This window comes from Melanerpes formicivorus, unplaced genomic scaffold (assembly GCF_026170545.1).
Source record: "Melanerpes formicivorus ecotype bairdi unplaced genomic scaffold, bMelFor1.0.p_v2 SCAF_183, whole genome shotgun sequence".
Taxonomy (NCBI): domain Eukaryota; kingdom Metazoa; phylum Chordata; class Aves; order Piciformes; family Picidae; genus Melanerpes; species Melanerpes formicivorus.
In genome coordinates this window covers 47,712-112,987 of record NW_027142535.1, presented here as the reverse complement: position 1 = coordinate 112,987, position 65,276 = coordinate 47,712, and the positions used below count along the sequence as shown (strand labels likewise).

Sequence of the window (65,276 nt, the reverse complement as noted above, 5' to 3'; positions counted from 1 at the left end):
ATTATGAGAAGAGGCAAATTAATTCTGGGGACTCATGTGATATATCTGTTTAAGAGAAAAAAAAATGAAGGAGGTTTCTGACCATAACCAGGCTGACAAAGCACAGTAATGTGGTTTCCTATGGGATTCAACTCCTCCTGCATTGCACAGGACACTTCAACAGCTGTCCTGACAAGCTCTAAGTAATGAACTTAATCCACCCTGTGCAAGCAATGGGGCAAAAGATTACAAAATCCATGTATGCAATTGAGATGTGTTACATTGGGACGCCCAGGATACACCTCATCGAGCTCTCCTAGTTTTTAGACGCAAGATGGAAGAAGGAAGGGGGAAGACAGAGCAGAAGGTCTATTTAAATATGAAACTCCTAGGCTGAAAGAAAAGAAAAACATTTTAAAGAGCACTCAGTGAGACTCTGTCACCAGCATAGCTAATCACAGAATCACTGAGTGTTAGGGGTTGGAAGGGACCCCAAAATAGCATCCGGTCCAACCCCTGTGCCAGTGCAGGATCACCTGGGGCAGGTTTTGAATGTCTCCAGAGACTCCACTAACTCTCTGGGCAGCCTGCTCCAGGGCTCTGGCACACACAGTGAAAAGGTTTTCCCTTCTGTTCCTGTGGAACTTCCTCCTTTTATTCGTCGGACACAGCGAAGCCGCTGGGTCGTGTTGCTGCGGCAAGGTGACCCACCCTGTAGTTCAGGGCCTGGGTCTGTGCCTTCATGGCAGCCTGTTCCCTTGGCACCCTGTCAGCTTAACAGCCCTGTACTTGGGGTCTGTGTGACGAGTTGTGGAGCCCTCCATTCCCCCTTCTGTCCCCAGCAGCAGCCCAAGGTCCCTGTAAGCAGGGCTGGGGAGGCTGCTTTAGGCAGCTAACAGGAACCAACCTTGCCTGGCCCTTAGGGGGCTGAGGTCAGTCCCTGGGCTCCTGAAGAGGTGGTGTTGCGCTGCTGCCAGGAGGGCCGGCCCGTAGGTGGGGCACGGGCCAGAGCCTGTGGCTCTCTGTGGGGCTTTTTGGGAGTGCTGCTGAGGCCTCACTCTGTCCTGTTGGCATCCTTTGTCAGGGTAGCCAGATCCTAGGCCTGATGTCTATCGTTAGCTCAATTGCAGAATTTCCTCGTCTGCTGTTCCTGTCCGTAAATTTTTGCCAGTGCTTCTGTAATAAAAAGGTTTTTATTTCTCCTGTAACTTGCAAGCTGGTGACCTCCTTAGGAGCACCACTGTGTTGTTCACAAAGTTCTTTGCTGTTGCAAAGCTGGGAGAAGTGTGAGGTTCAGCTGATGAAGTTTCTCTCTTTTAGAAGTGTCTGCTCAGCCGTCCTCTTCCTGGATCTCGGAGCTTTGTCTCTCCCTGTTTGCGGTGCCCCGACAAGGACTTGTGCCGACACATCCTCGGGAAGCTGAAACCACCAAAGGGTTTAATGGGTTTGAGACAAAATTCACCCAACTCATTCTGCGGTGGTGTACGGGAAAGAGTCGGTAGGGGAAGCCGCAGGACAGCCTGCAGCAAAGCTCAGGACTTGTTCCCTCGCCTCTTCCTTCTGCGCGTGTCCTCGTCGGCCGCCTGTAAGCGAGACGCTTCGCCAGCTGGCTTGTTTGAATTCAGTAAAGTTATGGCATGGAAGTTATCTGGTAGGAGTCGTTGCTAAACAGATGTAGTTGAAGCTTTGTATCTTCCGTTCTCACTACTAGTTATTCTAATCTTGCCCTGTTGGTTTAGCCCGTCAGTTTTCATGTTCTCTTCATCTATTAGTAGCAGAAGAAAGGGCCCCTTGATTCCAATATTTCTTGCTGTAGTTCAGAGGTAGAGTTGGCTTTCCCTCTGACCTTTTATACTTTTACTTTGTGTTAAGTGGAACCCAAAACTGAATAGGATACTTTGTGTAAAGCTTGAGCAGCCCTTAACTTTCGAATTATTATACTGCATGCACTACTGCTTTGCAACATTCACAGGACTGTGGTGGTGTCAGACAGTTCACTTGCATTTAGCTCCTCAGGGGCCAGGCCTTCCTTTGGGCTGATAGTCTTGGCCAAAGCTGCAATGTTCAGTCCTTGCTGTGAAAGGCAGGAGGTGCTGGCTGGGCAGTTTGCTTTATTTTGTGCCTTTCTGGGGGCGAATCAAAGGGAGTGGGGGGATTGTGGGTGGGCTGGTTCTGCCACGTGGGGCAGGGGGCTGCTGCAGCAGAGGAGCAGGTGAGCGAGGGCTGGGGGCCCCCCCCTAAAGTGCTGAAAATTCTCCGAGGGCACCACACTATCTTTAAAAGTGTAAGTACTGGGGTGAGGCGAGGCGGAGGCAAACCTCTGGTTTGCAGCTGGAGAGGGAGGGCTTGGAGTGACTGGTGCGTAAGAAAGCTTTGGAAACGACCCCTGTCTGCCCTCTCTGCTTCTAAAAGGCTTTTAGCATTGGAAAATAAAACCCACGTGGGGGCCCGGCTGCTGCCCACGCCCAGGGAGGTGCTCAGTGCTGCCACCCGGTGTGTAACGGCCGGCAGTGCAGCCGTGCCGTGGCGTGTGTCGCCCCGGGGGAGCTCAATGCTGCCACCCGGTGTGTACTGGCCGGCAGTGCAGCCGTGCCGCGGCGTGTGCCGCCCCGGGGGAGCTAATTTCTGCAGCCTAACTGCGCTGAATGCTCGAAAATTCTTAGGGGGAGAGCGGAGAGCTTGACTCGAGCGTCGCTATGGATCCGGCGCCTGCGCCCTAGCTCGGATCTGCTTCCCAGTCGCTTCCAGTTCTCTGCCAGTCCTTTGGTGGGGGGAAACTGTTGGGACCGGGAGGGCACCGGGAGGAGGCCATTACTGTGTAGTTTGGTAATACCGACGGCTGCAGCTGGTGCTGAGCTAAACAGAATGATCACAGAAGGCTTTTGCTCTGAAGCCAGAGCTGCCTGCTGGCGGAACGAACGTTTTTCTGACAGCTCTTGGAGGAACATTTCTGTACAGGTGCTCCCCAGGGCTCCTCAGCTGCTCAGAACTCAACGTGTTGTCTTGGAGGGGAATAAAACCCAATGGAAAGCTGAGAGTGAGGTGACAACGCAGGCACCGCCCCCCCCGGCGTAGCACCGCCCCCCCAGCGTGGCACCGCCCCCTCAGCGTGTCACCGCCCCCCTCCAGCGTGTCACCGCCTCCCCCAGCGTGGCACCGCCCCCCCAGCGTGTCACCGCCCCCCCTCCAGCGTGTCACCGCCCCCCCTCCAGCGTGTCACCGCCCCCCTCCAGCGTGTCACCGCCCCCCCAGCGTGTCACCGCCCCCGCCCAGCGTGTCACCACCCCCCCTCCAGCGTGTCACCGCCCCCCAGCCTGAACCCCACCCCCCAGCATGGCACCGCCCTCAACAACATGGCGCCAGATGCTTTCAGGGTTGTGGCTGGTAGAGGTTGCAGCTCTTCTGCTGTGTCCCAGGTCAGTGCCAGTCTCTGCTGCTTTGTGGGGTTTCTCTATAGCAGCCGCTGGAGGTGCGCGGGGCTTGGGGGGGTGGCCACCGGCGGGGCAGCGCGGGGCTTTTGCGGGGGAGGTGGGGGCGTGTTCGGGCTTGACCGGTGGGGCTCTGCGGGGGTGGCGGCTGCTGCCTCAACCGTACCCAGAGGCCCCGTGGGAGCTCAATGCTGCCACCCTGTGTGTAATGGCCGGCAGTGCAGCCGTGCCGCGGCGTGTGCCGCCCCGGGGGAGCTCAATGCTGCCACCCGGTGTGTAATGGCCGGCAGTGCAGCCGTACCGCGGCGTATAGCGCCCCGTGGGAGCTCAGTGCTCAACCCTGTGTGTAATGGCCGCAGTGCAGCCGTGCCGCGGCGTGTGCCGCCCCGTGGGAGCTAATTTCTGCAGCCTAACTGCGCCGAATGCTCGAAAATTCTTAAGGGAAGAGCGGAGAGCGGAGAGCTTGACTCGAGTGTCGCTATGGATCCGGCGCCTGCGCCCTAGCCCGGCTCTGCTGGCGCCACAGGGGCAGCGTCCCGGTGGTCGCTATGGATCCGGCGCCTGCGCCCTAGCCCGGCTCTGCTGGCGCCAGAGGGGCAGCGTCCCGGTGGTCGCTATGGATCCGGCGCCTGCGCCCTAGCCCGGCTCTGCTCGCGCCAGGGGGGCAGCGTCCCGGTGGTCGCTATGGAAAAAAAATCCATCTGAAAAAAGAAGTAGCAGAGAAGGAAAGCTGAAGCCGCAAAGATTGCAGTCCCCTCAGTTCTGGTTGTAGCCGGGTGGGGGTTGGTCTCTTCTCCCAGGCAAGCAGCACCAGAACAAGAGGACACAGTCTCAAGCTGTGCCAGGGGAGGTTTAGGCTGGATGTTAGGAAGAGGCTTACAGCTTGGCCAAAGACTCTTCCGATCCCTGTCTTCTGGTCGTGACCAGCAGCGTGCACGGGTGGCCAAGAAGGCCACTGGCAACCTGGCCAATATCAGGATCAGAGTGGCCAGCAGGAGCAGGGAGGTCATTCTGCCCCTGCACTTGGCACTGGTTAGGGCACACCTTGAGTCCCGTGTCCAGTTCTGGGCCCCTCCGTTTAAGCAAGACGTTGAGTTGCTGGAAGGTGTCCGGAGAAGGGCAACAAAGCTGGGGAGGGGTTTGGAGCACAGGCCTGTGAGGAGAGGCTGAGGGAGCTGGGGTTGCTTAGCCTGGAGAAGAGGAGGCTCAGGGGAGACCTTCTTGCTTTCTACGACTCCCTGAAGGGAGGTTGTAGCCAGGTGGGGGTTGGTCTCTTCTTCCAGGCAAGCAGCACCAGAACAAGAGGACACAGTCTCAAGCTGTGCCAGGGGAGGTTTAGGCTAGAGGTTAGGAAGAGGTTCTGCACAGAGAGAGTGATTGCCCATTGGAATGGGCTGCCCAGGGAGGTGGTGGAGTCACCATCTTTGGAGGTGTTCAGGAGGAGACTGGATAGGGTGCTTGGTTGCATGGTTTAGTTGATTAGGTGGTGTTGGATGATAGCTTGGACACGATGATCTTGAAGGTCTCTTCCAACCTGGTCCATTCCATCCCATTCCAATCAACTAAACCATGGCACTGAGTGCCTCATCCAGTCTCTTTCTAAACACTCCCAGTGATGGTGACTCCACCACCTCCCTGGGCAGCACATTCCAAAGGCCAATCTCTCTTTCAACCTGCTCTATTCTATTCTATGAAGACCTTCTTCCTAACATCCTGGTTTCATTGGTGAGAGCAACAGACTTGGTTGCTGCCACCCGCTGCTAAGGGGTCTGAGTGGCCCCCAAATGGGGTTTGGAGGCAGGTAAAGGTTTCTTTTGGCGTGTGAAGGGGTTTTGTGGGCATCTAGAAGGGGTGTGGAGCCCCCTGAAAGGGTCTGGGATAGTGTCAGGGGGTTCTGGGCTGGTCTACCAGCGGGTCTGGGGACATTAGAAGCGTCTGGGGGTACCTAAAATGGAGCTGGGCGTATGAGATGGGGGGTTTGGGTGCCTCCAAAGGGGTTTTGTGGGCATCTAAGTTGGGGAATCTGGGGGGGTCCTGAAGGAGTTGGGGGGTTCTCGTCAAGCTATGAGCAGACACACAGAGAGATGTTAACGGACTTTCTTTGATCATTCCAGGTCTGGTGTGCTGGGACTGGCAGGATCTTCCTGAGCTGTCCATGTACAGTTTCTGTCGACACCCTTCAGCTCGTACATCCGGTTTGCTGACAGAGGGTGTGGGGTTTGTGGGGCCCGGCAGCGAGAGCTTTCCAAAGAGGAGCTCTTCAGGGCAGCTCCAAGGTTAGGTTTGGATTCTCCTGGAGTCGCACACAGAACGACTCTCACGATTCCAGTGGTCTAATTTCATAGCTGCATTTTCATCTCTCTGCCTAGGTGACAGGACGACCTCACTAATGAAGAGAGATAGCCTGAGCTCTGCAGGAACCTTGAACCCAAGCAGCCAGTGCCTTCTGTGAGTACAAGCTGTCCTTGCTCAACGTGGAAGTAGTTGAGAGCTGAAGCCAGACCACACCATAATTCCCTCAGCTTCCTCTTCTGCAGATTAAACAGTCCCAGTTCCCTCAGCCACTCCTCATAAGACTTGTTATCCAGACCCCTCACCAGCTTTGTGGCCCTTCTCTGGACTCACTCTCTCACAAGGGGTGTCCTGGGGAACACCACTTGTGCCCGGCCGGCCACCGGCTGGGTTTAACTCTGTTCCCCACCGCTCTTGGGGCCTGGCCATCCATCCTGTTCTGCTGTCCAGCAGTCTCTTTGAAAAAAAATCCATCTGAAAAAAGAAGTAGCAGAGAAGGAAAGCTGAAGCTGCAAAGACTGCAGTCCCCTCAGTTCTTGTGGTACCCTCTGTGAGATCCTATGCCACCTGAACTGAGCCGGTCAGGCAGCCAAGCTAGTGCAGCAGTGTCTTCTGGAGAGTTGATAGGAGCCAGTTCTGTGGGGTTTGTTGAAGTGAGTGGCCAGTCGTTCTACATGAACAATTGTCTTAGTGCTAGCAAGCAGGAGGCTCTGAAGTGTGGTACTTTGAGAGCTCCATTCATACTTGCCCTTCAGGAGGAGCCAGCTCTTTCATTGAAGGATCTTCCTGAGCTGTCCAAGTACAATTTCTGTTGACACTTTTCAGCTCTTACATCCAGGTTGCTGACAGAGGATGTTGGGTTTGTGGGCCCTGGCAGCGACAGTTTTCCAAAGAGGAGCTCTAAGGCCAGCTGCAAGGTTAGGTTTGGATTCTCCAGGGGTGCCTGTGCTTGAAAGCCCCCCAGAGGCCGTGCAGAGTGGTGCTCGCAGTAGCTCTGTGCAAGTCTGCCATGGGCTCAGGAGGCCAGTATCTAGAGAGAGGGAGAGGGAAGGACAGTGACACTTCTAAGACAGTTTTAAAGAAATAATTATGAGAAGAGGCAAATTAATTCTGGGGACTCATGTGATATATCTGTTTAAGAGAAAAAAAAATGAAGGAGGTTTCTGACCATAACCAGGCTGACAAAGCACAGTAATGTGGTTTCCTATGGGATTCAACTCCTCCTGCATTGCACAGGACACTTCAACAGCTGTCCTGACAAGCTCTAAGTAATGAACTTAATCCACCCTGTGCAAGCAATGGGGCAAAAGATTACAAAATCCATGTATGCAATTGAGATGTGTTACATTGGGACGCCCAGGATACACCTCATCAAGCTCTCCTAGTTTTTAGACGCAAGATGGAAGAAGGAAGGGGGAAGACAGAGCAGAAGGTCTATTTAAATATGAAACTCCTAGGCTGAAAGAAAAGAAAAACATTTTAAAGAGCACTCAGTGAGACTCTGTCACCAGCATAGCTAATCACAGAATCACTGACTGTTAGGGGTTGGAAGGGACCCCAAAATAGCATCCGGTCCAACCCCTGTGCCAGTGCAGGATCACCTGGGGCAGGTTTTGAATGTCTCCAGAGACTCCACTAACTCTCTGGGCAGCCTGCTCCGGGGCTCTGGCACACACAGTGAAAAGGTTTTCCCTTCTGTTCCTGTGGAACTTCCTCCTTTTATTCGTCGGACACAGCGAAGCCGCTGGGTCGTGTTGCTGCGGCAAGGTGACCCACCCTGTAGTTCAGGGCCTGGGTCTCTGCCTTCATGGCAGCCTGTTCCCTTGGCACCCTGTCAGCTTAACAGCCCTGTACTTGGGGTCTGTGTGACGAGTTGTGGAGCCCTCCATTCCCCCTTCTGTCCCCAGCAGCAGCCCAAGGTCCCTGTAAGCAGGGCTGGGGAGGCTGCTTTAGGCAGCTAACAGGAACCAACCTTGCCTGGCCCTTAGGGGGCTGAGGTCAGTCCCTGGGCTCCTGAAGAGGTGGTGTTGCGCTGCTGCCAGGAGGGCCGGCCCGTAGGTGGGGCACGGGCCAGAGCCTGTGGCTCTCTGTGGGGCTTTTTGGGAGTGCTGCTGAGGCCTCACTCTGTCCTGTTGGCATCCTTTGTCAGGGTAGCCAGATCCTAGGCCTGATGTCTATCGTTAGCTCAATTGCAGAATTTCCTCGTCTGCTGTTCCTGTCCGTAAATTTTTGCCAGTGCTTCTGTAATAAAAAGGCTTTTATTTCTCCTGTAACTTGCAAGCTGGTGACCTCCTTAGGAGCACCACTGTGTTGTTCACAAAGTTCTTTGCTGTTGCAAAGCTGGGAGAAGTGTGAGGTTCAGCTGATGAAGTTTCTCTCTTTTAGAAGTGTCTGCTCAGCCGTCCTCTTCCTGGATCTCGGAGCTTTGTCTCTCCCTGTTTGCGGTGCCCCGACAAGGACTTGTGCCGACACATCCTCGGGAAGCTGAAACCACCAAAGGGTTTAATGGGTTTGAGACAAAATTCACCCAACTCATTCTGCGGTGGTGTACGGGAAAGAGTCGGTAGGGGAAGCCGCAGGACAGCCTGCAGCAAAGCTCAGGACTTGTTCCCTCGCCTCTTCCTTCTGCGCGTGTCCTCGTCGGCCGCCTGTAAGCGAGACGCTTCGCCAGCTGGCTTGTTTGAATTCAGTAAAGTTATGGCATGGAAGTTATCTGGTAGGAGTCGTTGCTAAACAGATGTAGTTGAAGCTTTGTATCTTCCGTTCTCTCTACTAGTTATTCTAATCTTGCCCTGTTGGTTTAGCCCGTCAGTTTTCATGTTCTCTTCATCTATTAGTAGCAGAAGAAAGGGCCCCTTGATTCCAGTATTTCTTGCTGTAGTTCAGAGGTAGAGTTGGCTTTCCCTCTGACCTTTTATACTTTTACTTTGTGTTAAGTGGAACCCAAAACTGAATAGGATACTTTGTGTAAAGCTTGAGCAGCCCTTAACTTTCGAATTATTATACTGCATGCACTACTGCTTTGCAACATTCACAGGACTGTGGTGGTGTCAGACAGTTCACTTGCATTTAGCTCCTCAGGGGCCAGGCCTTCCTTTGGGCTGATAGTCTTGGCCAAAGCTGCAATGTTCAGTCCTTGCTGTGAAAGGCAGGAGGTGCTGGCTGGGCAGTTTGCTTTATTTTGTGCCTTTCTGGGGGCGAATCAAAGGGAGTGGGGGGATTGTGGGTGGGCTGGTTCTGCCACGTGGGGCAGGGGGCTGCTGCAGCAGAGGAGCAGGTGAGCGAGGGCTGGGGGCCCCCCCCTAAAGTGCTGAAAATTCTCCGAGGGCACCACACTATCTTTAAAAGTGTAAGTACTGGGGTGAGGCGAGGCGGAGGCAAACCTCTGGTTTGCAGCTGGAGAGGGAGGGCTTGGAGTGACTGGTGCGTAAGAAAGCTTTGGAAACGACCCCTGTCTGCCCTCTCTGCTTCTAAAAGGCTTTTAGCATTGGAAAATAAAACCCACGTGGGGGCCCGGCTGCTGCCCACGCCCAGGGAGGTGCTCAGTGCTGCCACCCGGTGTGTAGCGGCCGGCAGTGCAGCCGTGCCGTGGCGTGTGTCGCCCCGGGGGAGCTCAATGCTGCCACCCGGTGTGTACTGGCCGGCAGTGCAGCCGTGCCGCGGCGTGTGCCGCCCCGGGGGAGCTAATTTCTGCAGCCTAACTGCGCTGAATGCTCGAAAATTCTTAGGGGGAGAGCGGAGAGCTTGACTCGAGCGTCGCTATGGATCCGACGCCTGCGCCCTAGCCCGGATCTGCTTCCCAGTCGCTTCCAGTTCTCTGCCAGTCCTTTGGTGGGGGGAAACTGTTGGGACCGGGAGGGCACCGGGAGGAGGCCATTACTGTGTAGTTTGGTAATACCGACGGCTGCAGCTGGTGCTGAGCTAAACAGAATGATCACAGAAGGCTTTTGCTCTGAAGCCAGAGCTGCCTGCTGGCGGAACGAACGTTTTTCTGACAGCTCTTGGAGGAACATTTCTGTACAGGTGTTCCCCAGGGCTCCTCAGCTGCTCAGAACTCAACGTGTTGTCTTGGAGGGGAATAAAACCCAATGGAAAGCTGAGAGTGAGGTGACAACGCAGGCACCGCCCCCCCCGGCGTGGCACCGCCCCCCCCGGCGTGTCACCGCCCCCTCAGCGTGTCACCGCCCCCCTCCAGCGTGTCACCGCCTCCCCCAGCGTGGCACCGCCCCCCCAGCGTGTCACCGCCCCTCCCAGCGTGTCACCGCCCCCCTCCAGCGTGTCACCGCCCCCCTCCAGCGTGTCACCGCCCCCCTCCAGCGTGTCACCGCCCCCCTCCAGCGTGTCACCGCCCCCCTCCAGCGTGTCACCGCCCCCCTCCAGCGTGTCACCGCCCCCCTCCAGCGTGTCACCGCCCCCCCCAGCGTGTCACCGCCCCTCCCAGCGTGTCACCGCCCCCCTCCAGCGTGTCACCGCCCCCCTCCAGCGTGTCACCGCCCCCCTCCAGCGTGTCACCGCCCCCCTCCAGCGTGTCACCGCCCCCCTCCAGCGTGTCACCGCCCCCCTCCAGCGTGTCACCGCCCCCCTCCAGCGTGGCACCGCCCCCCTCCAGCGTGGCACCGCCCCCCCAGCGTGGCACCGCCCCCGCCCAGCGTGTCACCACCCCCCTCCAGCGTGTCACCGCCCCCCAGCCTGAACCCCACCCCCCAGCATGGCACCGCCCTCAACAACATGGCGCCAGATGCTTTCAGGGTTGTGGCTGGTAGAGGTTGCAGCTCTTCTGCTGTGTCCCAGGTCAGTGCCAGTCTCTGCTGCTTTGTGGGGTTTCTCTATAGCAGCCGCTGGAGGTGCGCGGGGCTTGGGGGGGTGGCCACCGGCGGGGCAGCGCGGGGCTTTTGGGGGGGAGGTGGGGGCGTGTCCGGGCTTGACCGGTGGGGCTCTGCGGGGGCGGCGGCTGCTGCCTCAACCGTACCCAGAGGCCCCGTGGGAGCTCAATGCTGCCACCCTGTGTGTAATGGCCGGCAGTGCAGCCGTGCCGCGGCGTGTGCCGCCCCGGGGGAGCTCAATGCTGCCACCCGGTGTGTAATGGCCGGCAGTGCAGCCGTACCGCGGCGTATAGCGCCCCGTGGGAGCTCAGTGCTCAACCCTGTGTGTAATGGCCGCAGTGCAGCCGTGCCGCGGCGTGTGCCGCCCCGTGGGAGCTAATTTCTGCAGCCTAACTGCGCCGAATGCTCGAAAATTCTTAAGGGAAGAGAGAGCTGAAGCTGCAAAGACTGCAGTCCCCTCAGTTCTGGTTGTAGCCAGGTGGGGGTTGGTCTCTTCTCCCAGGCAAGCAGCACCAGAGCAAGAGGACACAGTCTCAAGCTGTGCCAGGGGAGGTTTAGGCTGGATGTTAGGAAGAAGGTCTTCATAGAATAGAATAGAGCAGGTTGAAAGAGAGATTGGCCTTTGGAATGTGCTGCTCAGTGAGGTGGTGCCCAGGGAGTCACTATCACTGGAAGTGTTTAGAAAGAGACTGGATGAGGCACTCAGTGCCATGGTTTAGTTGATTAGATGGTGTTGGAATGGAATGGTATGGAATGGAACGGAATAGAAAAGAATAGACCAGACCGAGTTGGAAGAGACCTTCAAGATCATCGTGTCCAAGCTATCATCCAACACCACCTAATCAACTAAACCATGCAACCAAGCACCCTATCCAGTCTCCTCCTGAACACCTCCAAAGATGGTGACTCCACCACCTCCCTGGGCAGCCCATTCCAATGGGCCATCACTCTCTCTGTGCAGAACCTCTTCCTAACCTCTAGCCTAAACCTCCCCTGCTGCAGCCTGAGACTGTGTCCTCTTGCTGGGCCCGGTGATGATCAAAGTTCTTTTCCAACCTGCTTACTCCTGTTTGGGTTTATTCTCCTGTATGAATTGTCAGTTCAAAGCACTCGAGAGAAATGATGTGATGGCTGTGCTGCAAAGCATCAGACTGGGGACCGAAAGACAACCTCCTGTGGATCGATGTACCGGGATATTCCAGGAACCTCTGTGCTGCCATAGACCTGGACTTAAACTCATTCCAGATGCCGCGGTGTGTTCCACATGACAATCGCACTCGGCACGTGAAGAGTGGCCAAGAGACTTCCCTTGTTTCCTTTGTGGAAGGCTTTTGTTTGTCCCCCGGCCCCGGGGGCCGTGTTCCTCTCGGGCAGGCTGCGGACGAGGCTGCCCTCGGCAGCAGGCGTGCCGCAAGCGGAGCGGCGAAGCTGTGTTCCTGGCAGTTCTCTCTCCGCCTGGATCAGGACAAAGGTACCGGCTGACAAGGACTTGCACTGACACAGGGTCAGAGAGCTGAGAGCACCAAAGGGTTTAATTGGTGAGAGCAACAGACTTGGTTGCTGCCACCCGCTGCTAAGGGGTCTGAGTGGCCCCCAAATGGGGTTTGGAGGCAGGTAAAGGTTTCTTTTGGCGTGTGAAGGGGTTTTGTGGGCATCTAGAAGGGGTGTGGAGCCCCCTGAAAGGGTCTGGGATAGTGTCAGGGGGTTCTGGGCTGGTCCACCAGCGGGTCTGGGGACATTAGAAGCGTCTGGGGGTACCTAAAACGGAGCTGGGCGTATCAGATGGGGGGTTTGGGTGCCTCCAAAGGGGTTTTGTGGGCATCTAAGTTGGGGAATCTGTGGGGGTCCTGAAGGAGTTGGGGGGTTTTCAGTGAGGTTTTGGAGTCTCTGTGGAGTGCCTGCAGTCTCCTGGAGTGCCTGTGCTTGAAACCCCCCAGAGGCCGCGCAGAGTGGTGCTCACAGTAGCTCTGCAAGCCTGCCATGGGCTCAGGAGGCTGTGGAGCGGTTAAACCTTTTCTTTTGCTCAAGCACAATCTTTCTGAATTCTTTTCTTGGATTTTTTTTTTCCCAGGGTGATGTGAAACTGTCTGATTTTGGGCTAAGCACAGCTGTTCAGAAGTCTCAGAGACCTGAGCTCTACAGGAACCTTGAACCCAAGCAGCCAGTGCCTTCTGTGAGTACAAGCTGTCCTTGTTCAACGTGGAACTAGTTGAGAGCTGAAGCCAGACCACACCATAATTCCCTTAGCTTCCTCTTCTGCAGATTAAACAGTCCCAGTTCCTTCAGCCACTCCTCATAAGACTTGTTATCCAGACCCCTCACCAGCTTTGTGGCCCTTCTCTGGACTCACTCTCTCACAAGGGGTGTCCTGGGGAACACCACTTGTGCCCGGCCGGCCACCGGCTGGGTTTAACTCTGTTCCCCACCGCTCTTGGGGCCTGGCCATCCATCCTGTTCTGCTGTCCAGCAGTCCCTTTGAAAAAAAATCCATCTGAAAAAAGAAGTAGCAGAGAAGGAAAGCTGAAGCTGCAAAGACTGCAGTCCCCTCGGTTCTTGTGGTACCCTCTGTGAGATCCTAAGCCACCTGAACTGAGCCGGTCAGGCAGCCAAGCTAGTGCAGCAGTGTCTTCTGGAGAGTTGATAGGAGCCAGTTCTGTGGGGTTTGTTGAAGTGAGTGGCCAGTCGTTCTACATGAACAATTGTCTTAGTGCTAGCAAGCAGGAGGCTCTGAAGTGTGGTACTTTGAGAGCTCCATTCATACTTGCCCTTCAGGAGGAGCCAGCTCTTTCATTGAAGGATCTTCCTGAGCTGTCCAAGTACAATTTCTGTTGACACTTTTCAGCTCTTACATCCAGGTTGCTGACAGAGGATGTTGGGTTTGTGGGCCCTGGCAGCGACAGTTTTCCAAAGAGGAGCTCTAAGGCCAGCTGCAAGGTTAGGTTTGGATTCTCCAGGGGTGCCTGTGCTTGAAAGCCCCCCAGAGGCCGTGCAGAGTGGTGCTCGCAGTAGCTCTGTGCAAGTCTGCCATGGGCTCAGGAGGCCAGTATCTAGAGAGAGGGAGAGGGAAGGACAGTGACACTTCTAAGACAGTTTTAAAGAAATAATTATGAGAAGAGGCAAATTAATTCTGGGGACTCATGTGATATATCTGTTTAAGAGAAAAAAAAATGAAGGAGGTTTCTGACCATAACCAGGCTGACAAAGCACAGTAATGTGGTTTCCTATGGGATTCAACTCCTCCTGCATTGCACAGGACACTTCAACAGCTGTCCTGACAAGCTCTAAGTAATGAACTTAATCCACCCTGTGCAAGCAATGGGGCAAAAGATTACAAAATCCATGTATGCAATTGAGATGTGTTACATTGGGACGCCCAGGATACACCTCATCAAGCTCTCCTAGTTTTTAGACGCAAGATGGAAGAAGGAAGGGGGAAGACAGAGCAGAAGGTCTATTTAAATATGAAACTCCTAGGCTGAAAGAAAAGAAAAACATTTTAAAGAGCACTCAGTGAGACTCTGTCACCAGCATAGCTAATCACAGAATCACTGAGTGTTAGGGGTTGGAAGGGACCCCAAAATAGCATCCGGTCCAACCCCTGTGCCAGTGCAGGATCACCTGGGGCAGGTTTTGAATGTCTCCAGAGACTCCACTAACTCTCTGGGCAGCCTGCTCCGGGGCTCTGGCACACACAGTGAAAAGGTTTTCCCTTCTGTTCCTGTGGAACTTCCTCCTTTTATTCGTCGGACACAGCGAAGCCGCTGGGTCGTGTTGCTGCGGCAAGGTGACCCACCCTGTAGTTCAGGGCCTGGGTCTGTGCCTTCATGGCAGCCTGTTCCCTTGGCACCCTGTCAGCTTAACAGCCCTGTACTTGGGGTCTGTGTGACGAGTTGTGGAGCCCTCCATTCCCCCTTCTGTCCCCAGCAGCAGCCCAAGGTCCCTGTAAGCAGGGCTGGGGAGGCTGCTTTAGGCAGCTAACAGGAACCAACCTTGCCTGGCCCTTAGGGGGCTGAGGTCAGTCCCTGGGCTCCTGAAGAGGTGGTGTTGCGCTGCTGCCAGGAGGGCCGACCCGTAGGTGGGGCACGGGCCAGAGCCTGTGGCTCTCTGTGGGGCTTTTTGGGAGTGCTGCTGAGGCCTCACTCTGTCCTGTTGGCATCCTTTGTCAGGGTAGCCAGATCCTAGGCCTGATGTCTATCGTTAGCTCAATTGCAGAATTTCCTCGTCTGCTGTTCCTGTCCGTAAATTTTTGCCAGTGCTTCTGTAATAAAAAGGCTTTTATTTCTCCTGTAACTTGCAAGCTGGTGACCTCCTTAGGAGCACCACTGTGTTGTTCACAAAGTTCTTTGCTGTTGCAAAGCTGGGAGAAGTGTGAGGTTCAGCTGATGAAGTTTCTCTCTTTAGGAGTGTCTGCTCAGCCGTCCTCTTCCTGGATCTCGGAGCTTTGTCTCTCCCTGTTTGCGGTGCCCCGACAAGGACTTGTGCCGACACATCCTCGGGAAGCTGAAACCACCAAAGGGTTTAATGGGTTTGAGACAAAATTCACCCAACTCATTCTGCGGTGGTGTACGGGAAAGAGTCGGTAGGGGAAGCCGCAGGATAGCCTGCAGCAAAGCTCAGGACTTGTTCCCTCGCCTCTTCCTTCTGCGCGTGTCCTCGTCGGCCGCCTGTAAGCGAGACGCTTCGCCAGCTGGCTTGTTTGAATTCAGTAAAGTTATGGCATGGAAGTTATCTGGTAGGAGTCGTTGCTAAACAGATGTAGTTGAAGCTTTGTATCTTCCGTTCTCTCTACTAGTTATTCTAATCTTGCCCTGTTGGTTTAGCCCGTCAGTTTTCATGTTCTCTTCATCTATTAGTAGCAGAAGAAAGGGCCCCTTGATTCCAGTATTTCTTGCTGTAGTTCAGAGGTAGAGTTGGCTTTCCCTCTGACCTTTTATACTTTTACTTTGTGTTAAGTGGAACCCAAAACTGAATAGGATACTTTGTGTAAAGCTTGAGCAGCCCTTAACTTTCGAATTATTATACTGCATGCACTACTGCTTTGCAACATTCACAGGACTGTGGTGGTGTCAGACAGTTCACTTGCATTTAGCTCCTCAGGGGCCAGGCCTTCCTTTGGGCTGATAGTCTTGGCCAAAGCTGCAATGTTCAGTCCTTGCTGTGAAAGGCAGGAGGTGCTGGCTGGGCAGTTTGCTTTATTTTGTGCCTTTCTGGGGGCGAATCAAAGGGAGTGGGGGGATTGTGGGTGGGCTGGTTCTGCCACGTGGGGCAGGGGGCTGCTGCAGCAGAGGAGCAGGTGAGCGAGGGCTGGGGGCCCCCCCCTAAAGTGCTGAAAATTCTCCGAGGGCACCACACTATCTTTAAAAGTGTAAGTACTGGGGTGAGGCGAGGCGGAGGCAAACCTCTGGTTTGCAGCTGGAGAGGGAGGGCTTGGAGTGACTGGTGCGTAAGAAAGCTTTGGAAACGACCCCTGTCTGCCCTCTCTGCTTCTAAAAGGCTTTTAGCATTGGAAAATAAAACCCACGTGGGGGCCCGGCTGCTGCCCACGCCCAGGGAGGTGCTCAGTGCTGCCACCCGGTGTGTAACGGCCGGCAGTGCAGCCGTGCCGTGGCGTGTGTCGCCCCGGGGGAGCTCAATGCTGCCACCCGGTGTGTACTGGCCGGCAGTGCAGCCGTGCCGCGGCGTGTGCCGCCCCGGGGGAGCTAATTTCTGCAGCCTAACTGCGCTGAATGCTCGAAAATTCTTAGGGGGAGAGCGGAGAGCTTGACTCGAGCATCGCTATGGATCCGGCGCCTGCGCCCTAGCCCGGATCTGCTTCCCAGTCGCTTCCAGTTCTCTGCCAGTCCTTTGGTGGGAGGAAACTGTTGGGACCGGGAGGGCACCGGGAGGAGGCCATTACTGTGTAGTTTGGTAATACCGACGGCTGCAGCTGGTGCTGAGCTAAACAGAATGATCACAGAAGGCTTTTGCTCTGAAGCCAGAGCTGCCTGCTGGCGGAACGAACGTTTTTCTGACAGCTCTTGGAGGAACATTTCTGTACAGGTGTTCCCCAGGGCTCCTCAGCTGCTCAGAACTCAACGTGTTGTCTTGGAGGGGAATAAAACCCAATGGAAAGCTGAGAGTGAGGTGACAACGCAGGCACCGCCCCCCCGGCGTGGCACCGCCCCCCCAGCGTGGCACCGCCCCCTCAGCGTGGCACCGCCCCCCTCCAGCGTGGCACCGCCTCCCCCAGCGTGTCACCGCCCCCTCCAGCGTGTCACCGCCCCCCTCCAGCGTGTCACCGCCCCCCCCAGCGTGTCACCGCCCCCCCCCAGCGTGTCACCGCCCCCCTCCAGCGTGTCACCGCCCCCCTCCAGCGTGTCACCGCCCCCCCCAGCGTGGCACCGCCCCCCCCAGCGTGGCACCGCCCCCCCAGCGTGGCACCGCCCCCCCAGCGTGGCACCGCCCCCGCCCAGCGTGTCACCACCCCCCTCCAGCGTGTCACCGCCCCCCAGCCTGAACCCCACCCCCCAGCATGGCACCGCCCTCAACAACATGGCGCCAGATGCTTTCAGGGTTGTGGCTGGTAGAGGTTGCAGCTCTTCTGCTGTGTCCCAGGTCAGTGCCAGTCTCTGCTGCTTTGTGGGGTTTCTCTATAGCAGCCGCTGGAGGTGCGCGGGGCTTGGGGGGGTGGCCACCGGCGGGGCAGTGCGGGGCTTTGGGGGGGGGGGGGGGGGGGGGGCGTGTCCGGGCTTGACCGGTGGGGCTCTGCGGGGGTGGTGGCTGCTGCCTCAACCGTACCCTGAGGCCCCGTGGGAGCTCAATGCTGCCACCCTGTGTGTAATGGCCGGCAGTGCAGCCGTGCCGTGGCGTGTGCCGCCCCGGGGGAGCTCAATGCTGCCACCCGGTGTGTAATGGCCGGCAGTGCAGCCGTACCGCGGCGTATAGCGCCCCGTGGGAGCTCAGTGCTCAACCCTGTGTGTAATGGCCGCAGTGCAGCCGTGCCGCGGCGTGTGCCGCCCCGTGGGAGCTAATTTCTGCAGCCTAACTGCGCCGAATGCTCGAAAATTCTTAAGGGAAGAGAGGAGAGCGGAGAGCTTGACTCGAGTGTCGCTATGGATCCGGCGCCTGCGCCCTAGCCCGGCTCTGCTCGCGCCAGGGGGGCAGCATCCCGGTGGTCGCTATGGATCCGGCGCCTGCGCCCTAGCCCGGCTCTGCTCGCGCCAGGGGGGCAGCGTCCCGGTGGTCGCTAATGATACGGCGCCTGCGCCGCAGGGGGTCCGGTCCCGCGCACGCGCCCTCCTCGCGGGCTGCCCACCGCTTTTCTGACCGGGGGGGCAGGCGCCGCGCTGAGCAGCTTTGGAGCCGGAGCGGTCGCGGAGAGCCCTGATTCGGTGCCTGACGTCGTTCTGTGCCCCAGGGTGCCTGCGAACCGCTGTCCTTTGGCGGGGCAAGGGGTCCTGGCGCATTCGGGGAGCTCGCAGTGCGGTTTCCGGTGTCGCTGCCGGCCCGGGACTCCCAGGTGTGTTCCTTCCGGCGTCTGAAGGTGGTCTGGGGCCATCGGCAGGGCTTTTGGGGGTGACGGAGGAGGTCTGGGGACACCTAAAATGGTCTGGGGATATGTAAAGTTTAGTGGGGCCATCTGAAAGGGTCAAGGGTCGTGGAGAGGCAGCTGGGCACCTCCGTCGGACCCTTTGGGAGGTCTCTGCAGGCTCCCGTGGGAGCTGGGGGTGTCTCGGGGTGGGTTTGGGTTTGGGTTTGTGCTGCAAACAGCGTTGATAATGACTTAGAGAAAGACACACAAGAGACTCAGTAAGTCTCTTGTATCGTGCTTCTATTCTGGCGCCTGACACAGGTAGGATCATTTCAAAAGAGCTGTGTGTCTTCAGAGAGGTTTGGGCAAACTTTTATACAAAAAGTTATCTGTCTATAATGACAGAGGTCCAGATGCTTCCTATCTATACAAAGCTTATCTATCTAAAAGAGCAGAAGCACACATATCATGCAGGTGTCCTTTATCGTATACAAAAGAGCATCTTGTCCAAGACTAACAGAAGTGAATCACTGACAAATCCTGTTATTCCTTCTCTATCCAAAGGCTGTCTGCCAACCCCTCTCCCCCTCCCTGCGTTCCAGCATTTCAGCTAACAAGCGGAAAATTCTTATCAACTCTGTGGTTCTGTTAATGAGACTTTTCTGTTCGTCAATTCCCCCCTTTCTCACAGCCGACAGTATATTCCTATACTATATCTTCTTAAGTCAAACTTTGGACCCAGGCTTTCTGAGCTATCTTTCCCATGCTGACACTTGTGGAAGTTACTCTCAGATGTAGTCACCCAGTCTGATGGCCCCCAAGTCCAATTCAATGAGGCTTCCCCAAATAAAGGGGTCCTCATTTGGCCTCGAGGAAGTTCAGTGCATATCCAACAGTTAGAGAGATTAGTTTGCAAAGCCAATTCTTGCCTAACGTGTAAGTACATATTGCCTTCCCATCCCTCAATTTCCTTGCTGTGCTGCAAAGATTTTGAGAGGAATTTCTAGGTATTAACTACAGCCAGGGCAATCCTTCAAGTGCCCTAGGAATGCAGTGAAAACCTTTTGGGAATTGTTCCTGCTCTGTTACTCCACAAGCTATGAGGAGCTCTTCAGGGCAGCTCCAAGGTTAGGTTTGGATTCTCCTGAAGTCGCACACAGAACGACTCTCACGATTCCAGTGGTCTAATTTCATAGCTGCATTTTCTTCTCTCTGCCTAGGTGACAGGACGACCTCACTAATGAAGAGAGATAGCCTGAGCTCTGCAGGAACCTTGAACCCAAGCAGCCAGTGCCTTCTGTGAGTACAAGCTGTCCTTGTTCAACGTGGAGGTAGTTGAGAGCTGAAGCCAGACCACACCATAATTCCCTCAGCTTCCTCTTCTGCAGATTAAACAGTCCCAGTTCCTTCAGCCACTCCTCCTAAGGCTTGTTATCCAGACCCCTCACCAGCTTTGTGGCCCTTCTCTGGACTCACTCTCTCACAAGGGGTGTCCTGGGGAACACCACTTGTGGCCGGCCGGCCACCGGCTGGGTTTAACTCTGTTCCCCACCGCTCTTGGGGCCCAGCCATCCATCCTGTTCTGCTGTCCAGCAGTCCCTTTGAAAAAAAATCCATCTGAAAAAAGAAGTAGCAGAGAAGGAAAGCTGAAGCTGCAAAGACTGCAGTCCCCTCAGTTCTGGTTGTAGCCGGGTGGGGGTTGGTCTCTTCTCCCAGGCAAGCAGCACCAGAACAAGAGGACACAGTCTCAAGCTGTGCCAGGGGAGGTTTAGGCTGAATGTTAGGAAGAGGTTTACAGCTTGGCCAAAGACTCTTCTGATCCCTGTCTTCTGGTCATGACCAGCAGCGTGCACGGGTGGCCAAGAAGGCCACTGGCAACCTGGCCAGTATCAGGAACAGTGTGGCCAGCAGGAGCAGGGAGGTCATTCTGCCCCTGCACTTGGCACTGGTTAGGGCACACCTTGAGTCCCGTGTCCAGTTCTGGGCCCCTCCGTTTAAGCAAGACGTTGAGTTGCTGGAAGGTGTCCGGAGAAGGGCAACAAAGCTGGGGAGGGGTTTGGAGCACAGGCCTGTGAGGAGAGGCTGAGGGAGCTGGGGTTGCTTAGCCTGGAGAAGAGGAGGCTCAGGGGAGACCTTCTTGCTTTCTACGACTCCCTGAAGGGAGGTTGTAGCCAGGTGGGGGTTGGTCTCTTCTTCCAGGCAAGCAGCACCAGAACAAGAGGACACAGTCTCAAGCTGTGCCAGGGGAGGTTTAGGCTAGAGGTTAGGAAGAGGTTCTGCACAGAGAGAGTGATTGCCCATTGGAATGGGCTGCCCAGGGAGGTGGTGGAGTCACCATCTTTGGAGGTGTTCAGGAGGAGACTGGATAGGGTGCTTGGTTGCATGGTTTAGTTGATTAGGTGGTGTTGGATGATAGGTTGGACATGATGATCTTGAAGGTCTCTTCCAACCTGGTCCGGTCCATTCCATCCCATTCCAATCAACTAAACCATGGCACTGAGTGCCTCATCCAGTCTCTTTCTAAACACTTCCAGTGATGGCGACTCCACCACCTCCCTGGGCAGCACATTCCAAAGGCCAATCTCTCTTTCAACCTGCTCTATTCTATTCTATGAAGACCTTCTTCCTAACATCCAGGTTTAATTGGTGAGAGCAACAGACTTGGTTGCTGCCACCCGCTGCTAAGGGGTCTGAGTGGCCCCCAAATGGGGTTTGGAGGCAGGTAAAGGTTTCTTTTGGCGTGTGAAGGGGTTTTGTGGGCATCTAGAAGGGGTGTGGAGCCCCCTGAAAGGGTCTGGGATAGTGTCAGGGGGTTCTGGGCTGGTCTACCAGCGGGTCTGGGGACATTAGAAGCGTCTGGGGGTACCTAAAACGGAGCTGGGCGTATCAGATGGGGGGTTTGGGTGCCTCCAAAGGGGTTTTGTGGGCATCTAAGTTGGGGAATCTGGGGGGGTCCTGAAGGAGTTGGGGGGTTCTCCTCAAGCTATGAGCAGACACACAGACAGTTGTTAAGGGACTTTCTTTGATCATTCCAGGTCTGGTGTGCTGGGACTGGCAGGATCTTCCTGAGCTGTCCACGTACAGTTTCTGTCGACACTCTTCAGCTCGTACATCCGGTTTGCTGACAGAGGGTGTGGGGTTTGTGGGGCCCGGCAGCGAGAGTTTTCCAAAGAGGAGCTCTTCAGGGCAGCTCCAAGGTTAGGTTTGGATTCTCCTGGAGTCGCACACAGAACGAGTCTCACGATTCCAGTGGTCTAATTTCATAGCTGCATTTTCATCTCTCTGCCTAGGTGACAGGACGACCTCACTAATGAAGAGAGATAGCCTGAGCTCTGCAGGAACCTTGAACCCAAGCAGCCAGTGCCTTCTGTGAGTACAAGCTGTCCTTGCTCAACGTGGAACTAGTTGAGAGCTGAAGCCAGACCACACCATAATTCCCTCAGCTTCCTCTTCTGCAGATTAAACAGTCCCAGTTCCTTCAGCCACTCCTCCTAAGGCTTGTTATCCAGACCCCTCACCAGCTTTGTGGCCCTTCTCTGGACTCACTCTCTCACAAGGGGTGTCCTGGGGAACACCACTTGTGCCCGGCCGGCCACCGGCTGGGTTTAACTCTGTTCCCCACCGCTCTTGGGGCCCGGCCATCCATCCTGTTCTGCTGTCCAGCAGTCCCTTTGAAAAAAAATCCATCTGAAAAAAGAAGTAGCAGAGAAGGAAAGTTGAAGCTGCAAAGATTGCAGTCCCCTCAGTTCTTGTGGTACCCTCTGTGAGATCCTAAGCCACCTGAACTGAGCCGGTCAGGCAGCCAAGCTAGTGCAGCAGTGTCTTCTGGAGAGTTGATAGGAGCCAGTTCTGTGGGGTTTGTTGAAGTGACTGTCCAGTCGTTCTACATGAACAATTGTCTTAGTGCTAGCAAGCAGGAGGCTCTGAAGTGTGGTACTTTGAGAGCTCCATTCATACTTGCCCTTCAGGAGGAGCCAGCTCTTTCATTGAAGGATCTTCCTGAGGTGTCCAAGTACAATTTCCGTTGACACTTTTCAGCTCTTACATCCAGGTTGCTGACAGAGGATGTTGGGTTTGTGGGCCCTGGCAGCGACAGTTTTCCAAAGAGGAGCTCTAAGGCCAGCTGCAAGGTTAGGTTTGGATTCTCCTGGGGTGCCTGTGCTTGAAAGCCCCCCAGAGGCCGTGCAGAGTGGTGCTCGCAGTAGCTCTGTGCAAGTCTGCCATGGGCTCAGGAGGCCAGTATCTAGAGAGAGGGAGAGGGAAGGACAGAGACACTTCTAAGACAGTTTTAAAGAAATAATTATGAGAAGAGGCAAATTAATTCTGGGGACTCATGTGATATATCTGTTTAAGAGAAAAAAAAATGAAGGAGGTTTCTGACCATAACCAGGCTGACAAAGCACAGTAATGTGGTATCCTATGGGATTCAACTCCTCCTGCATTGCACAGGACACTTCAACAGCTGTCCTGACAAGCTCTAAGTAATGAACTTAATCCACCCTGTGCAAGCAATGGGGCAAAAGATTACAAAATCCATGTATGCAATTGAGATGTGTTACGTTGGGACGCCCAGGATACAGCTCATCAAGCTCTCCTAGTTTTTAGACGCAAGATGGAAGAAGGAAGGGGGAAGACAGAGCAGAAGGTCTATTTAAATATGAAACTCCTAGGCTGAAAGAAAAGAAAAACATTTTAAAGAGCACTCAGTGAGACTCTGTCACCAGCATAGCTAATCACAGAATCACTGAGTGTTAGGGGTTGGAAGGGACCCCAAAATAGCATCCAGTCCAACCCCTGTGCCAGTGCAGGATCACCTGGGGCAGGTTTTGAATGTCTCCAGAGACTCCACTAACTCTCTGGGCAGCCTGCTCCAGGGCTCTGGCACACACAGTGAAAAGGTTATCCCTTCTGTTCCTGTGGAACTTCCTCCTTTTATTCGTCGGACACAGCGAAGCCGCTGGGTCGTGTTGCTGCGGCAAGGTGACCCACCCTGTAGTTCAGGGCCTGGGTCTCTGCCTTCATGGCAGCCTGTTCCCTTGGCACCCTGTCAGCTTAACAGCCCTGTACTCGGGGTCTGTGTGACGAGTTGTGGAGCCCTCCATTCCCCTTCTGTCCCCAGCAGCAGCCCAAGGTCCCTGTAAGCAGGGCTGGGGAGGCTGCTTTAGGCAGCTAACAGGAACCAACCTTGCCTGGCCCTTAGGGGGCTGAGGTCAGTCCCTGGGCTCCTGAAGAGGTGGTGTTGCGCTGCTGCCAGGAGGGCCGGCCCGTAGGTGGGGCACGGGCCAGAGCCTGTGGCTCTCTGTGGGGCTTTTTGGGAGTGCTGCTGAGGCCTCACTCTGTCCTGTTGGCATCCTTTGTCAGGGTAGCCAGATCCTAGGCCTGATGTCTATCATTAGCTCAATTGCAGAATTTCCTCGTCTGCTGTTCCTGTCCGTAAATTTTTGCCAGTGCTTCTGTAATAAAAAGGTTTTTATTTCTCCTGTAACTTGCAAGCTGGTGACCTCCTTAGGAGCACCACTGTGTTGTTCACAAAGTTCTTTGCTGTTGCAAAGCTGGGAGAAGTGTGAGGTTCAGCTGATGAAGTTTCTCTCTTTAGAAGTGTCTGCTCAGCCGTCCTCTTCCTGGATCTCGGAGCTTTGTCTCTCCCTGTTTGCGGTGCCCCGACAAGGACTTGTGCCGACACATCCTCGGGAAGCTGAAACCACCAAAGGGTTTAATGGGTGAGAGCAAAGCTCAGCTGTGTGCTGAAGCTGCAAACCTTGCCCAGAAGGCTGTCCCCGGCTCGGGGTGATAAAAAGAACAGGAGCGTAGCCGCTCGGCTGTCTTTCCTTCTGTGATGCCACAGGGGGGTGGGCGAGGATACAGCAGAGGAGCAGTGAGGGAGGGGTGAGGGCAGCCTCCCACAAAGGCTGCTTGCAGACCTGAAATGCCAAATGTTTGAAATGCCAGGACGTTCTTGGAGGGGAGGGAAAGCCCCGGGAAATTGTAAGAGTGAGTGTGAGGTGTTCCAGCCGAGGAACAGCGGTGCTGCTTATTGAGAGATTGCAGAAGGGCAGTGATTTGTGTGCAGAAAGGCCTTGACGTGCCCCCCCTCTGTTCTGTAGAAAGGCTTCTAGAGGAGAAAAGCACATCCTGAGCAGAGCCACGGGGGGGTGTGGGGTGTGGTTTGAAACAGAAATAGCAACTGTCTCTCAATTAAAACAGTGGATTGTCTTTCATGTGTGTGTGTGGTGTGCTGTTTTTTCATTGAATGGAAAAAGCTCTGCAGGGAGACCAGCTGATCTGCTCCCGAGGCACAGCAGCACCGGACCTGCTGAGCGTTGGGGGCCTGTTAAGGAGGGTCTGCTGTCATCTGAAGTGGGCTTGGGGGTATGAAAGGGGAATTTGGGGGCATGTGAAGGGTTCTGGGAGCATCTAGAGGTGTCTGGGGACCTCTGGAGGGGCTCCTGGGTCATGTCTGGAGGGTCACGGAGGAGTGGGGGGGTCTGTGCCTCAGTGTGGTTTCGGGGTCTCTGTGTCAGGTCCCCACAGCGTGTGGGTTGCTGTGTGGCATTGCTGGAGTCTCGGTGTCCCTAGCGCCCCTGACTCTTCTGCTCACTGCTCCCACCTTGTGGGCACGGCCAGGTACTGCTTGCTGTCGCCTGCTGCCAAGGGTGTGAGTGGCCTCTGAAGGGAGGCGCAGAGAGGTATTCTGGGGCGTCTAGAGGGGCTTTGTGGGCATCGAGAGGTGTCTGGCGGCCTCTGGAGGGTCTCCGGGGGGGTCTCTGGAGGGTCCTGAAGCAGCTGAGGGGGCGGGGAGTGGTGGTGTTGTGTTAGAGGTCTCTGGGGGGTTCCAGGGTTTGGGGTCCCGCAAGATTGGGGTGGTCTCACTCCGGTATTGGGTGTCCTGCAGTCCCAGGACCCCCCAGCCACATCTCCCCCGGCATCTCAAGGCGAGCTGCGAGCACCTCAAGGGCCTTAGAGGGTGAGAAAGGAGGTCTGGGGGCATGTAGACGGAAGTGAGGGCATCAAGACGGCACCGCTCTCCCCGTGACAGCGCCTGCCCTTCCCAAGACGGCGCCGCCCTCGCCCCGTCGGCTCCGACCTAGCCAGCGTAACTATCGTCCCCTCTGCTTTCTCCGCTCCGCATCAGCTCAGTGTAGACTCTGCTGCTCTCTGGAGTTGTTTTGTCCCTGCTGCAGGACTCTGCCACGGGTCTGGGGGTGGGCAGCAGCGAGGGGGGGGGCAAGAAACACCAGCAGCGAGGGGGGGTGGGTGTCGATTTGCCGCGGTCGGGAGCAGTCTGCTCCCAGTTCACGAGCTGTTCTCCTGTCTCTCCCAGCTCTTGCAGGCTGACCCCAATGCCCCCAGACTCGCCCAGCGATCCCAGGGTGAACCCCGCAGCACCGAGATTCGCCCAGCGATCGTCACGTGATTAGGGGCCACGCAAAGGAGGGGCGGGGAGCAGAGAAAGCGGCGGCGGCGCTGTGAGGGATAGGAAAGGGAAAGGGTGGGAAGGGAGCTAGAGGGGAGGGGGAGCGGGGAAGACCGCGCAGGTTACGTCACTGGAGGCGGGGCTTGAGGAAGGCAATAGGATGGCTATGGGGGGCGGGGCTGGAGGACTGGAGGCGGGGCTAGAGGGCGGCAATAGAATGGCTAAGGGAGGGGGCGGGAACGAGAGAGCATCTGCGTCACAAGGGGGCGGGGTTTGAGTGAAATAGGATGGCTATGGAGGGGGCGGGGAAAGGGCTGAGGGAGGTTGCAGGAGGTGGGACTGGAGGACTGGAGGCGGGGCTGGAGGGCGACAATTGGATGGCTATAGGAGGGGGCGGGGCTGGAGGAGTGCAGCAGGATGGCTATGGGGGGGCGGGGAATAGCACAGACTATGTCACGGGGGGCGTGGCCTGAGCAGCTGGGGCAGAGAGGCGATGGCTGCTGATTACGTCAGAGCAAGGGGGCGGAGCGCCCAGGCGGGAGGGGGGAGGAGGGCACCAGGGCTGCCCCGCGCGGTGATGTCAGAGAGTGGAGTGGGGCCGGCTGCGCCACGTGGGCCACGGGGAGCGCGGGAAAGGGAGAATGGGAGGGGAGAGGAGGAGGAGGGGAGGGAGGGAGAGGCTGGGGGGGGTCATTAGTGGCCACCGTAGCTCATTAGTGGCCACCCAAGCTCGATACTGGTCCAGACTCGTCCAGACTGGTCCAAACCAGTCCAAACCGGTCCAGACCGGTCCAAGCCGGTCCAGACCGGTCCAAACCGGTCCAAGCCGGTCCAGACCGGTCCAGACCGGTCCAAACCGGTCCAAGCCGGTCCAAGCCGGTCCAAGCCGGTCCAAGCCGGTCCAGACCGGTCTAGACCGGTCTAGACCGGTCCAAACCAGTCCAAACCGGTCCAGACCGGTCCAAACCGGTCCAAGCCGGTCCAGACCGGTCCAGACCGGTCCAAGCCGGTCCAAGCCGGTCCAGACCGGTCCAAGCCGGTCCAAGCCGGTCCAGACCGGTCCAAGCCGGTCCAGACCGGTCTAGACCGGTCTAGACCGGTCCAAACCAGTCCAGACCGGTCCAGACCGGTCCAAGCCGGTCCAGACCGGTCCAAACCGGTCCAAGCCGGTCCAGACCGGTCCAAACCGGTCCAAACCGGTCCAAACCGGTCCGGACCAATCCAAGCCGGTCCAGACCGGTCTAAACCGGTCCAAGCCGGTCCAAGCCGGTCCAGACCGGTCCAGACCGGTCCAAACCGGTCCAAACCGGAACAAACCGGTCCAAACCGGTCCAAGCCGATCCAGACCGGTCCAGACCGGTCCAAGCCGGTCTAGACCGGTCCAAACCGGTCCAAGCCGGTCCAGACCGGTCCAGACCGGTCCAAACCGGTCCAAACCGGTCCGGACCGGTCGAAACCGCTTGAAACTGGTCCAGACTGGTCCAAACCGGTCCAAAACACTCCAGACTGGTCCAAACCGGTCCAAACCAGTCTACAGTGGTCCAAACTGATCCATACTGTTCCAAACTGCTCCAAAACGGTCCAGACCGGTCCAGACTGGTCCAAACTGGTCCAGACTGGTCCAAACTGGTCCAAACCAGTCCAGACTGGTCCAAACCGGTCCAGACTGGTCTAGCCCTGGCTCCATACTGGTACATACTGGTACATACTGGTCCCCCCTCTCTTCCTCTCCCCTCCCTTCCCCTTCCTTATTCCTTTCCCGCCCTCCCCTCCCCTTTTGCCGCCCACCCCTAACCCCTTTCCCGCCTTTGCGCTTTCCCCTCCCTCCTATTGGCCGCACCGCGCCAGAAGCTCCCTCCCCCTTTTAGCTTGGTGGGGGGAGGGGGCATGGCCAGCCACCCGCCTCCACTTCACTCCCTCCCTCCCTTATTTGGGGGGGGGCGTGGCCAGCCCCCCACCTCGCTTCTTCACTGCCCTCCCTTTGTGGGTGTGGCCAGCCGCCCTCCTCCGTTTCACTCTCCCTCCCTTATTTGGGAGGGGGCGTGGCCAGCCAGTCCCATCGCAGTGCACTCCCAGTCCTTCCCATTCTCTCCCAGTTCCCTCCCATTCCCATTCCACTACACCCAGTTCCTCCCTGTCCTTTCCCACTCCCTTTCCATTACCCTTCCAGTGCCCTCCTAGTCCCTTCACTGTTCCCTACCAATTCCCTCCCAGTTTCCTCCCACTCCCTCCCAGTCCCCTCCAATTTCACTCAGGTCCTCCCAGTTCCCTCCAAGTCCCCTTCCAGTTTGACCCAGGCCCTTCCCAGTTCCTTCCCAGTCCCCTCCCATCCCTCCCATTCCCTACCACTGCCCTCCCTGTCAATCCCAGTCCACCCAAGCCCCTAACAGTCCATCCCAGTCCCTTTCATTCCCTTCCCAGTTCACTCAGTCCCATCCCAATCCCCTCCCTGTCCCTTCCCTGTCCCTTCCCAATCCCCTTACTGTCCCATCCCACTCCATCCCAGTCCCTGCCAGTCCCTCCCAGTCCATTCCCACTATGTCCCCTCCCTGTCCCTCCAAGTCCCCTACCATACTGTCCCACTCCCTTCCCAGTCCCCTCCCAGTCCCTCCCTGTTTATTCCTGTCCCTCCCAGTACCTCCCAATCCCTTCTAATCCTATCCCAGTATGGGAGGAGACCAGTAGGGACCAGGAGGCACTGGGAGACATACCTGGACCAGCTGGAGGCATTGCTGGAGCCCTGGGAGACAACTGGAAGCAGCAGGAACTCAACTGGGAGCACTGGGAACAACTGGGAGACAACTGGGAGAGCACTGTGAGCACTGTGAGTATCTCCACATAACCCCCAGTGCCCCCCTCAGCCCCTCCAGACCTCCCCAAAGTCTTTCCAGAGTCTCTGAGTTCTTCCCAGTGCCATTCAGAGCCCTTCCCAGTACCTCCCAGTTGACCCTTAGAATTTTCCCAGTGCCCCCTCACTCTCCCCCAGTAACCCTCCCTGCCCCAGATCCTTCCACAGCCTCCCAGTCCTTCCCAGTACTGTCCTGAGACCCTCCCAGTGCCTCCCAGTCCTTTCCCAGTCTGGGAGGAAGCTGGCAGGGGCTGAGAGGCACTGGGAAGGACTGGGAGCCACACCTGCAGCACCTGGAGTCAGTTCTGGAGCCCTGGGAGACAACTGGAAGCAGCAGGAACTCAACTGGGAGCACTGGGAGGAACTGGGAGAGCACTGGGAGCACTGTGAGTATCTCCTCATGACCCCCAGTGCCCCCGAGCTCCTCCAGACCCCCTCCAGAGTCATTCCACAGTCTCTGAGTTCTTCCCAGTGCCATTCAGAGCCCTTCCCAGTACCTCCCAGTTAACCCTTATAGGTCTCCAGCGCCCCCTCACTCCCCCCAGTAACCCTCCCCCCCCAGATCTTTTCACAGCCTCCCAGTACCTCCCAGTGCCCCCCCAGAGCCCTTAACAGCCTCCCTGTCCTTCACAGTACTGTCCTGAGCCCTTTCCAATTCCCTCCCTGATCCATCCCACTCTATCCCAGTCCCTTCCAACTCTTTTCCCTTCCCATTCCCTTCTTAGTTCCCTCCCAATCCCCTCCCACTGGCTCCCCACTCCCCTCCCAGTCCCGTCGCAGTGCACTCCCAGTCCTTCCCAGTCTCTCCCAGTTCCCTCCCATTCCCATCCCAGTACACCCAGTTCCTCCCTGTCCTTCCCCACTCCCATCCCAGTCTCTTCCCAGTGCCCCCCTAGTCCATCCCAGCCCCTCCCAGTTCCTCCCATTCCATCCCAGTCCCTTCACAGTCCCCAACCAGTCCCTTCCCCATCCCTTTCCAGTCCCCTCCCAGTTCTACCTGCACTACCTGGCAAGAGCCCTGGTGGACAATTGGAAGCAGTAGCATCCCCACTGGGAGACAACTGGGAAACAACTGGGAGCACTGGGAGCGTGACCCAGGAATTCCCAGTACCCCCCTCAGCCCCCCATTTCCCTCCCACAGCCCTTTACAGCCTCCCAGTCCATCCCATTTTCTCCTATACCTTTCCCAGTCTGGGAGGAGACTGGTAGGGGCTGGAAGTTTCTGGGAGAGTCTGGGAGCCATACCTGCAGCACCTGGAGTCAGACCTGGAGCCCTGGGAGACAACTGGAAGCAGCAGGAACCCAACTGGGACAAAAGTGGGAGACAGCTGTGAAAGTCCCCTCCCAGTCCCTGCCAGTCCCTCCCAGTCCATTCCCACTATGTCCCCTCCCTGTCCCTCCACGTCCCCTCCCACACTGTCCCACTCCCTTCCAGTCCCTCCCTGTTTATTCCTGTCCCTCCCAGTACCTCCCAATCCCTTCTAGTCCTATCCCAGTATGGGAGGAGACCAGTAGGGACCAGGAGGCACTGGGAGGCATACCTGGACCAGGTGGAGGCATTTCTGGAGCCTTGGGACACAACTGGAAGCAGCGGGAACCCAACTGGGAGCACTAGGGGTCCCTGGGAGGAACTGGGAGACAACTGGGAGAGCACTGGGAGTATCTCCCCATGACCCCCAGTGCCCCCCTGAGCCCCTCCAGACCGCCCCAAAGTCTTTCCACAGTCTGAGTTCTTCCCAGTGCCATTCAGAGCCCTTCCCAGTACCTCCCAGTTAACCCTTAGACTTCCCCAGTGCCCCCTCACTCCCCCCACAGTAACCCTCCCCTCCCAGAGTCCTTTCACAGCCTCCCAGTACTCCCCACTACCTCCCAGTACCTTCCAGTAACCCCCAGTGCCCCCCTGAGCCCTCCCAGTTCCACCGAGGAAGTCCTTCCACAGCCTCCCAGTGACCCTCTGTACCCCACTGAGCATCCCCAATTCCCCCCCAGAGTCCTTCCACAGTCTCCCAGTACCTCCCCACTACTGTCCTGAGCCCCTCCCAGTGCCTCCCAGTCCTTTCCCAGTCTGGGAGGAGGCTGGCAGGGGCTGAGAGGCACTGGGAGGGACTGGGAGGGACTGGGAGCCATACCTGCAGCACCTGGAGTCAGTTCTGGAGCCCTGGGATACAACTGGAAGGATCAGGAACCTAACTGGGAGCACTGGGAGGAACTGGGAGACAACTGGGAGAGCACTGGGAGCACTGTGAGTATCTCCCCATAACCCCCAGTGACCCCTTCACCCCCTGCAGACTGCCCCAAAGTCTCTCCACAGTCTCTGAGTTTTTCCCAGTGCCATTCAGAGCCCTTCCCAGTACCTCCCAGTTAACCCTTATAGTTCTCCAGTGCCCCCTCACTCCCCCCCAGTAACTCTCCACCCCCAGAGTCCTTTCACAGCCTCCCAGTACCTTCTAGTACTTCCCAGTAACCCCCAGTTCCTCCTACTACCTCCCAGTCTCACATAATCAACCAGGTTTGAAGAGACCTCAGATCTCATCAATTCCCTCCTATGTCTGCATCCCTATCCCCTCCTCACAATTAAACCATGGCTCCAGGTGCCACATCCAGTTCTTTTTTGGAACACCTCCAGGGATGGGGACTCCACCACCTCCCTGGGCAGCACATTCCAATGGCCAGTTCCTCTTTCTGGGATGAACTTTGTCCTCACCTCTAGCTTAAACCTTCCCTGGCACAGCCTGAGACTGTGTCCTCTTGTTCTGGTACTGGGTGCCTGGGTGAACAGACCAAACCCTACCTGGCTACAATCTGCCCTCAGGTAGTTGTAGAGAGCAAGAAGGTCTCCCCTGAGCCTCCTCTTCTCCAGGCTAAGCAACCCCAGCTCCCTCAGCCTTGCCTCACAGGGCTATGCTCCAGACCCCTCCCCAGCTTTGTTGCCCTTCTCTGGACACCTTCCAGCATCTCAACATCTTTCCTAAACTGAGGGGCCCAGGAACTGGACCCAGAACTCAAGGTGTGGCCTGACCAGTGCTGAGCACAGGGCAGAATGACCTCCCTGCTCCTGCTGGCCACACTGTTCCTGATGCAGGCCAGGATGTATTTGGCCTTCTTGGCCACTGCTGGCTCATGTTCAGCTGGTGTCAACCAGCACCCTCAGGTCCCTTTCAGCCTGGTTCCTCTCCAGCTAGTCTGACCCCAGCCTGTAGCAATGCCTGGGGTTGTTGTGGTAATGTGTAGAACCTGGCACTTGGATGTGTTCAATATCATGCCCTTGGACTCTGCCTGGAGGAAAGCAGAAAGTATGTATGGAAGGTTTCAGGACAGGAAAGAACAACAGGCTGCTGACGACGGAAGAACGGTCTGATGATAAAGAAGAGCTGACTGCAGTAAACAGCCTGAAGTGCGAGACAGAAGGACACTCGCCTCCGTGCTGGAGAAGCTCAACCTGATATGGGATGAAGATAATAATGGAGAGCTGCATATCAAAGGAGAAAACTCAATTAGCAGCAGTGGTGCAAGAATGCCAGGGAATTGCTTAGCCTGCTTGATTTTTCCTACATACACTGCTTGTTCTGTACCACTAAACAATTGCTGCTTCACCAACCAGGGAGTCCATGCATGCTTTCCAAACTCTGCCCATCTGTCCAGCCTGTCAGGGTCCCTCTGCTGAGCTCTCCTACCTTCCAGCAGATCAACTCCTGCCCCCAGCTTGGTGTCATCTGCAAAGTTATTGATGATGGACTCGATCCCCTCATCCAGATCATCAATAAAGATATTGAACAGGATGGGACCCAGCACTGATCCCTGGGGGACACCACTAGTGCCCGGCTGCCAGCTGCATGTGGCACCATTCACCACCACTCTCTGGGCCCAGGACTCCAGCCAGTTCCTAACCCAGCACAGAGTGCTCCTGTCCAGGATGTGGGCTGTTCTGCTTGGCCAGGAGTTTGTTGTGGCAGACAGCGTCAAAGGCCTTGCTGAAGTCCGGGCAGACTACATCCACAGCCTTCCCCACACCTACCAGGCAGTCACCTGGGCATAGAAGGAGATCAGGTTGGTGAGGCAGGACCTGCCCCTCCCACCAAATCTTTGCTGGCTGGGCCTGAGCCCTTGCCCGTCCTGCAGGTTTGCTGTGATTGCCCCCAGGACGATCTGCTCCATAGTCTTGCCAGGCACTGAGGTCAGGCTTACAGGCCTGGAGTTCCCAGGTTCTTCCCTCCAGCCCTTCTCGTGAATGGCATCACACTGGCAGCTTCCAGCCACCTGGGACCTCTGTGGTCATGCAGGACTGGTGGCAAATGTTGGGCAGTGGCTTGGAGCTCATCTGCCAGAGCTCTCTGCCCTGGGATGGATCCCATCTGGTGCCATAGACTTGTGAGGGTCCCAGTGGTATCCCAGTCCCTCCCAGTTCTTTCCCAGTCCTTCTCAGTCACCCCTAGTCCTTCCAACTTCCATCCCAGTTCCTCCCGTTTCCTTCCCATTCCCTCCCATTCCCTTTGGAATTCCTCACAGTCCCTCCCATTCCTCTCCCGGTCCTTCCCAATCTCCTTCCAGTCCCTTCCCAGTCTCTCCCAGTCCCTTCTCAGTCCTGTCCCCATCCCCATCCCTCCCAATCCTCTCCCAGTCTCCTCCCAGTCACTCCCAGTCCCCTCCCAGTCTCTCCTAGTCCTTTCCCAGTTCCTCTCAATCCCTCCCAGTCTCCTTCTCATCTTGCAGCGTGGCAGATTTCCCGGAGTGGGAAAGCAGAGCCGCGCTCTCTTTGGTCAGTACAGTTTAGGTGGGAAGTGCTTCCACTGGCTCCATTGGTCCAGATCACCCCAGTTTGGGCTCTGTTTACTTTGGGGCCATTTGGGCCCATTTAGGGTCCTCTTTGGGACTTTTTTTCCCAGTTGTTCCCAGTCCCTTCCAGTTCCTTCGGAGCTCTCTCACAGTTCTCCCCAGTGCCTCCCACTTGAGCCTCCACTACCTCTTAGTCTCTACCAGTTTCCTCCCAGTTTTCTTTCAGTCTCTGACAGTTTCCTCCTCCTTCCCTCCCAGATTCCACCTCGTGCCCTCCCAGTCCCTCCCAGTTTCTTCCCAGTCGCTTCCAGTTCTCTGCCAGTCCTTTGGTGGGAGGAAACTGTTGGGACCGGGAGGGCACCGGGAGGAGGCCATTACTGTGTAGTTTGGTAATACTGACAGCTGCAGCTGGTGCTGAGCTAAACAGAATGATCACAGAAGGCTTTTGCTCTGAAGCCAGAGCTGCCTGCTGGCGGAACGAACGTTTTTCTGACAGCTCTTGGAGGAACATTTCTGTACAGGTGTTCCCCAGGGCTCCTCAGCTGCTCAGAACTCAACGTGTTGTCTTGGAGGGGAATAAAACCCATGGAAAGCTGAGCGTGAGGTGACAAAGCAGGCGCCGCCTCCCCCAGCGCGGCGCCGCCTCCCCCAGCGCGGCGCCGCCTCCCCCAGCGCGGCGCCGCCTCCCCCAGCGCGGCGCCGCCTCCCCCAGCGCGGCGCCGCCTCCCCCAGCGCGGCGCCGCCTCCCCCAGCGCGGCGCCGCCTCCCCCAGCGCGGCGCCGCCTCCCCCAGCGCGGCGCCGCCTCCCCCAGCGCGGCGCCGCCTCCCCCAGCGCGGCGCCGCCTCCCCCAGCGCGGCGCCGCCTCCCCCAGCGCGGCGCCGCCTCCCCCAGCGCGGCGCCGCCTCCCCCAGCGCGGCGCCGCCTCCCCCAGCGCGGCGCCGCCTCCCCCAGCGCGGCGCCGCCTCCCCCAGCGCGGCGCCGCCTCCCCCAGCGCGGCGCCGCCTCCCCCAGCGCGGCGCCGCCTCCCCCAGCGCGGCGCCGCCTCCCCCAGCGCGGCGCCGCCTCCCCCAGCGCGGCGCCGCCTCCCCCAGCGCGGCGCCGCCTCCCCCAGCGCGGCGCCGCCTCCCCCAGCGCGGCGCCGCCTCCCCCAGCGCGGCGCCGCCTCCCCCAGCGCGGCGCCGCCTCCCCCAGCGCGGCGCCGCCTCCCCCAGCGCGGCGCCGCCTCCCCCAGCGCGGCGCCGCCTCCCCCAGCGCGGCGCCGCCTCCCCCAGCGCGGCGCCGCCTCCCCCAGCGCGGCGCCGCCTCCCCCAGCGCGGCGCCGCCTCCCCCAGCGCGGCGCCGCCTCCCCCAGCGCGGCGCCGCCTCCCCCAGCGCGGCGCCGCCTCCCCCAGCGCGGCGCCGCCTCCCCCAGCGCGATAAAAAGCGGGGCAGCCCCTCAGCTGTCTCTCTTTCCTTCCATGATACCACATGGGGGTGGGTGCTGATGCAGGAGAGGAGCAGGTGAGTGAGGGGTGGGGGATGCTGCCCAAAAAAGCTGCCTGAATGCTCTCAGGGAGGATGAAAACCATGAAAAAAATGTGTTAGTGTGAGGTATTCCAGCAGAGAAAAAGCTGTGCTCTTAATCGAGAGATTGCAGAACAGTAGTAATGTGGATGCAAAAAGGCTTTGAAATGACTCTTATTTGCAAACTAAAAAACCCCACAAGACACACAAAAGAAACATCACTGGTTTTATTTTTTGTTTCTTAATTTGAATGGGAAGTCAAGGGGAATATAGAGGCATGTGGGGCCCAATGGAAGGTCTCCTGTGGGTATTTTAGTCGGATGGTTAGGGTTAGTTGTGGTGGTGGGGGGAAAGCTTTGCAGTAGTGGCCTTTGTGGCGGGGGTCCAAATAACCCTAAATATCCAACTAATCCTTTGGGAGACTCTCCAGAGGCCCTCCTGATCCCTCTATGTGCCCCCAAATTCCCCTTTGATACCCCCAGGTGCACCTTAGGTGCCAACCGATCCCCTTAAGAGGGGTGGCAACACTGACCAGTTAGGGGCTTCTCTTGCCCCTGTGTGTGGGGAGCAGCTGAGTGGGGCCCTCTTTGAAGGTTTTTCCATTTGTATTGAAAACTAAGAAACAAAAAGAAAAAAACCCCAAAGAAACAAATAAGGGCAACCCCCCCCTCCCATGACAGACAAAAAGGAAGGTCTACTGTTTTTATGTGATACATGTTATATTTATGCTTTGAAACCCTGTTTTGCTCTCCCTAGAATAGAATTTGCTTTTACATTCCAGAAGCTCTCCTGTTTAAGTGGATGTAGAAGAATAGTATTATGTGGGAAGATGTTTTGGGATAGCTTTGGAAGACTATGGGGAAGATTTGCCTTTGCTCGAGTTAGAGAAAGCTATGTTTTGCCTTTGACTCTGAGAGTAATGTAAACACTTTGGAACCGAAGGAGAGAAACTGGGCAGAGTTTGGTTGGACGTGTTAAAATAGTTTTGTTGTTATGACCTACTGTATGCCTTAATTACACGTATGCCAGTAGAAAATGCCCAACTGAGATGTGCCACGTGTGCCTTCTGATTAGACTATATAACTTTGCTGTATAATGTAATAAATGTCTTCAGCTGCTTACATCTGGTCCAGAAAGCACTGCTCGAAGTAACTAAAACATCAATACTACAACAAATGGTCACCCCGGACAGAGGTAAGTGACTGGGGAAACTGAGGGTCGGTGCCTCCTGTTGATGAGCACGTATGGGTAATGAAAGAACAAAAGAAGATAACTTGATACTCAGAGTCATTTACTTACATCTTGGAGGGAAAAAAAAGGGCAACAATGTAGAATGAAAAGACATGGGAGCGGGGAGGGATGGCGGCAACAAAAGTAAAGAAAATTGTTACATCTTCCCTTACAACACAGGGACTAATTAAAGATTCTTTAGATCAATTAGCAGAGCATTATAAAGCTGTTAGAATAGTAATGCCATTTCACCAGAACAAAGCTCTTCTTTGACATCTACGCCCCCCAGCCCCTCTCCCCCACCATGGCCACTAAGCTCACCTGCACCCCTGGAGCTGCAGTCACTGGCACCTGGCCAATAGCACCAGCAGCCCACTCCCCCCCTGCTGCTGGACACCCCCCCACTAACTCTTAAAAGTTTTTTCCATGTGTTTTAATTGTGGACAGAAGGGACACTTTAGGCAAAAAGCATGACTTGGGAGAAGATGACTGTCCTAGAAGCCTGTAAGAAACACTGATTGCCAGATACTTTTGTGTACTTTAGGAACTGCTGCTGTAAGTTGTATGCACTGACATCCAGCAATATGGAGTGAGAAGAGACAGTGGCATCTGCTACAAGCACCTCGAGTTTTAGGCTCAAAAACATCAGTGTAGCTCAAAATTGCTGCTATTACCTCCTATGGAAGTCTCCATGCCTTCAGGGAATCCTACATTTGACCTCGAGGCTGCCTGGAAGGGCAGCTGGTGTGAATTCGGTGGCTTTCTCCCCACCCCCCTTTTCCCCCCCCCCTCTTTGTCCTTATGGTGCCTTTGCTAGCCGGCCGCCTCCCCCCCCCCCCCCTTTCTCCCCCCCGTTCTGATAACCTCTCTAGTCTATGAAAGTTGTGTTCTGATTTAAAGCAACAATGATTATTTCATTATTTCTGATTGTGATGTGTTTTAGAGATTTATTTTTGTTTTTAATAGTTGTTTTACCTGTAAGCATAATGAATAGTAAGTATTTAGTGTTTATAAGTATTAAGTAATTAGTGATTGTACTAAGGTACTAAGGTGTTAGGATAAGAGTTTGATATAGGGATATTATAGAATGAGATTTTTGTTTCTTTGTATTCAAAATCGTTTTAAGAGAAGGATTATATATATTAAAAAAAAAAAGGATGCATATTTTATAACAGGTTGGATGTGTTAAAATAGTTTTATTGCAACCTATTGTATGCCTTAATTACACGTATGCCAGCAGAAAATGCCCATTTGAGATGTGCCACGTGTGCCTTCTGATTAGACTATATGACTTTGCTGTATAATGTAATAAATGTCTTCAGCTGCTTACATCTGGCCCAGAAAGCACTGCTCGAAGTAAAACCTCTATACTACAGTGTTAATTGGTAAGAAGGGAGGCTTTGAAATGGGGTATGTGCAGTGTGTATCTATCATATGCAAAGAGTGGCTTTTTAAAACGTATCGATTTTGTTGTCGATTGGTTGTTTTTTATGTAAATGGAAAACCCTCTGAACAGAGGCTGGCTGAGCCTGATAGGAAAAATTAGCCTTTTTGTATAAAATAAGAATTAACATGGGAAAAGATTAACCTTTTATTTAACCTTCGGCGGCTCGGCTGGGCTCGGCTCCCTTCGGCGGCTCGGCTGGGCTCGGCTCCCTTCGGCGGCTCGGCTGGGCTCGGCTCCCTTCGGCGGCTCGGCTGGGCTCGGCTCCCTTCGGCGGCTCGGCTGGGCTCGGCTCCCTTCGGCGGCTCGGCTGGGCTCGGCTCCCTTCGGCGGCTCGGCTGGGCTCGGCTCCCTTCGGCGGCTCGGCTGGGCTCGGCTCCCTTCGGCGGCTCGGCTGGGCTCGGCTCCCTTCGGCGGCTCGGCTGGGCTCGGCTCCCTTCGGCGGCTCGGCTGGGCTCGGCTCCCTTCGGCGGCTCGGCTGGGCTCGGCTCCCTTCGGCGGCTCGGCTGGGCTCGGCTCCCTTCGGCGGCTCGGCTGGGCTCGGCTCCCTTCGGCGGCTCGGCTGGGCTCGGCTCCCTTCGGCGGCTCGGCTGGGCTCGGCTCCCTTCGGCGGCTCGGCTGGGCTCGGCTCCCTTCGGCGGCTCGGCTGGGCTCGGCTCCCTTCGGCGGCTCGGCTGGGCTCGGCTCCCTTCGGCGGCTCGGCTGGGCTCGGCTCCCTTCGGCTCCTCGGCTGGGCTCGGCTCCCTTCGGCTCCTCGGCTGGGCTCGGCTCCCTTCGGCTCCTCGGCTGGGCTCGGCTCCCTTCGGCTCCTCGGCTGGGCTCGGCTCCCTTCGGCGGCTCGGCTGGGCTCGGCTCCCTTCGGCTCCTCGGCTCGGCTCGGCTCCCTTCGGCTCCTCGGCTCGGCTCGGCTCCCTTCGGCTCCTCGGCTCGGCTCGGCTCCCTTCGGCTCCTCGGCTCGGCTCGGCTCCCTTCGGCTCCTCGGCTCGGCTCGGCTCCCTTCGGCTCCTCGGCTCGGCTCGGCTCCCTTCGGCTCCTCGGCTCGGCTCGGCTCCCTTCGGCTCCTCGGCTCGGCTCGGCTCCCTTCGGCTCCTCGGCTCGGCTCGGCTCCCTTCGGCTCCTCGGCTCGGCTCGGCTCCCTTCGGCTCCTCGGCTCGGCTCGGCTCCCTTCGGCTCCTCGGCTCGGCTCGGCTCCCTTCGGCTCCTCGGCTCGGCTCGGCTCCCTTCGGCTCCTCGGCTCGGCTCGGCTCCCTTCGGCTCCTCGGCTCGGCTCGGCTCCCTTCGGCGCCGCCCTCCCCGTGACAGCGCCTGCCCTTCCCAAGATGGCGCCGCCCTCCCCGTGACAGCGCCTGCCCTTCCCAAGATGGCGCCGCCCTCCCCGTGACAGCGCCTGCCCTTCCCAAGATGGCGCCGCCCTCCCCGTGACAGCGCCTGCCCTTCCCAAGATGGCGCCGCCCTCCCCGTGACAGCGCCTGCCCTTCCCAAGATGGCGCCGCCCTCCCCGTGACAGCGCCTGCCCTTCCCAAGATGGCGCCGCCCTCCCCGTGACAGCGCCTGCCCTTCCCAAGATGGCGCCGCCCTCCCCGTGACAGCGCCTGCCCTTCCCAAGATGGCGCCGCCCTCGCCCCCTCGGCTCCGACCTAGCCAGCGTAACCCTCGTCCCCTCTGCTTTCTCCTCTCCGCATCATCTCAGTGTAGACTCTGCTGCTCTCTGGAGTTGTTTTGTCCCTGCTGCAGGACTCTGCCACGGGTCTGGGGGTGGGCAGCAGCGAGGGGGGGTGGGTGGGTGTCGATTTGCCGCGGTCGGGAGCAGTCTGCTCCCAGTTCACGAGCTGTTCTCCTGTCTCTCCCAGCTCTTGCAGGCTGACCCCAATGCCCCCAGACTCGCCCAGCGATCCCAGGGTGAACCCAGCGCCACCCAGTCTCTGCCAGTGCTCCCGGGAACTGCAAAATCCCTCTCCAGTCCTCCCAGGAACACAGTGAGTGACTTCCTGTCCCACGCGGTGCTGCCAGTAAAACTTCTCTGATCCCATTCTCGGTGACCTCGCAGCAACAACAGTGCTCCCAGGAACTCCAAGATCTCCCTCAAGGGCTCCCAGTACTGCAATGTGTTCTCCCAGTCCCCCCCAGTATTTCCCAGTCCCTTCCCAGTTTGTCCCTGTCCCTTCCAGCTAGTCCCAGTCTGTAACAATCGCTTTGCTATCCCTACCAAGTCCCTTCCCACACTGTCCCAGTCCCTTCCCAGTCCATTCCCAGTTTCATTCCCAGTCCTTTCCCACTGCATCCCAGTTCCTTTGCAGTACTCTCCCATTCCCAGCCAAGTCCCTTCCCAGTTCCCTTCCAGTCCCTCCCAATTTCTCCCACTACCTCCCAGTTCTTCTTAGTCCCTTGCCAGTCCCCTCCAGGTCCTTTCCATTCCCACCCAGTCCCTTCCCCATCCTATCCCAGTCCATCCCACTCCATCCCGGGCCCTCCTAGTCCCTTCCCATTCCCTTCCCAGTTCCCTCCTATTCCGTCCCAGTCCTTCCCAGTCTCTCCCCCCTCATTCCTGTCCATCCCAGCCCCTCCCATTCCCTCCCCGTCCCCTCCCAGTCCGCCCAGTGCCCTCCCAGTCATTCCCAGTTCCTCCCATTCCCTCTCAGTCCCCTCCTGGTCCATTCCCAGTGCCCTCCCATTCCCTCCCCGTCCCCTCCCATTTCACTCTGGTCCTCCCAGTGCACTCCCAGTCCCCTCCCACTTTGTCCCAGTTCCCTCTCTGTCCCTTCCCAGCCCCTTCCCAGTCCCTCCCACTCCATCCCAGTCCCTCCCATTCCCTCCTGTTCCACCCAGTCCCTCCCACTCCCCTCACTGTCCCTTCCCAGTTCCCTCCCAATCCGTCCCAGTGCCCTCCCCATACCTTCCCAGTCTCTTCACAGTTCCCTCCCAGTTTCGCCCAGGCCCTTTCCAGTCCCTCCCAGCAAGCTCCCAGTCCTGCCCTGTCCCTCCCAATTCCCTCCCAGTCCACCCAGTCCCTCCCACTCCCCTCCCAGTTTGTCCCAGGCCCTTACCAGTCCATTCTCACTTTCCTCCCTGTCCCCTCCCAGTCCCTTCCCAGTGCACTCCCAGTCCCTTCCCAGTGCACTCCCAGACCCCTCCCATTCTCTTCCAGACCCCTCCCATTCTCTTCCAGTCCCTCCAAGCCCCTCCCTGTCCATCCCAGCCCATCCCTGTCCATCCCAGTCCCCTCCCGGTCTGTTCCCATTCCCTTCCCAGTGCCCTCCAAGGCCCTTCCCAGTCCCCTCCCAGTCCCTTCGCATTCCCCACCCAGTGCTTTCCCAGTCCTTCCCAGTCCCCACAAGCCCCTCGCTATCCATCCCAGTCCCTTCCCAATCCCCTCCCATTTTACTCAGACCCTCCCACTCTCTTCCCATACCCTTTGCAGAGTATGCCATCCCCTCCCAGTTCCTTCCCAGTCCCATCGCAATCCCCTCCCAGTCTCCTCCCACTCTGTCCCAGGCCTTTCCCAGTCCCTTAGTTCCATCCCAGTCCCCTCCCAGTGCCTTCCCGGTCCCCTACCAGTTTGTCCCAGTGCCCTCACTGTCCGTTCCCAGTCCCTTCAGAGTTCCCTCCCAGTCACCTCCCAGTTTCTCTCTGTCTCATTCCAGTCCCCCCCCAGTCCCCTGCCAGTGCCCTCCAAGTCCCCTCCCAGATTGTCACAGGCCCTTCCCAATCCCTTCAAAGTTTATCCCAGTGCCTACTCAGTTCCATCCCAGTCCATCTCACTCCACCCAGTCTCTCCCACTCCCCTCTCAGTCCCTTTGCATTACCCTTCCAGTTCCCTCCCACTTCCCTCCCAGTCCCCTTCCAGTTTGTCCCAGTCTCTTCCCAGTTTGTCCTGGTCCCATCCCAATCCCCTCCCTGTCCCTTCCCAGTCCCTTCCCACTCCCCTCCGTCCCTCCCCAATTCCCTCCTTGTCCCCTCCTTGTCCCTTCCCAGTCCCCTCCCAGTCCACCCATTTCCTCCCAGTCCCTTTCCAGTCCCTTCCCACTCCCTCCCGGTCCCCTCCCAGTCCTTCCAAGTGCCCTCCCAGGTCCTCCAAGTCCCCTCCCACTTAGTTCCAGGCCCTTCCCAGTTTGTCCCGTTCCCTTCCCGTTCCCTTCCCGTTCCCTTCCCGTTCCCTTCCCAGTTCCCTTCCCAGTCCCCTCCCAGTTGACCCATTTCCTCCCAGTCCCTTTCCAGTCCCTTCCCAGGCCCTCCAAGTTTCCTCCCACTCCCTCCCAGTCCCCTCCCAGTCCTTCCAAGTGCCCTCCCAGGTCCTCCAAGTCCCCTCCCACTTAGTTCTTGGCCCTTCCCAGTTTGTCCCTGTCCCTTCTCACTCCCCTCCTTGTCCTCTCCTTGTCCTCTCCTTGTTCCCTCCTTCTTCTCTCCTTGTCCTTTCCATGTCCCTTCCTTTTCCCTTCCCAGTTCCATCCCAGTCCCCTCCCACTTAGTTCCAGGCCCTTCCCTGTCCCTTCTCAGTTCCCTCCCGCTCCCTCCCGCTCCCTCCCTGTCCCTTCCCGCTCCCTCCCTGTCCCTTCCCACTCCCCTCCCTGTCCCTTCCCACTCCCCTCCCTGTCCCTTCCCACTCCCCTCCCTGTCCCTTCCCACTCCCCTCCCTGTCCCTTCCCACTCCCCTCCCTGTCCCTTCCTTGTCGCCTCCGTGTCGCTTCCTTGTCCCTTTCTTGTCGCCTCCTTGTCGCCTCCGTGTTGCTTCCTTGTCCCTTCCTTGTTCCATCCCAGTCCCCTCCCAGTTTGTCCCAGGACCTTCCCAGTCCCCTTCCAGTCCCCTCCCAGTCCACCCAGTTTCTCCCAATCCCTTTCCAGTCCCTTCCCAGGCCTTCCAAGTTTCCTCCCACTCCATCCCAGCCCCTCCCATTCCTTTCCGGTCCTTCCCAGTGCCCTCCTAAGTCCTCCCAGTTCCCTCCAAGTCCCCTCCCACTTAGTTCCAGGCCCTTCCCAGTCCCTTCCCAGTTTGTCCCAGTCCCTTCTCAGGTCCCTCCCAGTCCCATCCCAATCCCCTCCCAGTCCCTTCCCACTACCCTTCCTTGTGCATTCCCAGTTCCCTCCCAGTTTGTCCCAGGACCTACCCAGTCCCTTCTCAGTCCCTCCCAGGCCCTTTCCAGTTCCTTCCCAGGCCCTCCCATTCCCTCCCAGTTCCCTCCAAGTCCCCTCCCACTTAGTTCCAGGCCCTTCCCAGTCCCTTCCCAGTTTGACCCAGTCCACCCATTCCCTCCCACTCCCCCCCACTCCCTTCCCAGTCCCTTTCCATTACCCTCCCACTCCCTTCCCATTAGCTTTCCAGTGCCCTCCCAGTCGCCTCCCAGTTTGTCCCAGTCCCTTTCCTGGCCCTCCCAGTTTCCTACCAGTCCCTCCCATTCCCTCCCGGTCTCCTCCCAGTCCACCCAGTTCCTCCCAGGCCCCTCCCATTCCCTTTCCAGTGGTCACCCAGTCTTTCCCAGTGCCCTCCCAGTCCCTCCCAGTGCCCTCCCATTTCACTCGGGTCCTCCCACTTCCCTCCAAGTCCGCTCCCAGTGTGTCCCAGTCCCTTCCCAATCCCCTCCCAGTCCCTTCCCACTCCCCTCCCTGTCCATTCCTTGTCCCTTCCAGTCCCCTCCCAGTTTGTCCCAGTCCCCTCCCGTTCCTCCCAGGCCCTTTCCAGCCCCTTCCCAGGCCTTCCAAGTTTCCTCCCACTCCATCCCAGCCCCTCCCATTCCTTCCCGGTCCTTCCCAGTGCCCTCCTAGGTCCTCCCAGTTCCCTCCAAGTCCCCTCCCACTTAGTTCCAGGCCCTTCCCAGTCCCTTCCCAGTTTGTCCCAGTCCCTTTCCTGGCCCTCCCAGTTTCCTACCAGTCCCTCCCATTCCCTCCCGGTCTCCTCCCAGTCCACCCAGTTCCTCCCAGGCCCCTCCCATTCCCTTTCCAGTGGTCACCCAGTCTTTCCCAGTGCCCTCCCAGTCCCTCCCAGTGCCCTCCCATTTCACTCGGGTCCTCCCACTTCCCTCCAAGTCCGCTCCCAGTGTGTCCCAGTCCCTTCCCAATCCCCTCCCAGTCCCATCCCAATCCCCTCCCAGTCCCTTCTCACTGCCCTTCCTTGTGCATTCCCAGTTCCCTCCCAGTTTGTCCCAGGACCTACCCAGTCCCTTCTCAGTCCCTCCCAGGCCCTTTCCAGTTCCTTCCCAGGCCCTCCCATTCCCTCCCAGTTCCCTCCAAGTCCCCTCCCACTTAGTTCCAGGCCCTTCCCAGTCCCTTCCCAGTTTGACCCAGTCTATCCCAGTCCACCCATTCCCTCCCACTCTCCCCCACTCCCTTCCCAGTCCCTTTCCAATACCCTCTCACTCCCCTCCCGCTCCCTTTCCATTAGCCTTCCAGTGCCCTCCCAGTCGCCTCCCAGTTTGTCCCAGTCCCTTTCCTGGCCCTCCCAGTTTCCTACCAGTCCCTCCCATTCCCTCCCAGTCCCCTCCCAGTCCACCCAGTTCCTCCCAGGCCCTTTCCCGTCCCTTCCCAGTTACTCCCGTTCCCTCCCATTCCCTCCCAGGTCTTCCCAGTTCCCTCCAAGTCCCCTCCCAGTTAGTTCCAGGCCCTTCCCAGTCCCTTCAAAGTTTATCCCAGTGCCTACTCAGTTCCATCCCAGTCCATCCCACTCCACCCAGTCTCTCCCACTCCCCTCCCAGTCCCTTTGCATTACCCTTCCAGTTCCCTCCCACTTCCCTCCCAGTCCCCTTCCAGTTTGTCCCAGTCCCATCCCAATCCCCTCCCTGTCCCTTCCCAGTCCCTTCCCACTCCCCTCCGTCTCTCCCCAATTCCCTCCTTGTCCCCTCCTTGTCCCTTTCCAGTCCACCCATTTCCTCCCAGTCCCTTTCCAGTCCCTTCCCAGGCCCTCCCGGTCCCCTCCCAGTCCTTCCAAGTGCCCTCCCAGGTCCTCCAAGTCCCCTCCCACTTAGTTCCAGGCCCTTCCCTGTCCCTTCTCAGTTCCCTCCCACTCCCCTCCCTGTCCCTTCCCACTCCCCTCCCTGTCCCTTCCCACTCCCCTCCCTGTCCCTTCCCACTCCCCTCCCTGTCCCTTCCCACTCCCCTCCCTGTCCCTTCCTTGTTGCCTCCGTGTCGCTTCCTTGTCCCTTTCTTGTCGCCTCCTTGTCGCCTCCGTGTTGCTTCCTTGTCCCTTCCTTGTCCCTTCCTTGTCCCTTCCTTGTCCCTTCCTTGTCCCTTCCTTGTCCCTTCCTTGTCCCTTCCCAGTCCCCTCCCAGTCCACCCAGTTCCTCCCAGTCCCTTTCCAGGCCCTCCAAGTTTCCTCCCACTCCATCCCAGCCCCTCCCATTCCTTCCTGGTCCTTCCCAGTGCCCTCCCAGGTCCTCCCAGTTCCCTCCAAGTCCCCTCCCAGTTAGTTCCAGGCCCTTCCCAGTCCCTTCTCAGTTTGTCCCAGTCCCTTCTCAGGTCCCTCCCAATCCCCTCCCAGTCCCTTCCCACTGCCCTTCCTTGTGCATTCCCAGTTCCCTCCCAGTTTGTCCCAGGACCTACCCAGTCCCTTCTCAGTCCCTCCCAGGCCCTTTCCAGTTCCTTCCCAGGCCCTCCCATTCCCTCCCAGTTCCCTCCAAGTCCCCTCCCCCTCAGTTCCAGGCCCTTCCCAGTCCCTTCCCAGTTTGACCCAGTCCATCCCAGTCCACCCATTCCCTCCCATTCTCCCCCACTCCCTTCCCAGTCCCTTTCCAATACCCTCTCACTCCCCTCCCGCTCCCTTTCCATTAGCCTTCCAGTGCCCTCCCAGTCGCCTCCCAGTTTGTCCCAGTCCCTTTCCTGGCCCTCCCAGTTTCCTACCAGTCCCTCCCATTCCCTCCCAGTCCCCTACCAGTTCCCTCCCAGTCTCTTCCCATTCCCTTTCCAGTGGTCACCCAGTCTTTCCCAGTGCCCTCCCATTTCACTCGGGTCCTCCCACTTCCCTCCAAGTCCGCTCCCAGTGTGTCCCAGTCCCTTCCCACTCCCCTCCCAGTCCCTTCCCACTCTCATCCCTGTCCATTCCTTGTTACTTCCCAGTTCCCTTCCAGTCCCCTCCCAGTTTGTCCCAGTCCACCCAGTTCCTCCCAGGCCCTTTCCCGTCCCTTCCCAGTCCCTCCCGTTCCCTCCCATTCCCTCTCAGGTCTTCCCAGTTCCCTTCCCAGTTCCCTTCCCAGTTCCCTTCCCAGTCCCCTTCCCAGTCCCCTCCCAGGCCCTCCAAGTTTCCTCCCACTCCCTCCCGGTCCCCTCCCAGTCCTTCCAAGTGCCCTCCCAGGTCCTCCAAGTCCCCTCCCACTTAGTTCCAGGCCCTTCCCAGTTTGTCCCAGTCCCTTCTCACTCCCCTCCCAGTCCCTTCTCAGTCCCCTCCCTGTCCCCTCCCTGTCCCCTCCTTGTCCCCACCTTGTCCCTTCCTTTTCCCTTCCCAGTTCCATCCCAGTCCCTTCCCAGGCCCTCCAAGTTTCCTCCCACTCCCTCCCGGTCCCCTCCCATTCCTTCCAAGTGCCCTCCCAGGTCCTCCAAGTCCCCTCCCACTTCATTCCAGGCCCTTCCTAGTTTGTCCCTGTCCCTTCTCAGTACCCTCCTTGTCCTCCCACTCCCCTCCCAGTCCCCTCCTTGTCCCCTCCTTCTACCCTTCTTGTCCCTTCCATGTCCCTTCCTTTTCCCTTCCCAGTTCCATCCCAGTCCCCTCCAGTTTGTCCCAGGCCCTTTCCAGTCTCTTCCCAGGCACTCCCAGTTTCCTCCCACTCCCTCCCGGTGCCCTCCCAGGTCCTCCAAGTCCCCTCCCACTTAGTTCCAGGCCTGTCCCATTCCCTTCTCAGTTCCCTCCCACTCCCTCTCACTCCCCTCCCTGTCCCTTCCTTTTCCCGTCCCTGTCCCTTCCCACTCCCCTCCCTGTCCCTTCCTGGGTCCTCCCAGTTCCCTCCAAGTCCCCTCCCAATTTGTCCCAGGCCCTTCCCAGTCCTGTCCCAGTCCCTTCCTGTCCCTTCCTAGTCTCTTTGCACTGCCCTCCTTTTCCCTTCCCAGTTCCCTCCCAGTCCCCTCCCAGTTTGTGCCAATCTCTTCCCACTCCCCTTCCTTGTCCCTTCCCAGGCCCTCCCAGTTCCCTCCCACTCCATCCCAGTTCCACCCATTCTCTCCCGGTCCCCTCCCAGTCCGCCCAGTCCTTCCCAGTGCCCTCCCATTCCCTCCCAGTCCACTCCCAGTTCCCTCCAAGTCCCCTCCCAGTTTCTCCCAGGCTTTTTCCAGACCCTTCCCAGTACCCTCCCAGTCCCTTCCATTCCCTCCTGGTCCACCCAGTCCCTCAAACTCCCCGCACTGTCCCTTCTCAGTCCCTTCCAACTCTTTTCCCTGTCCCTTTTACATTCCCATCCCAGTGCCTAAGCAGTCCCCTCCCAGTCCCCCCCCAGTCCCTTCCCAGTTTGTCCCAGTGCCCTCCCTGTCCCTTCCCCGTCCCTTCCTGTCCCTTCACTGTCACTTCCCAGTCCCTTCACAGTTCATCCAGTTCCCAACCAGTCCCCTCCCAGTTTGTCCCAGTCCATTCCCATTCCCCTCATAGTTCCCTCCCCATCCTTCCCAGTTCCTCCCATTCCCTCTCAGTCCCCTCCCATTTCACTCAGGTCCTCCCAGTGCCATTGCCAGTCCCCTCCCAGTTTGTCCCGGTGCCCTCCCTGTTCCTTCCCACTCCCTTCACACTCCCTACCCATTCCATTCCCAGTCCCTTCCAACTTTTTTCCCTTCCCATTCCCTTCTTAGTTCCCTCCCATTTCCCTCCCACTGGCTCCCCACTCCCCTCCCAGTCACTTGCCACTCCCCTCCCAGTCCCGTCGCACTGCATTCCCAGTCCTTCCCAGTCTCTCCCAGTTCCCTCCCAGTCCCATCCCAGTACACCCAGTTCCTCCCTGTCCTTTCCCACTCCCATCCCAGTCTCTTCTCAGTGCCCCCCCAGTCCAATCCAGCCCCTCCCAGTCCATCCCAGTTCCTCCCATTCCATCCCAGTCCCTTCCATGTCCCCTACTAGTCCCTTCCTAGTTTTCCCCAGTCCTTCCCAATCCCCTCCCATTCAACCCATTTCCTCCCAATCCTTTCTCAGTCCCTTCCCAGTCCTTGCCAGTCCCTGCCAGTTCCTCCCCAGTCCCTCCCAGTCCTGCCCAGTGGCCCTCCCACTCCCCTCCCAGTGCCCCTCCCAGTGCCCCTCCCAGTCCTCTTCAAGTCCCTTCACAGTCCCCAACCAGTCCCTTCCCCATCCCTTGCCAGTTCCCTCCCAGTCATACATGCACTACCTGGCAAGAGCCCTGATGGACAATTGGAAGCAGTAGCATCCCCACTGGGAACACTGGGAGACAACTGGGAAACAACTGGGAGCACTGGGAGCATGACCCAGGAATTCCCAGTACCCCCCTCAGCCCCCCATTTCCCTCCACAGCTCTTTACAGCCTCCCAGTCCATTCCCACTATGTCCCCTCCCTGTCCCTCCACGTCCCCTCCCACACTGTCCCACTCCCTTCCCAGTCCCCTCCCAGTCCCTCCCTGTTTATTCCTGTCCCTCCCAGTACCTCCCAATCCCTTCTAGTCCTATCCCAGTATGGGAGGAGACCAGTAGGGACCAGGAGGCACTGGGAGGCCTACCTGGACCAGCTGGAGGCATTGCTGGAGCCCTGGGACACAACTGGAAGCAGCAGAAACCCAACTGGGAGCACTAGGGGTCCCTGGGAGGAACTGGGAGACAACTGGGAGAATCTCCCCATGACCCCCAGTGCCCCCCTGAGCCCCTCCAGACCGCCCCAAAGTCTTTCCACAGTCTCTGAGTTCTTCCCAGTGCCATGTAGAGCCCTTCCCAGTACCTCCCAGTTAACCCTTAGACTTCCCCAGTGCCCCCTCACTCCCCCCCAGTAACCCTCCCTACCCCAGATCCTTCCACAGCCTCCCAGTGCCCCCCAATTCCCCTCCAGAGCTGTTAACAGCCTCCCAGTCCTTCCCACTATTGTCCTGAGCCCTTTCCAGTACCCTCCCAGTCGTTTTCCAATTCCCTCCCTGATCCATCCCACTCTATCCCAGTCCCTTACCAATCCCCTCCCTGTCCCTTCCCAGTCCCTTCCAACTCTTTTCCTTTCCCATTCCCTTCTTAGTTCCCTCCCAATCCCCTCCCACTGGCTCCCCACTCCCCTCCCAGTCCCGTCGCAGTGCACTCCCAGTCCTTCCCAGTCTCTCCCAGTTCCCTCCCATTCCAGTACACCCAGTTCCTCCCTGTCCTTTCCCACTCCCATCCCAGTCTCTTCCCAGTGCCCCCTTAGTCCATCCCAGCCCCTCCCAGTCCATCCCAGTTCCTCCCATTCCATCCCAGTCCCTTCACAGTCCCCAACCAGTGCCTTCCCCATCCCTTTCCAGTCCCCTCCCAGTCATACCTGCACTACCTGGCAAGAGCCCTGGTGGACAATTGGAAGCAGTAGCATCCCCACTGGGAGACAACTGGGAGCACTGGGAGTATGACCCAGGAATTCCCAGTACCCCCCTCAGCCCCCCATTTCCCTCCCACAGCCCTTTACAGCCTCCCAGTCCATTCCCACTATGTCCCCTCCCTGTCCCTCCAAGTCCCCTCCCACACTGTTCCACTCCCTTCCCAGTCCCCTCCCAGTCCCTCCCTGTTTATCCCTGTCCCTCCCAGTACCTCCCAATCCCTTCTAGTCCTATCCCAGTATGGGAGGAGACCAGTAGGGACCAGGAGGCACTGGGAGACATGCCTGGACCAGCTGGAGGCATTGCTGGAGCCCTGGGACACAACTGGTAGCAGCAGGAACCCAACTGGGAGCACTAGGGGTCCCTGGGAGGAACTGGGAGACAACTGGGAGAGCACTGGGAGTATCTCCCCATGACCCCCAGTGCCCCCCTGAGCCCCTCCAGACCGCCCCAAAGTCTTTCCACAGTCTCTGAGTTCTTCCCAGTGCCATGTAGAGCCCTTCCCAGTACCTCCCAGTTAACCCTTAGAATTTTCCCAGTGTCCCCTTACTCTCCCCCCCATAACCTTCCCCCCACCAGAGGTCTTCCACAGCCTCCCAGTACCTTCCAGTACTGTTCTGAACCCCTCCCAGTGCCTCCCAGTCCTTTCCCAGTCTGGGAGGAAGCTGGTAGGGGCTGAGAGGCACTGGGAGGGACTGGGAGCCATACCTGCAGCAGCTGGAGTCAGTTCTGGAGTCCTGGGAGACAACTGGAAGCAGCAGGAACCCAACTGGGAGCAACAGGGAGACAACTGGGAGAGCAGTGGGAGCACTGCGAGTATCTCCTCATAACCCCAAGTGCCCCCCTCAGCCCCTCCACACTGCCCCAGAGTCTTTCCACAGTCTCTGAGTTCTTCCCAGTGCCATTCAGAGCCCTTCCCAGTACCTCCCAGTTAACCCTTAGAATTTTCCCAGTGCCTCCTCACTCCCCCCCAGTAACCCTCCCCCCCAGAGTCCTTCCACAGCCTCCCAGTACCTCCCAGTACTGTCCTGAGCCCCTCCCAGCCCTTTGCCACTCCCTTACCGCTCCCTTTCCAGCCTGGTTCCTATCCAGCTAGTCTGACCCCAGCCTGTAGCAATGCCTGGGGTTGTTGTGGTAATGTGTAGAACTTGGCACTTGCATGTGTTCAATATCATGCCCTTGGACTCTGCCTGAAGGAAAGCAGAAAGTATGTATGGAAGGTTTCAGGACAGGAAAGAACAACAGGCTGCTGACGACGGAAGAACAGTCTGATGATAAAGAAGAGCTGACTGCAGTAAACAGCCTGAAGTGTGAGACAGAAGGACGCTCGCCTCCGTGCTGGAGAAGCTCAACCTGCTATGGGATGAAGATAATAATAGAGAGCTGCATATCAAAGAAGAAAACTCAATTAGCAGCAGTGGTGCAAGAATGCCAGGGAATTGCTTAGCCTGCTTGATTTTTCCTACATACACTGCTTGTTCTGTACCACTAAACAATTCCTGCTTCACCAACCAGGGAGTCCGTGCATGCTTTCCAAACTCTGCCCATCTGTCCAGCCTGTCAGGGTCTGGAGCTGCGTGGGGCGTGGGGGGGTGGCCGCCGGCGGGGCTGCGCGAGGCTTTGGGGGCTGGCCGCGGCGGCCGGCGGGGCAGCGCGGGGCTTTGGGGGGGTGGCGGCTGCTGCCTCAACTGTACCCAGAGATACCTGTAACTCTGTGCTTCTAGTGCATGCAATAATGACGGAAGTGTGGAGCTGTAAGTGATAACAGAATTGGCCCTTTATCTCTTTTTCTTTTCTAGTACACCCAGTGTTTCCCCACTCCTGTTAGGAGTCTTGTCTGCAGGACTCTTGCTGTTCTCCACATGTGGGGTGTGTGTGTATGTCTACATCAGGAGCAGTCTATACGTTGTGCTTTGGAGAACAAGACCACAAGTAAGTCTGCTTTGTGTTGCACTCATGAGGAATGAGCTGCCCTGGGAGGTGATGGAGTCACCATCACTGCAAGTGTTTAAAGTAAGACTGGATGAGGCACTGAGTACCATGGTTTGGTTGACTAGATGGTGGTGGGTGATAGGTTGGACTCAGTGTTCTGGAAGGTCTTTTCCAACCTGGTTAAGTCTGTATTCTATTCTGCTTTCCCGATTGCTCCCAGCATGGCCCCTGTGTTCTCCCTCTTCTTCCCAGTAACTCCAAAATCCTTTTCTAGTGCTCCCAGTGCCTTCCCAAGTCTCCCAGTGGGGCCCCAGATCTTCCCTCAGTGGGGAAGTGTTCTCCCAGCATGCCAAACTCTCTTCTTGGTGCTCCAAGTACCACCAGATGCTGACTGTGTGTTTTGGGACAGCATCAGTTCACAGCTCTGTGAGTTAAATGAACGCTGAAGGGAGAACAAATGATTTTGTGGTATTTTTATTGAATGCATGCTAACCTCCTCACAGCTTTACAATGTGAGTAACTGAGATCTGTTCTTTGCTTTTTGCTTTATTCTTTACAGATTGACTCTTTGCTTTCCACTTCATTAACCGAGCAAGCAAGACGTGCAGCAGCGACACGGTCGGCACAAGGGCTACGGCTGCTGCGACGGTACAGCCTCGCCCTGCCAGCCTAGCAGGGGATCTCCTGCTTGGCTTGTGTGGGCTCCAGGTAGGGTTTGATCTGTCAGTCAGGAAGGAAAGGCTGAAAAAGAAACTGCTCAGTCCACGCTTTTACCAAGGAGCTGAAACTTCTTCCAGTGTAGACTCCAACTGAGCAGGTAGGTAAGCAAGCAGAAGTCCTCTGATGGGTATAATGGGAGTGGCAAAGAGACTTCCCTTGTTTCCAGTGTGGACAACCTCTTGTTTGTCCCCTGACCCCAGGAGCTTCTCACAGGGGCTGTGTTCCTCACTAACAGCAAGGCTGTGCTCGGCCCCTGGGGATGCTGCAACCGTAGCAGAGAAGTTGTGCTCCTGGCAGTTCTCTCTCCACCTGGATCAGGATGAAGGTGCAGGCCATTGCTCTGCAGCTAGGCACCGCTGGGAGCTGCAGCTGGTGCCCAGATCAAAGACAGCTTTGTCTCTAAGGCCAGTGCTTCTCTGCAGAGAAACCAAGATTTCTCTGTAGGTGTTGCCCAGGGTTCCTCATCTGCTCAGAATGCCCAGCTCCAGTGCCAGGCTGATGTCCCCTCACAGCCGTCACTCTGTCGGTGCTTGCCTAGAAGTGCCGGAAATCTTCCTGGAACTATTGGAGAAAAGGAAGCTTTGTCTGTCTCTGTTTGCGGTGCCCTGAGAAGGACTTGTACCGACACAGGCTCAGAAAGCTGAAACAAAACAATGAGAGCAACAGATGGAAGAGATGGGTTGATTGCCAGCAAGAAATGCACCAACTGCAAGGTGACTATGGGGTAGTAAATCCCAGAAGGTGTGACATGCTTGGAGATGCAGACCTGCGCAGCAGCTGTCACAGAGAAGAGAAGCGCAGCAAAAACTCAGCTGTGTGCTGAAGGTGCAAATCCTACTGAGAAGGGCATCCGTGGGTCGGGGTGATAAAAAGCGGGGCAGCCCCTCAGCTGTCTCTCTTTCCTTCCATGATACCACATGGGGGTGGGTGCTGATGCAGGAGAGGAGCAGGTGAGTGAGGGGCGGGGGATGCTGCCCAAAAAAGCTGCCTGAATGCTCTCAGAGGGGATGAAAACCCATGAAAAAAATGTTAGTCTGAGGTATTCCAGCAGAGAAAAAGCTGTGCTCTTAATCGAGAGATTGCAGAACAGTAGTAATGTGGATGCAAAAAGGCTTTGAAATGACTCTTATTTGCAAACTAAAAAACCCCACAAGACACACAAAAGAAACATCACTGGTTTTATTTTTAGTTTCTTAATTTGAATGGGAAGTCAAGGGGAATATAGAGGCATGTGGGGCCCAATGGAAGGTCTCCTGTGGGTATTTTAGTCGGATGGTTAGGGTTAGTTGTGGTGGTGGGGGGAAAGCTTTGCAGTAGTGGCCTTTGTGGCGGGGGTCCAAATAACCCTAAATATCCAACTAATCCTTTGGGAGACTCTCCAGAGGCCCTCCTGATCCCTCTATGTGCCCCCAAATTCCCCTTTGATACCCCCAGGTGCACCTTAGGTGCCAACCGATCCCCTTAAGAGGGGTGGCAACACTGACCAGTTAGGGGCTTCTCTTGCCCCTGTGTGTGGGGAGCAGCTGAGTGGGGCCCTCTTTGAAGGTTTTTCCATTTGTATTGAAAACTAAGAAACAAAAAGAAAAAAAACCCAAAGAAACAAAGAAGGGCAACCCCCCCTCCCGTGACAGACAAAAAGGAAGGTCTACTGTTTTTATGTGATACACATGTTATATTTCTGCTTTGAAACCCTGTTTTGCTCTCCCTAGAATTTGCTTTTACATTCCAGAAGCTCTCCTGTTTAAGTGGATGTAGAAGAATAGTATTATGTGGGAAGGTGTTTTGGGATAGCTTTGGAAGACTATGGGGAAGATTTGCCTTTGCTCGAGTCAGAGAAAGCTATGTTTTGCCTTTGACTCTGAGAGTAATGTAAACACTTTGGAACCGAAGGAGAGAAACTGGGCAGAGTTTGGTTGGACGTGTTAAAATAGTTTTGTTGTTATGACCTACTGTATGCCTTAATTACACGTATGCCAGCAGAAAATGCCCAATTGAGATACGCCACATGTGCCTTCTGATTAGACTATATAAATTTGCCGTATAATGTAATAAATGTCTTCAGCTGCTTACATCTGGCCCAGAAAGCACTGCTCAAAGTAAGTAAAACATCTATACTACAGTGTTAATTTGTAAGAAAGGAGGCTTTGAAATGGGGTACGTGGGGTTCTCAAATATATAAATGTGCAGTGTGTATCTATAATATGCAAAGAGTGGCTTTTTAAAACGTATCGATTTTGTTGTCGATTGTTTTTTATGTGAACGGAAAACCCTCTGAACGGAGGCTGGCTGAGCCTGATAAGAAAAATTAACCTTTTTGTATAAAATAAGAATTAACATGGGAAAAGATTAACCTTTTATATGAAATAAGAATGGTAAACTGTGAGCATCAAAGGAGCAAAATAACAACAAGGGATAGTTAAGTGACTGATTTTAAAAAACAGATGAAAAACATACGCAGTAACCCACAGAAAACACAAAAAAAGGCAATAGATTTCTGGCACTGAAACACTACCCCTTCCTGTATTATAGAAATAACCTGAGCATGTGAAGTTGTTTGGCACATGGCTTCAGGAGAGATCCCACGTCTGTCCAGCACTGTAATAAAGCATGTAAAACTCCAACTTATTTGAGTTGTGGAGTTTGTCTTTTTCCACAGATCATTTTCTTGCCACCGCAGCGGGACCTGCCGAGGAATGGGATCTCTCCGGGTGCCCCCTCCGAGGCTTCTCGGGCAGAGCTCCTTAAACTCTCTCAGGTCAGCGCAGGAACGGACAAGGGCCACCAGGCAGAAAAACGTATGCTTTGAAGGGAAAGGGGCAATGCATAAGCTGTAACGGGACCCCTTACACGGGAGAGGCAAATTGCTGTCCGAGGTAAAAGAGCTCTTGGGTCGGAACCAGGGAGTTCCAAAAGTAGTATAAGCATTGTTTCTGTTATTCTTTTATTACAGGTACTGCTTAACTTGAAGTATTACAGATGTTAAGTGTATGGGGTCGGCAGATCCTCTAAGAACTTAAAGTATTGTAGACATTGTCCGTGGGGAAGCAGGGATAGTTCCCTAAGGAACTTAATGTTAGAAACCTTGTTTAGAGCGTGTGGCTGAGTGTGCACGATCGAGACACGGAAGGAAAAAAAACCCAAAAAACTAAGAAGCGAGAGGGAGTCTCAATCCATCCAACTCCATAGCTCTCCTGTTCAAGTAGATGTAGAAGAATAGTATTGATTTGTATGAAAGGAGGCTTTGAAATGAGCTACATGGGGTTCTGAAATATATAAGTATACAGTGTGCTTCCGTAATACAGAGTGGGTTTTCTTTTGTGTGTATAATAGGGCTTTTTGCTTATTTTCTATGCTGAAAAGGTGGTACCGTGTTGCATTATACAAAATGGAAGCTGGGGCCAAGCATATGGGAACAGGGGGATCCCCTGAGAACTTAAGGTATCGTAGCGTTATCTGCGTGGAACCAGGGGAAGTTCCTAAAAGACCTTAAAATGTTAGAAACGTAGTTTGTGTGGAGCGTGCAGCTGAGCGTGGGCACGGTTGAGATGTAGAAAAAAATCTCCAAAGCGAGTTGGAGTCCTGACCTGCAGTTCTGTGATAAGCATGGCCAGAGACACACGAAGTGAAAATTTTAAATGTGAGCGTGGCCAGTAATTGTATGTTTAGGACCTTTCAGCAAAGCGAGAGCATTTTCTTTCCCTGAAAGGATGGTGGCTCTGCAAGCCTGGCTACTTCAGACTGAGCCCAGTGGGACTCAGCTCCCCTTGGTGGTGCCCGGCTCTGCTGAGGATGGCTCTTTGCTCAGCTTTTTTCTGGCTTCCTTGGGCTCTCCTCCAGGTAAGTGTCAACCTCCTCTGCTCTCTGGGGCTCTTCTGTATCAGCCTGGAACATTTGAAATGCCTGCATGTTCTTGGAGCGGATTAAAACCCCTAAGCGGCCAGCTAACCCTGACCCTCCTCCAACTCCATAGCTGTCCTGTTTAACGAGGTGTAGAAATACAGAATTAGTCTCAAAAGAGGCTTTGAAATGAGCTACATGGGGTTCTGTGTTACGTAAACTTGCAGTGTATGTCTATAATACACAAAGAATGGATTTTCCTTTGTGGGTGTTCTAGGATTTTTAAATATTCATTGGCTTGGTTGTTTGTGTTTTTTTTTTGTTTGTGTGTGTTTTTTGGTGGTTTTTTTTTTTTTTTTTTTTTTTTAATTTGAATGAAAAACCTTCTGAACAGAGGCCGGCTGAGGCGCTTCCCATGCACAGCAGCATGAGATAGCCCCCTAACTGGTCAGTGTTGCCACCTCTCCTGAGGGGGTCTGTGTGCATCTGTGGTGGGTGTGGGGCTACCCAAAGGGAATTTAGGGGCGTGTGGATGCCAATGGAGGGTCTCCAGTGGGTATTCTAGTGGGATGGTTAGGGCTAGTTGTGGTTGGCTGGCGGCAAGCTCCGTAGTAGTCATCGTTGTTCTGGTATTTGTCGTGGTTGTGGTTGGCTGGTGGCAGGCGCCGTAGTAGTTGCTGTTTTTCTGGTGGTTGCTGTGGTTGGCTGGCGGCAGGCGCCGTAGCAGTTGCTGTTTTTCTGGCGGTTGTCGTGGTTGTGGTTGGCTGGCGGCAGGCACCGTTGCGGTGGTTGTGGTTGGCTGGCGGCAGGTGCCGTAGTATTTGTTGTTGTTGTGGTGGTTGTCGTGGTTGTGGTTGGCTGGTGGCAGGCACCGTAGTAGTAGTAGCTGTTCTGGTTGTTGTGGTTGGCTGTCGGCAAGTAACCCTAAAGGTCCGACTAAAAGATTCTCTTGGAGCCTTCTGGAGGCTCCCCACATCCCTCCATATGGCCCCAAATTCTCCAGTGATACCCTCAGACCCACCTCAGTTGCCATCAGAACCCCTTAAAAGGTGTGTTAACAGCCCACATAGGGGCCTCTGTTGCCCTTGTGTATGGGGGAAGGAGTTTTGCTAAGCTCTGTTCAGAGGGCTGTCCATTCAAATTTAAAACAAAGAACAAATAATTCCACAACAAATAAAACAAGAAATAATAAAGACAGATGTCCCTTGATACACACAAAGGAAGGTCCCCTGTTTTTAATTGATACACCTTTTGTAGGTATGTTCTCAACATTTGTTTTGCTCTGCTTTAGAATTTGCTTCTGCATTCCAGAAGCATTTGCATCTAATAGAGGAGGTCCAGTGGGGATGACTTCAAAACCTTTTCAAATAGCAATTAATACCATTATTGTCTATCAATATAAAGGGGAGAGATTTTCAGTTCGATTTTTAGTCTTGGGGTGAGTTGCCTCAGCGCTCTGAGAGATGCGAGAGGCGGCTCGGCTCCCCTCGGCAGAAAAGAGGAAAAAGGGTAAAGCGTGTGGGATCGGGGGATCCCGTAAAAATGTAACGTATTGTAGGATTGTCTGTGGGGAAGCAGGGGAAGTTGCTAAAAGAACCTAAAAGTGAAACTTGTGAATGGGAGCGTGGCCACTATTTGTGTGTTTAGGACCGGTCATTGTTGTTTTATTTGGTTTTGGTGTGCGTTTGGAGGGGAAAAGGGTTTCTATTTAAAAACTAAGAAACAGACGACATGCGGCGGCTCAGGTGTGGGACGTCACGAGATGAAACGATGACCTGAAATGAAAGGGTGTGGGGCTCTCTGAACTGAAAAGAGGTGAAATGCTGCAATGGTGACCTGAAATGAAATGGTGTGGGGCTCTCTGAAATGAAATGATGAAACGATGTCCTGAAATGAAACGGTGGGCTTTCTGAAATGAAATGCTGCAATGCTGACCTGAAATGAAATGGTGTGGGGCTCTGTGAAATGAAATGCTGCAATGCTGAAGTGAAATGAAATGGTGTGGGGCTCTGTGAAATGAAATGCTGAAATACTGCAATACTGACCTGAAATGAAAGGGTGTGGGGCCCTGTGAAATGAAATGATGAAACGATGACCTGAAATGAAACGGTGGGCTCTCTCAAATGAAATGGTGCAATGCTGACCTGAAAGGAAATGGTGTGGGGCTCTCTGAAATGATGAACCGCTCCAATGCTGAAGTGAAATGAAACGGTGTGGGGCTCTCTGAAATGAAAAGAGGTGAAATGGTGCAATGGTGACCTGAAATGAAATGGTGTGGGGCTCTCTGAAATGATGAAGCGCTGCAGTGCTGATGTGAAATGAAATGATGTGGGGCTCTGTGAAATGAAATGATGAAACGATGTCCTGAAATGAAACGGTGGGCTCTCTGAAATGAAATGCTGCAATGCTGACGTGAAATGAAATGGTGTGGGGCTCTGTGAAATGAAATGCTGCAATGCTGAAGTGAAATGAAATGGTGTGGGGCTCTGTGAAATGAAATGCTGAAATACTGCAATGCTGACCTGAAATGAAAGGGTGTAGGGCTCTCTGAACTGAAAAGAGGTGAAATGCTGCAATGCTGACCTGAAATGAAATGGTGTGGAGCTCTCTGAAATGATGAAGCACTGCAATGCTGATGTGAAATGAAATGGTGCGGGGCCCTCTGAAATGAAATGGTGCGGGGCCCTCTGAAATGAAATGGTGCGGGGCCCTCTGAAATGAAATGGTGCGGGGCTCTCTGAAATGAAATGATGACCTGAAATGAAATGGTGTGGGGCTCTCTGAAATGAAATGCTGCAATGCTGACCTGAAATGAAAGGGTGTGGGACTCTCTGAAATGATGAAGCGCTGCAATGCTGATGTGAAATGAAATGGTGCGGGGCTCTCTGAAATGAAATGGTGTGGGGCTCTCTGAAATGAAATGATGACCTGAAATGAAATGGTGTGGGGCTCTCTGAAATGAAATGCTGCAATGCTGACCTGAAATGAAATGGTGTGGGGCTCTCTGAAATGATGAACTGCTCCAATGCTGACGTGAAATGAAATGGTGCGGGGCTTTCTGAAACGAAATGATGTCCTGAAATGAAATGGTGGGCTCTCTGAAATGAAATGATGACCTGAAATGAAATGGTGTGGGGCTCTCTCAAATGAAATGCTGCAATGGTGACCTGAAATGAAATGGTGTGGGGCTCTCTGAAATGAAAAGAGGTGAAATGCTGCAATGCTGACCTGAAGTGAAATGGTGTGGGGCTCTCTGAAATGAAATGCTTCAGTGCTGACCTGAAATGAAATGGCGTGGGGCTCTCTGAATTGAAATGCTGAAATGCTGCAATGGTGACCTGAAATGAAAGGGTGTGGGGCTCTGTGAAATGAAACGCTGCAATGGTGTGGGGTTCTCTGAAATGAAGAGGTGAGATGTTGAAATGGTGACCTGGAATGCAATGTTGAGTGTGGGCACAATGGAGACGTAGAGAAAAATCTACTAACTGAGTTGGAGTCACGATCTGTGGTTCCATGTCTCTGTGACAGCATGGCCAGAGACACATGAAAATTGTAAATGGGTGTGTGGCCAGTAATTGTATGCCTAGGACCAGTCAGCAAAGTGAGAGAGCCTAAAAGGATGGTGGCTCTGTCAGGCTGGGCTACTTCAGACCTTGCTCGGTGGGGCTCAGCTCACCACGGTGGTTCCCGGCTCTGCTGAGGTCAGCTCTTTGCTCAGATTTTTCCTGGTTTCTTTGGACTCCCTTCTAGGTAAGTGCCAGCCTCTGCTGCTCTCAGCTTGTTGGAAATGCTTGCATGTTCTTGGAGGGGATTAAAATCCCTAGGAGGCCAGCTAACCCTGTCACCCATCCCCTCCAACTTCATAGATCTCCTGTTCAACTGGGTGTAGAAGCGCAGTATTAATTTGTCTGAAAAGAGGCTCGGCTCCTCGGCTCGGCTCGGCTCCTCGGCTCGGCTCGGCTCCTCGGCTCGGCTCGGCTCCTCGGCTCGGCTCGGCTCCTCGGCGCCATCTCAGATGCTATCAGAACCCCTTGAAAGGTATTGTGGTAGCCCAGTTAGGGGCTTCTCCTGCCTTCGTGCATGGGGAAGCAGCTTTGCTGGGCTCTGTTCAGAGGGCTTTGCGTTCAAAATAAAAACAAAAGAGCAAGTAAGTCCACGACAAATTAAAAAAAAAAAATGACAAATGCCTTCCTGATTACACACAAGGGAAGGTCCCTGGTTTTTAATTCATACGCCTTTTATAGGTATGTCTGCAATATCCGTTTTGTTCTACTTAGAATGTGCTTCTACAACTTAGAAGTTTTTGCATCTAATGGAAGAGATCCAGTGGGGGTGATTTCAAAGCCTTTTGTCATAGCAATTAATACCATTCTTGACTATCTATAAAGAGAGGGCTTTTTTTTTTCACTTTGATTTTTTGTCTTAGGGGGCAGCGTGTCTCGGTTCCCTGTGGCGGCTCATACGGTGCGCTCTGTGAAACAATGGTGCACTCTGTGAAACAATGGTGCGCTCTGTGAAACAATGGTGCGCTCTGTGAAATGGATCCCTTGAGATCTTAATGAATTGTAGGATGGTTTGAGTGGAATCAGGGGAAGTTCCTCAGAGTACTTTAAAAGTTTGACACTGATGTTATGAGCGTGCGGGGAGCGTGTGCAAGACCAAGACGTAGAAAATAGCTACGAAGCGAGCAGGAGTCCCGATCTGCGGTTCCACGTCTTCGTGAGGAGCGTGGCCAGAGATGGACGAAGCGAAAGTTGTCAACGGGTGTGTGGCTAATTGTATGTGTAGGACCGGTCAGTAAAGAGAGACATTTTACTTTCCCTAGAAGGATGGTGGCTCCATCAAGCCTGGCTGCTTTAGACCGGGCTCGGTGGGGCTCAGCTCCTCTTGGTGGTGCCAGGCTCTGCCAAGGTTGGCTCTTTGCTCAGCTTTTTTGATGTCCTTGGGTTCGCCTCCAGGTAAGTCCATGCCTCTGCTGCTCTCTGGGGTTCTTCTGTATCAACCTGGAATGTTTGAAATGCCTGCATGGTCTTGGAGGGGATTAAGACCCCTAGGAGGCCAGCTCACCCTGACCCCTCTCCTCCAACTCCCTAGCTCTCTTGTTTAACGAGGTGTAGAAGTGTGGTATTCATGTGTCTGAAAAGAGGCTTTGAAATGAGCTACACGGGGTTCTGGAATACGTAAGCTTACAGCGCGTCCATGTCATACACAAGGAGTGCTTTTTCCTTTGCGTGTGTTGTAGGGTTATTAAATATTTACTGATTTGGGCGTGTCTGTTTTTCTTTCTTTTATTAGAATGGAAAGCCTTCCGAACAGAAGCTGTCTGAGCTCCTTCCCATGCACAGCGGTAACAAACTGTGTTGCTGCCGAACTCTGTAAACTCACTGTGCTGCTGCCGAACTCTGTAAACTCACTGTGCTGCTGCCGAACTCTGTAAACTATCAAACTGTGCTGCTGCCGAACTCTGTAAACTATCAAACTGTGCGGCTGCCGAACTCTGTAAACTATCAAACTGTGCGGCTGCCGAACTCTGTAAACAAACAAACTGTGCGGCTGCCGAACTCTGTAAACAAACAAACTGTGCTGCTGCCGAACTCTGTAAACTATCAAACTGTGCGGCTGCTGAACTCTGTAAGCTATCAAGCTGTGCTGCTGCTGAACTCTGTGTCCCTTAGGGACGTAATGAATTGTAGGATGGCTTGTGTGGAGGCAGGGGAGGTTCCTCCTATGTTTGACACCCTGTTGATGTTTGAGTGTGTGGATGAGAGCAGGCACGGCAGAGACGTAGGAAATACCTACGAAGCGAGTGGGAGTCCCGATCTGCGGTTCCACGTCGTCGTGAGGAGCGTGGCCAGAGACGGACGAAGTGAAAGTTGTGAATGGGAGCGTGTGCAAGACTGAGACGTAGGAAATACCTACGAAGCGAGCGGGAGTCCCGATCTGCGGTTCCACGTCTTTGCGAGGAGCGTGGGCAGAGATGGACGAAGCGAAAGTTGTCAACGGGCGTGTGGCTAGTAATTGTATGTGTAGGACCGGTCAGTAAAGAGAGAGCATTTTCTTTCCCTAGAAGGATGTCGGCTCCGTCAAGCCTGGCTACTTTAGACTGGGCTTGGCCGGGCTCAGTTCCCCTCGGCGGCTCCGTTGAGGTCGGCTCTCTGCTCGGCTTTTTGGATGTCCTTGGGTTCCCCTCCAGGTAAGTCCAAGCCTCTTCTGCTCTCTGGGGTTCTTCTGTATCGACCTAGAAGGTTTGAAATGCCTGTATGTTCTTGGAGGGGATTATGACCCCTAGTAGGCCAGCTAACCCTGACCCCTTTCCTCCAGCTCCACGGCCCTCTTATTTAAGCGGTGTGGAAGTGTGGTATTCATCTGCCCGAAAAGGGGCTTCGAAACGAGCTCCACGGGGTTGCGGAATACGTAAGCTTGCAGCGTGTCTCTCTAATATGCAAGGAACGCTTTTTCCTTTGCGTGCGTTGTAGGCTTTTTAAGTATTCACTGGCTTGGGCGTGTCTGGTTTTCTGTCTTTTATTAGAATGGAAAGCCATCTGAACAGAAGCTGGCTAAGCTCCTTCCCACGCTCAGCGGTAACAAACCGTGTTGCCGCCGAACCCTGTAAACTGAAAGCGTTGCCGCTGAACTCTGTAAGCGGACTGTGCTGCCGCCGAACTCTGTAAGTCTACTGTGTTGCCGCTGAACTCTGTAAGCTGAAAGTGTTGCTGTTGAACTCTGTAAGCGGACTGTGTTGCCGCCAAACTCTGTAAGTGGACTGTGTGGCAGTTGAACTCTGTAAACTGACAGTGTCGCCGCTGAACTCTGTAAACTGACAGTGTCGCCGCTGAACTCTGTAAACGGTCTGTGTTGCTGCTGAAACCTGTAAACTCATGGTGTTGCTGTTGAACCCTGTGAACTGACAGTGTTGCCGCTGAACCTTGTAAACTGACTGTGTTGGTCCTAAACCCTGTGTCCCTTAGGGACGTAATGAATTGTAGGATGGCTTGTGTGGAGGCAGGGGAGGTTCCTGCTATGTTTGACACCCTGTTGATGCTTTGAGCGTGCGAGTGAGAGCGGGCACGACTGAGACGTAGAAAATAGCTACGAAGTGAGCGGGAGTCCCGATCTGTGGTTCCACGTCTTTGCGAGGAGCGTGGCCAGAGACGGACGAAGCGAAAGTTGTCAACGGGCGTGTGGCTAGTAATTGTATGTGTAGGACCAGTCAGTAAAGAGAGACAATTTTCTTTTCCTAGAAGGATGGTGGCTCTGTCAAGCCTGGCTACTTTAGACCGGGCTCGGTGGGGCTTGGTGGTGCCAGGCTCTGCCAAGGTTGGCTCTTTGCTCAGCTTTTTTGATGTCCTTGGGTTCGCCTCCAGGTAAGTCCATGCCTCTGCTGCTCTCTGGGGTTCTTCTGTATCAACCTGGAATGTTTGAAATGCCTGCATGGTCTTGGAGGGGATTAAGACCCCTAGGAGGCCAGCTCACCCTGACCCCTCTCCTCCAACTCCCTAGCTCTCTTGTTTAACGAGGTGTAGAAGTGTGGTATTCATGTGTCTGAAAAGAGGCTTTGAAATGAGCTACACGGGGTTCTGGAATACGTAAGCTTACAGCGCGTCCGTGTCATACACAAGGAGTGCTTTTTCCTTTGCGTGTGTTGTAGGGTTATTAAATATTTACTGATTTGGGCGTGTCTGTTTTTCTTTCTTTTATTAGAATGGAAAGCCTTCCGAACGGAAGCTGTCTGAGCTCCTTCCCATGCACAGCGGTAACAAACTGTGTTGCTGCCGAACGCTGTAAACTCACTGTGGGGCTGCCGAACGCTGTAAGCTAACAAACTGTGGGGCTGCTGAATGCTGTAAGCTAACAAACTGCGGGGCTGCCGAACGCTGTGTCTCTTAGGGATGTAATGAATTGTAGGATGGCTTGTGTGGAGGCAGGGGAGGTTCCTCCGATGTTTGACACCCTGTTGATGTTTGAGCGTGTGGGTGAGAGCAGGCACGACAGAGACGTAGAAAGTAGCTATGAAGCGAGCGGGAGTCCCGATCTGCGGTTCCACGTCTTTGCGAGGAGCGTGGCCAGAGACGGATGAAGCGAAAGTTGTGAATGGGTGTGTGGCTAGTAATTGTATGTGTAGGACTGGTCAGTAAAGAGAGAGCATTTTCTTTCCCTAGAAGGATGTCGGCTCCGTCAAGCCCGGCTACTTTAGACTGGGCTCGGCCGGGCTCAGTTCCCCTCGGCGGCTCCGTTGAGGTCGGCTCTCTGCTCGGCTTTTTGGATGTCCTTGGGTTCCCCTCCAGGTAAGTCCAAGCCTCTTCTGCTCTCTGGGGTTCTTCTGTATCAACCTAGAAGGTTTGAAATGCCTGTATGTTCTTGGAGGGGATTATGACCCCTAGTAGGCCAGCTAACCCTGACCCCTTTCCTCCAGCTCCACGGCCCTCTTGTTTAAGAGGTGTGGAAATGTGGTATTCATCTGCCCGAAAAGGGGCTTCGAAACGAGCTCCACGGGGTTGCGGAATACGTAAGCTTGCAGCGTGTCTCTCTAATATGCAAGGAACGCTTTTTCCTTTGCGTGCGTTGTAGGGTTATTAAGTATTCACTGACTTGGGCGTGTCTGGTTTTCTGTCTTTTATTAGAATGGAAAGCCATCTGAACAGAAGCTGGCTAAGCTCCTTCCCACGCTCAGCGGTAACAAACCGTGTTGCCGCCGAACTCTGTAAACTGGGAGCGTTGCCGCCGAACTCTGTAAACTGGAAGCGTTGCCGCCAAACTCTGTAAGTCTACTGTGTTGCCACCGAACTCTGTAAGTCTACTGTGTTGCCGCCGAACTCTGTAAGTCTACTGTGTTGCCGCCGAACTCTGTAAACTGAAAGCGTTGCCGCTGAACTCTGTAAGCGGACAGTGTTGCTGTTGAACTCTGTAAGCGGACTGTGTTGCCGCTGAACTCTGTAAACTGATAGTGTTGCCGCTGAACTCTGTAAACTGATAGTGTCGCCGCTGAACTCTGTAAACTGACAGTGTCGCCGCTGAACTCTGTAAACTGACAGTGTCGCCGCTGAACTCTGTAAACTGACAGTGTCGCCGCTGAACTCTGTAAACTGACAGTGTCGCCGCTGAACTCTGTAAACTGACAGTGTCGCCGCTGAACTCTGTAAACGGTCTGTGTTGCTGCTGAAACCTGTAAACTCATGGTGTTGCTGTTGAACCCTGTGAACTCACAGTGTTGCCGCTGAACCTTGTAAACTGACTGTGTTGGTCCTAAACCCTGTGTCCCTTAGGGATGTAATGAATTGTAGGATGGCTTGTGTGGAGGCAGGGGAGGTTCCTGCTATGTTTGACACCCTGTTGATGCTTTGAGCGTGCGAGTGAGAGCGGGCACGACTGAGACATAGAAAATAGCTACGAAGCGAGCGGGAGTCCCGATCTGTGGTTCCACGTCTTCGCGAGGAGCGTGGCCAGAGACGGACGAAGCAAAAGTTGTCAACGGGCGTGTGGCTAGTAATTGTATGTGTAGGACCAGTCAGTAAAGAGAGACAATTTTCTTTCCCTAGAAGGATGGTGGCTCTGTCAAGCCTGGCTACTTTAGACCGGGCTCGGTGGGGCTTGGTGGTGCCAGGCTCTGCCAAGGTTGGCTCTTTGCTCAGCTTTTTTGATGTCCTTGGGTTCGCCTCCAGGTAAGTCCATGCCTCTGCTGCTCTCTGGGGTTCTTCTGTATCAACCTGGAATGTTTGAAATGCCTGCATGGTCTTGGAGGGGATTAAGACCCCTAGGAGGCCAGCTCACCCTGACCCCTCTCCTCCAACTCCCTAGCTCTCTTGTTTAACGAGGTGTAGAAGTGTGGTATTCATGTGTCTGAAAAGAGGCTTTGAAATGAGCTACACGGGGTTCTGGAATACGTAAGCTTACAGTGCGTCCGTGTCATACACAAGGAGTGCTTTTTCCTTTGCGTGTGTTGTAGGGTTATTAAATATTTACTGATTTGGGCGTGTCTGTTTTTCTTTCTTTTATTAGAATGGAAAGCCTTCCGAACAGAAGCTGTCTGAGCTCCTTCCCATGCACAGCGGTAACAAACTGTGTTGCTGCCGAACTCTGTAAACTCACTG

General features: G+C 55.5%; 1 protein-coding gene and 1 long non-coding RNA gene across 2 annotated transcripts; both read left to right on the top strand.

Moving 5' to 3' along the window:
• The first annotated feature begins 17,917 nt into the window (after positions 1 to 17,917).
• LOC137457569 (uncharacterized) lies at positions 17,918 to 21,143 on the top strand. The gene is made up of 3 exons (XR_010991322.1): positions 17,918 to 18,020; positions 19,253 to 19,331; positions 21,068 to 21,143. It is a non-coding gene; the product is annotated as an uncharacterized lncRNA (long non-coding RNA).
• Positions 21,144 to 25,939: 4,796 nt separating this feature from the next.
• Positions 25,940 to 32,090, top strand: LOC137457557 (uncharacterized). The gene is made up of 4 exons (XM_068169409.1): positions 25,940 to 25,954; positions 27,122 to 28,270; positions 28,585 to 28,680; positions 29,485 to 32,090. The coding sequence occupies exons 1-4, from the start codon at positions 25,940 to 25,942 to the stop codon at positions 29,626 to 29,628; spliced, it is 1,404 nt and encodes a 467-aa protein (XP_068025510.1). The 3' UTR covers positions 29,629 to 32,090.
• The last annotated feature ends 33,186 nt before the right edge of the window (positions 32,091 to 65,276 follow it).

Bases quoted from the DNA above. Each gene is read 5' to 3' on its own strand.
- LOC137457557 (XM_068169409.1), top strand. The intron at 28,271-28,584 runs GTGAGTATCTCC...CCACACCTGCAG, and splicing joins GGGAGAGCACTGTGAGCACT to CACCTGGAGTCAGTTCTGGA. The intron at 28,681-29,484 runs GTGAGTATCTCC...TACCTTTCCCAG, and splicing joins GGGAGAGCACTGGGAGCACT to TCTGGGAGGAGACTGGTAGG.